This window comes from Carlito syrichta, unplaced genomic scaffold, assembly GCF_000164805.1.
Source record: "Carlito syrichta isolate Samal-C Ts95f unplaced genomic scaffold, Tarsius_syrichta-2.0.1 Scaffold303360, whole genome shotgun sequence".
Lineage (NCBI taxonomy): Eukaryota > Metazoa > Chordata > Mammalia > Primates > Tarsiidae > Carlito > Carlito syrichta.
In genome coordinates this window covers 585,731-657,819 of record NW_007247456.1, presented here as the reverse complement: position 1 = coordinate 657,819, position 72,089 = coordinate 585,731, and positions in this window count along the sequence as shown.

The window sequence follows — 72,089 nt, the reverse complement described above, 5'->3', positions numbered from 1 at the left end:
AAAGAAAGAGAGACATGCCAGAGCTGGCATGGGTGAAAGAAACCACATACTCACCCAGTATTTCTAATGGCACCCAACAGAAGAAGAAGGAGAAATTCTACCCTCTAGGATTTGGAGGTAGAAGATCATTCTCAGTTCTTCTATCCCTGGGCAAGGTGAAACTTACCTTTAAAATGTTTATTTTTAAAATATGTTAAATTTTGGCAAGCTATTTTATGATCAATAATGTTTATTTTGATATAAAATAAATTTCCCCAAAATGTTTGCTAAAGTTGATATCCCAGAAATACTTTGGGTATGTCCTAGCACTATCAAGTATCCCCAATATTTGTAAAATTATGGCTTAGATATTCTCTTATTTCTTCCTTCTAACAAATTGATGAGCCAGGTATTACCCATTTTCATGAATGGGGAAATTAAAGAATACAGAGATTAAGTAATTTTCCTAATAGTCCATGAGACCAGAATACATCATGCTTGAATGAAACCCAGATCTTGAATGAAACTGCAAGGCTAGTTCTTTCTCCTGGCTTTCATAATATTAATTTTATCATGTATTAAGTAATCAAGGAGTGAGTGAGATGGCCCAATTAAAGTCTATGGAAGCACAATACCTACCAAGCCTACGGTACACTAGATTAATTAAAACCACTGCACCAGACTTCCAAAGTCCCCACATATTGACCCTGGCATCCATAAATATCTCTTGATTTATTGACATATTCTTCCATAAGATGAGTCACTCCATGCTCAAATTTTTCTCTGTAGTCAGTTAATGCACCATCAACTGCACTAGCCTGGAGAAGGAGAGGGGAGTCTTCTTTCTGGTACTCCCCACTGAATGTCTCAAGACATTATCCTAGTGATGGCAATTCTGCTCTTCTCCACAAGGGAAAATAGTCAATCCTGAAAGCTGCATGAGGCAATGTGCAAGCTGGAAGGCTAGATGTCTGATGACATGGGCCCTGTGCCTGACTCTGCCGCCCGATGGTTGTAGGAAAACCACTTAACCCTGGTGTGGGGTGTGCCAGGGAATGATAATGAGAGCTGTCCTCAGCCACCCTCCACAGAAGATGGTGAGGAACAGAGAGATGATGTCTGGGAAGCCCTTTGAACAAGGTGTTATTACTTCCAGGTCGGCATCAGCCAAGAACATGACAATTAAAGTTCCTACAGAAACCTCCTTACTCCCTACAACATGGAAGGACTGGCTAATTCTTCAGCTTCTCATCCAGTTGAATTTTCCAGGCTTTGGAGGATTTGTGAGGAGTTGATCACCTTGTTAAAGATGGCCAGTGTGGCTGAAGTGAAGACTTAGATCTTGAAATCACAGAACCTCGGAGCTGAAAGGGATTATCAGCAACCTAGCCTATGCTCCTTATTTAGAGAAGAGGAATCTGAGTCCAGAAAGTTTCATAGGCCTGCTAGGCATTAGGTGCAAGGATAAGAAGATGACTAGGGTCTGACCTCTGACTTGACATAACTCTACCACTGTGAATTACATTGTGACATTTGCTAGAGAGCAACATTTGTGAACATACAAGGGAAACAGGCACATTCACAGTTTGTGCACAATGTAGTTTGGGCATTATTGCAAAGTGTCACCAGCACTACAACAAAGACAGAGCCCAAGTTGTCCTACAGCTGAGTGTCCTTGGTCACAAGTCACTTCAATACACTGAGGCTCAGAAAAATGGAAATGAGAAATGACATCAATCTCTATCATTTTTATCATGTTTGCCAACTCCCTAATAATTTCATAATCACTGACTGATTTGATTCTTATAAGAAAGCAGGGAAGGAAATATTCACATTCAAATATTGTACTCTCTCTTCACACTACAAAGGCAAAACCCTTAGGCTTTAAGAGATGGATTCCCAGGCCCATGACTCTACTTTGGGAAAGCTCTCAGTGTTTTTCCTTTATTCTCACATGACCACAACAACAATCATCAACACAGGAAAAGACTTGTGTGACCAAATGTTTGGGTTTTCCCCCACACACCAGGCAGTGGGCACTAGCTGGGCGCCCTCTGATTAAATTTTGACACTACTTGTAGATAGTGTCAGATCCCACAGGATGAGGGCTCAGTCCCATAAGACTGCACCGCCCTCCTCACCAGACACCAGTCACAAATCAGGGCCTCTGGAACTTCGGACTGACTGGCTTCAAGTTAGGGTTCCCACCACCCCCTCTTTGGGTTCCACTGATTTGCTGAAGCAGCTCACACAACTCAAGGAAACATATTTGCTGGTTTATTATAAAGGACATTATGAAGGATACGGATGAAGAGATGTGTAGGGCAAGGTATGGGGGAAGGTACACAGAGCTTCCATGTCCTCCCTAGGTGCACCACCTTCCAGAAACTTCCATATGTTCAGTCATCTAGAGACTCTCTAAACTCAGTCCTCTAAGGTTTTTATGAAGACTTCATGACATCAGCATTTCTTTCCCCAGAGTATAAGGTGGAACTCCCTCTGGGAAGGGCCTTAAGATCCACAATTAAGGACCAGTGCAGTAGGTCATGCCTTTAAATATCAGGACTTTGGGATGTTGAGGCAGGAGGATCATTTGAGACCAAGAGTTTGAGACAAGGCTGGGCTACACAGCTAGACCTCATCTCTACAAAAAAAAAGTTAAGAAGTAGCCAGGCATGGTGGCTTTTGCCTGTAGTCCTAGCTACTCAGGTGGCTGAGATGAGAGGATCACTTGAGCCTAGGAGTTCAAGGTTGCAGTGCGCTATGATCGCACACTGCACTCCAGCCTGGGCGACAGAGTGAGACACTGTCTCAAAAAAACAAAAACAACATAAAAAGATCCACAACCAGAAAGGCAAGGGGAAAGGAGGGCAGAGGTTCACAGAGGTTGATTTCTAACACCTGCTCTCGAGGACTAGCATACCCAGCATTACAAAAAAGACCATGACAAGGGCTGTGGGAGTTATGAGACAAGAAGTGTGGACATAAACCAATATATATATGTCATAACATCACAAGTTCTGATCTGACTCCCAAATGGATCACCTTGAGGCAGGGGAAATACAGGAAAGGTAACTGGACACTGGTCCTTAGTAGCCTGCTTCACTGTAGGAGAGCGTCAGTAATATCTATACTTTTTCTAGCATTCAAGTTCTCTGAATCTATAAATTTATCAAAGGGTTGAAGGCTACCGTGTACTGAGCAAGCTCTTGATAAGTATTTGTTACAATCAGAAGGCTCTGAAGGAGGTCAGCATATTTTTTATCTCTCAACTCAGCTACCAATAAAGCATTTATTCATTCAAATGGTTTAGTATGTTTTAGTGATACCTTGTGTTATGTTATATTTTAATATTTTGAATTATGCAAATAGAATAGAAATACATTCTTACTGTTAAAAAGTCACAAGTTAAAAGCAAGCATCCTCTTGACTGCCCCAGTCCTGGTCTATTTCCCACTAACACCCAACCTTTCTGACTTTTCTCCCCACCTCCACTGTTATTAGCTTGGAGTATCATTTTAGTCTCTCTATGCAATTAATTTATATGCATACAGAAACACTGTAGTTTGGGCCAGGCACAATGGCTCACACCTGCAATCCCAGCACTTTGGAGGATTATTTGAGCCCAGGAGTTTGAGACCAGCCTGGGCAACATAGTGAGACCTTGTCTCTACAAAAAAATCAAAAAGTTCTCTGGGCATAGCAGTGCACATCTGTAATCCTAGATACTCAGGAAGCTAAGGTGGGAGGATTGCCTGAGTCCAGGAGGTGGAGGCTGTAGTGAACCAAGATCCTGCCACTGTACTCCAGCTCGAGCCAGAATGACACCCTGACTCAAAAAAAAAGAAGAAAAATACTGTATGTATACACACACACACACACACACACACACACACACACACACAGTATAGGAGATATATATATATATATACACACCCTATTGTTGTGTATATTATTCTGCAATTAGTCTTAACTAAACATGTGGTAGAGATCTAGCCATGCTGACTGCCATAGATGTAGTAGAAACATCCTATTCTACCTTATCACTCTGCACAGTTAAGCCACTCCCCTATGACTAGAACTTTAGGTAGTCCCTATTATCTTCTCTACTACAAAAAATGCTGCGGTGAACATTTATGTGCCTCCTTACAAACACACCCAAAACATGCCATATTTTTTATTTTAAAAGATAACTGCCTTTGAGACCAGCTCGGGCAACTTGGTGAGACCTCCTCTCTACAATAAATCAAAAATTAGCTGGGCAAAGCAGCACAGGCTTGTAGTTCTGGCTACTAGGACAGCTGAGGCGGAAGGATCGCCAGAGCCCAGCAGGTTGACGCTGGGGTGACTGAGAGCGTGCCACTGTACTCCAACTGGGCAATCAAGTGAGACTCCAATTCAAAAAAAAAAAGATAACTTCCAAATTTGACTACAAAGATATTTTACCAATTTGCAGACTCAAACAACAGTATATGAGAGATGTTGTTTTCTTTCTTTTCTTTTCTTTTCTTTCTTTCGAGCTGGAGTCTCACTCCTTTGCTCAGGCCAGAGTGCAGTGGCATGCTCATGGCCACCCCGGTGTCATAATGTTGGGCTCTGGTGATCCTTCCAGCTCAGTCTTCCAAGTAGCCGGAACTGCAGGCTCGTGCTATGATACCCGGCTAATTTTTTTTTTTTTTTAATTGTAGAGATGAGCTCTCACCATGTTGCCCAGGCTGGTCTCAAACCTTCGGGCTCAGGCAGTCCTCTTGCCTCCGCCTCCCAAAGTGCTGGGATTACAGGCTTGAGTCACCACACCCAGTGAAGCTGTTTTCTTAAACTCTTGCTAAAATTTGATGTCATGCCTTTTAAATATTTCACCTATCCAATAGTAAATAGAATGTGAATTGTTAATGCTGATTTGAATTTTGAATATGATGTTTCCCTTTAAAATGGGAAATTACAAAAACTGTTGACATTTGCCCAGAGAAACCACAAAGTGTTGGAATTAAACAATGGTCTCTGGGGTCAAAGGGCCTGGTTTGACTTCCCATATGACCACTGAGTGACTTCTGGCAAATTGTTCACCTCTTTCAGCCTCACTTACCTGTCTGTAGAATGGGGAGAGGCAGTACTCTGCCTTTACTCATATTGTACAGTAGTTGTCATGAAAGTACGTCACAAACGGTGCAAGTATTAGCTGTTACCTGATTTTTAGAAGATAATAAGCGGGGACCCAACAACACATCTCAGAAATCATCCACCACGACCGTAGGCTTCATCCCTGGGATGTAGGGCTGGTTTAACATTCGCAAGACCTTAAACATAATTAAATACATCAACAGATGTAAAAACAAAAACCACATGATTATATCATTAGATGTGGAAAAAGCTTTCAATAAAATCCAGCACCCCTTCTTGATAAAAACCCTTGAACACCTAGGCATAGATGGAATATACCTCAAAATAGTTAGAGCCATCTATGAGAAACCCACAGTCAACATACTGCTAAACAGACAAAAATTGAGACCATTTCCCCAAAAGTCAGAACAAGACAAGGATGCCTACTCTCACCCCTCCTTTTCTACATAGTTTTGGAAGTCCTAGCTAGAGAAATCAGACAAGAGAAGGAGATCAGGGGTATCCAAACAGGAAAAGAGGAAATCAAGTTATCCCTCTTTGCAGATGACATGATTCTATACCTCAAAAACTGAGGAGAATCTGTCAAAAACTTCCTTGCACTGATAATGGACTTTGGCAAAGTCTCAGGGTATAAAATAAAGTACAAAAGACAGTCACACTTCTATACACCAACAATAAACAAACAGAAACCCAAATAAAAAGCACAATCCCATTAACAATGGCCACAAAAAAAATGAAATACCTTGGCATCTTCCTAACCAGAGATGTGAAAGACTTATACAATGAAAACTATAAAACACTGCTCAAAGAAATCAAAGATGAGACAAACAAATGGAAAAATATTCCATGCTCATGGATTGGAAGAATCAACATTGTTAAGATGTCATTCTACCCAAGGCAATCTACAGATTTAGTGTAATACCCATTAAATTACCAGCAGCATTCTTCTCAGACCTGGAAATGACAATACAGGAATTCATATGGAAACATAAATGACCACGAATAGCCAAAACAATCCTCAGCAAAAACAAAAAACAAAACAAACAACAACAACAACAAAAAGCAAGAGGTATTATACTCCCAGACTTTAAACTTTATTATAAAGCTACAATAATCAAAACAGCCTGGTATTGGTACAAGAACAGGCATATAGACCAATGGAACAGGATAGAGATTCCAGAAGCAAAACCTCAATTTCTCAACCAACTCATCTTTGACAAAGCCTCCATCACCAACCATGGAGATAGGAGAACCTATTCAGTAAATGGTGCTTGGAAAACTGGCTAACAACATGCAGAAGATTAAAATAAGACTCCTACCTATTACCATACACAAAAATCAACTCTAAATGGATCAAAGACCTAAATATAAAAACCTCAAACTATAAGTACTTTAGAAAATGCAGGAGACACCATTAAGGAAACTGGAACTAGCAATCAATTCCTGACTAAAATCCCAAGTACCCATGCCATATGAGATCAGATAGACAAGGGGGACCTCATCAAACTGGCAAGCTCTGCAAAGCCAAAGAAACCATCAAGAGAGCGAGGAGACAGCCCACAGACTGGGAAAAAATATTTGCCAACTGTATATCGGTCACAGGCCTAACATCTAGGATCTACAAGGAACTCAAATGTGCCAAAAAGAAAAAAAACAAACAGCCACATTACAAAGTGGGAAAAAGATATGAATAGACACTTCTCAAAAGAAGACATACGAGCAGCCAACAGACACAAGAAAAAATGCTCAGCCTCACCAGTCATCAAATAAATGCAAATTAAAACCACATTGAGATACCACCTAGCTCTAGTCAGAATGGCTATCATCAACAACTCAAAAACAACAGACACTGGATAGGAGGTGGAGAAAAGGGAATACTTCCACACTGTTGGTGGGAGTGTAAACGAGTACAACCTCTGTGGAAAACAATATGACAATTCCTAAAAGATCTAAAAATTGACCTTCCATATGACCCTGCAGTCCCCTGACTGGGAATATACCTGGAGGAAATCAAATCACTCTATGCAGAAGATACCTGCACATGCATGTTTATTGCAGCATTGTTCACAATAGCAAAAACATGGAACCAACCATGCTGCCCACTGAAACAGGACTGGATAAAAAAATGTGGTATGTATACACGATGGAATATTACACAGCCACAAAGAAGAACAAAATTATGAACTTCACAGCAACTCGGATGGACTTAGAGTCTATAATACTGAGTGATCTATCACAGAAACATCGAACAGAATATCACATGTTCTCAATCATAAGCAGAACTTTAACTTGAACTTAATACTATAAGAAAAGGATTGGCAGTAATGAGAAACTGCCAGGGATGGGGGGCAAAATTGGCAGTAGTGAGAAACTTCCAGGGGAAGTGGGGTACATCTCATCAACAAGGGTACCTGCATAATGAACATTTGTATATCTAACCCTGAATTGTATCCCAAATCTTTAAAATAAAAAACATTTTTTAAAAAGATGATAAACTGATGGTCAGTGAGAGGGTTATATGTTCCCAAGCACCAAGCAATCTCCTCATAAGGTTACAATAGTCCATGTCCTATGTTGGAATACGTTTAATCAGAATTTCTTAGCAATTTGAAAAACTAGGTCCTTGAGTTTTTATTTGTTCACTTATTTTTATCTTTGCATGCTTGTGTCATTTTTTAAATTTAAGTTTTTATATATTTAGTAGGTACAAGTGCAGATTTCTTACAAGCTTATATTGTGTAGTGGTGACAACTAGGCTTTTAGAGTACCCAAAACCCAAATAGCGAACATTGTACTTAATAGGTAATTTTTTCAAACTTCCCCTTTCACCCTCCAACCTTTTGTAGTCCTTCATACCTATTTATCCACTTTATATGTACATGAGTATCCATTGTTTAGTTTCCACTTATAAGTCAGAACATGCAATATTAGACTAATGCCTCAAATTCCATCTATGTTGCTGCAAAAGTCATGATTTTATTTCTTATGGCTGATTAGTATTCCACAGTGTTGTGTGTGTGTATATGTGTGTGTGTGTGTGTGTGTGTGTGTATTATATATATATATATAATTTTCTTTATCCAATCCATTGATGGAAACTCAGGTTGATTCCATATCTTCACTATTGTGAATTGTGCAAGTATCTTTTTTATATAATGATTTCTTTGGGTAGATACGCAGTAGTGGGATTGCTAGGTCAAATGGTAGTTCTGTTTGTATTTCTTTAAGAAATGACCATACTGTTTTTTTAAAGAGGTTACACTAATTTGCATTCCCACCAAGAGTGTATGAGCATTCCCATTTCTCCACACCTTCACCGGCATCTGTTGTTTTTCGACTTTGTAATAATAGTCATTCTGACTGGTATATGGCATCTCATAGTGGTTTTGATTTGCATTTCTCTGATGATTAGTGATATTGTTTTTTCACACATTGGTTGGTCATGTGTATGTCTTCTTTTGAAAAATATCTTTTCATGTCTTTTATTCATTTTTCAATGGACTTTTGGGGGTTTTGTTGTTGTTGTTGAGGTGTTTGAGTTCCTTGTAGATTCTGGTTATTAGCCCTTTGTCAAATGCATAGTTTACATTTTTTAAAAATTCTGTGGGTTGTTTATTTTGCTGTGCAGAAGTTTATTAGTTTAATTAAGTCTCATTTGTCTATTTTTGTTTTTGTTGCATTTGCTTTTGAATACTTGGTCATAAATTCTTAGCATAGGCCAGTGTCAAGAACAGTTTTTCCTAGGTTTCCTTTAGGGTTTTTATAGTTTCAGGTCTAAAATTTAGGTTTTTATTCCATGTTGAGTTAATTTTTATATATGGTGGGAGTGTGGGTCCAGTTGTATTCTTCTGCATGGCTATTCCATTTTCTCAGCACCATTTATTGAAAAGGTTGTCATTTCTCCATTGTATATTTTTGTTGACTTTGTTGAAGATCAGTTGGTTGTAGGTATGTGACTTTATTTCTGCATTTTCAGTTCTGTTCCATGTATCTATTTGTATATCAGTTCCCTGCTGTTTTGCTTAATATAGCCTTGTAGTATAATATGAAGCTAGATGATATGATGCCTCCAGCTTTTTGTTTGTCTTTTGGGTTTTGTTTTGTTTGCTTAGGATTGCTTTGGCTCTTTGGGCTCTTTTTTGGTTCTATATATGTTTCAAGATTTTTTTTTTCTAATTCTGTGAAAAATGTTGTTGGCAATTTGATGTAATTGCATTGAATCTGTAGATTACTTTGGGCAGTATGATCATTTTAACAATATTGATTCTTCCAATCCATGAACCTGGAATATTTGTATGATCTATGATTTCTTTCATCAGTGGATTTTAGTTCTCCTTAGAGAGATCTTTTGCCTTCTCCAAAAAACTCTTCAAAGCGATAAATGAATTCAGTAAAGTTCCAGGATGCAAAATAAACATCATAAATCAGTAATGTTTTTATACACCAATAATAATCTAGCTGAGGACCAAATCAGAAAGGCAGTCTCATTTACGACTACTACAAAAAAATACATAGAATATATTTAAACATTTTTATTTAATAGAAATACATGCAGAATAAAACCTGGGTTAGCTGATCAACAATGGAATGCCATGTTACCTAAACCTAGAACCTCCACTTCACTCATTCTTTCTGAGTCAATTTCTACTGTCACAGTTTCACACAATATTTGCTAGAGATGAAAGTACTCCCTACTTTGGGGAGATGAAAGATTTGACAAATCTAATACATAATAAATGAAATTTATTATCAGACATAGAAGTTTTTTGTTGTTTTTTTTTACTTTTTTACCACAGAGTCCCATTTCACCTTTCTCGTAGCATCCTACTCTCAGTCCACAGAGTTTGAGTAAGACTCACCCATCCCGGGGGTGGAGCACATGCCACAGGCCTGATTCAATCAGCACATCACAGTCTCCAGTCCCAGTGATTGTCCCATGAGAAAACATGTGATATAAGAAGTTCAATCAGAATGAACCTTGGAATTTTTGCAGATAAGGCTGAACTTTCTTAGTTCCCCCATTGCACATTATTCTAAAAGGACTTAGCCCTGAAACTTTTGGATGTCTTATTGAGGAAAAAGAAAGTCTCAGAGTGCAGAAATGTACAGGAAGAGGATCTAAGAGATGGAGAGAGCAAAATCAGATCCCAAGAGCATTGCCAAAGTCAGATGTCCTGGGGATGTCTCAGCTACACAAGCTAATGAATTGTCTCCCCACACACCCTAAAACACACATATTTTTTCCAGTGACTGAGTCTGATGTTCTATCATCTGTAATAACTGACACAAGTGGACCCCCCAACACACACACACACACATTCACACTCGATGTTTCTTTCCACACATGGAAAGCAGCATGGTATCACAGAAGAGGCTCAGGCCTAGAAGGTAAGAGATTGAAGTCTGCCACTTGCTATATTTATTTGAGCTTCATTTTCTGCAGCTGTAAACTATGGGGGTTAGATAAATAAATTCAAGATACCTTCTTGTTCTGAACCTATAAACCTGCAACTCTTGGTGTTCCTGAAACCATTGGGATTGTCAGATGCTGACTCTTTGAAGCATTTCATTCATTACAGTAAAGGAGGATTTAAGTGACCACCAACAAGGGGACCTGAAGAACATAAAACAATTAGGTTCTCTGTATCTTCAGCAGAATTGGCCCCAGAAAAGGGTCAGACTTTGCAAAGACACAGAACATTTTTCCTGCCGGGTTCCTTGGGAAAAGGTCTTGGCATTATGGAGGGTGTCTCTTGCTATTCATAGCTTGCCAGTAGGAACAGCCAAAGAGAAGAGGTCACATGGCCAGGCCTGCTGCCGGCACAGAATGTTCAATGCAGTTGATGACTGGGAAGGAATGAAGATTGCCCGATCCTCTACTGAGGCTTTCTATGAAAGGTGGGCCCAATAGTTGCCAAAACATATTCTGCAACAGTCTCTATAAAGGTCTCTATAAAGCAGGATTCAGAGTCAAGATAAATTGTTTATGTTGAGTAATCCCAGTACTTTGGGGGGCCAAGGCGAGAGGATTGCCTGAGCCTGTGGGTTCGAGACCAGCCTGGACAACTTGGCAAGACCTCGTCTCTATAATAAATGAAAAAATTAGATGGTCATGTAATGCACACCTGGAGTTCTGGATACTTGGAATGCTGAGGCAGAAGGATCGCCTGAGCCCAGCAGGTCGACACTGGGGTGACTGTGAACGTGCCACTGAACTCCAGCCTGAGTAATGGAGTGAGACTCTGACTCAAAAAACAAACAAACAAAAAATTGTTTATGTTGAATGGTTGTTTCTTCTATATGAAATAGCATGCCAAGCATTTTCACATGCATTGTTTTTAAATCTCGCAATTCTATTGCCCCCTGATATCACCTCCAACATCTAGTGATAGAATCTATAGCTCAATGAGCTGAAGTTGCAGTAACTTATCCAGGGTAACACAGCAATAGTTAATTTCACTAAATGAGGACAGGCTAAGGGCTTACATAGCAATCTTATCTCACCTCTTCCCATCCCTCCACCACACTGTGAACAGGAGCAACAAACACAAGGGTTATAAGTGTGTGCTCCAGTCACTTCTCACAGCTGCTTTTGTAAGCACTCTGAGTCAGTGTTCTCACCATTTATATATATGTCATTTCCTTGACTGAAGTGTGAGTTCTTAGACATCAGGGCCCTCATGTTTGAACTCTGTGTCTCCCACAGTTCCTTGCACAAAATAGGAGTGTTCCCTCTTGCTGGCCAGAGGGAGACTAGACCCAATCAAGGATCAGAAACTGAATGCAATTAGGGGGCAAGCAAGCAGCGGAAACACAAGGAATTCCAGTTCAATTATGAGACAGTAGGGTCTGGCAGAAGACTAAGGGAACACAGTGCCCAGGATCCGCCTAAATCACTTAGGTCAAGAAATTTTATAAAGAAAACTCTACAGCCAGAAAACAGAAACCAAAAACACAACTAGGCAGACTGAATTGGGCCCCAAAGCAAACAGTCTGTAAGTCTCCCACAATGACGCCACCCTGACCAATCTGTTTGGTGTTTGACTTGATAAGCATCCTTCTCAACTGTAACGTCAGTCTTCTGAGATGGAGACTGTGGCTGAGAGGCTCCACATGTGGTTCTCATCTAAGACAGCACGTGGCACATGGTAGACATGTTTAAAGTGTTCCTCAAATAAGCTTTACAAATTAAATTAATGTTTTTCCAAACTGCTATAAGCTTCACTAAGACAAGACAACATCCTATGAAGGAAGTTAATGACTCAGTCTCACCCGTTTTGGTCAAAAATTGCTGATCACTCAACATGATGTGGGCAGGTGTGCTCATAAATCACCCATCATGAAATGAGCAAAAGCATTGAAAGAATCGCCAGAAAAAAATTACTGAAGCCAAGTGCAACCTCTCACAACAGCCCTAGCTGGCATACTGATGCCAATGTGTTCCTAGAACACTTACTTAGTGGGTGAAGAAACCGGGATATTGATTATATTGTTTGGGTGGAGAATCACCAATACTGAGTAATCTATATCTATCATAATATCTAGAAGACTCCTTTGGAACAAATGAATGGTTCCTGTACTCTAAAGTGAGAAATATATACAGTTCCTTATTTTGTAGGATAGTCACTCAATCATTCATCTACCCAGGAATTATGGCACTGAGACCATAATGCTGCACAAAAGAGAGTGCCTACCCTTGTGGAACTTATGGTCTAGTAATCAGCTAATCACTCAAATACATGCAAAAATCACAATATAATAAGTGCTTAAAAGTATATATAAGAGGCGACCAAAAAAAAGAAAAAAAAAACCCCAAATAGAATTATCTTTTGGAGGGTAGGACTCTTGTAAGTACAGGCTTCACCCACTAGGTAAGTAAGTGTTTTAGGAACACATTGGCATCAGTGTGCCAGCTAGAGCTGTTGTGAGAGGTTAGCATTCTGCTTTAGTGAATTTTTTCTGGAAATTCTTTCAATGCATTTGCTCATTTCATGTTGGGTGATTTATTAGCACACATGCCCACACCACGCTGAATGATCAGCAATTTTTGACCCAAAACAGCATGATCCCCCATGCCCCATTTTCCCTATTCACTCAATCTCGCCCTGAGCAACTTTTGTTTGTTTGTTTCCCCAGATGAAAAAAGTCCTCAAAGGGAAATATTTTGCCAGTGTGGAAGAGGTGAAACACACAAATCAAAAAAAAAAAAATGACAGAAGCACTAAAATGCATCAAAACCAGCGAGTTCAAAAACTGTTTTGAGCAGTGGAAAAAGTATCTCGATAGGCGTTTGCATTGAACGGAGAATACTTTGAAGGTGACTGAAGTTTAAACATGTCAGAATAAATACACATTTTAGTTAATAAATTCCGGTTTTTTGGAGCCCCCCACACGCCCCCCAGTAGTGTTTTAAGAAGACTGGCTTAGAAGGATCAAAGAAGTAATACATGAGTTGGCCAAAGAGGGGGAAAAAACAGCAGATGCAAGCCTCCTGCAGAAGTGTGGCAAAGAAGATAGAATGTGCAAGGCCAATGAGGTCAAGCAGAAAAGAGAGCAAATATATGGCTTCAGAGCTGGATAGAGGTTCAGATTATTCCAGGTTTGTAGGCTATGGTAAGAATTCTTGTCTTTATTCTAAGAACGGTGGAGGTGATCTACTTTACTAGAGAAAAAGAATGGTTGACTGATGCTATAGTTCTTCATTTATCTAACCTGCTCTCTGCACAGGCTGTTAACTTTGTTACCCACTCTCTCTCTATGAGATATATGGCAAGGGAAAAGTGCCGTGAACTCTTAGGGATGGAAAAAGTTATTTCCTTCTAAGAGTCTGAGCTGCAAGTGGCATTTCTCTTTACAGTGTACTATGACATTTCACAAAAATACTCCTAGATATCTCCCTGGCAGCAGAAGCTCAGAGCCCTACCATTAGTTACTATATGTCCAACATCATATAAGCCAGTAGTTTCTCATCTTTTGGATTATGGAGACCACATTTTAACCTGAAAAATATTATAGGTCTTCACTCTAGAAATTCTAATGATGATATAACCTTTCTATTAGCATTTAAAAAAGAATAAATTCTTAGGCATAAGTTGAACAAAATATGTACAGTATCTTAATGAGGAAAAATTTCAAAATTCTGATGGATAGGAAAATATGATTTGTCAAGATGTCAGTTCTTCCCAACCTCATCTGTAGATTCAGCACAGTCCCAATAAAGACCATAGCAAGTTACTTTGTGGATATGAACAAGTTATTCTGAAGCCAACAAAATATTAAAGAAGAAAAATGTTGGTGGGTGGATATCTAACTTCAAGACTTATTATAAAACTGCAGTAAGCAAAAGAGTGTGGGACTGACAAAATAACAAAAATAAATACACAAAATAGAATATAGAGCCCAGAAATAAACCCGAGCAAACATAGTTAACTGATTTTTGGCAAAAGAGCAAAGACAATTCAATGGAGAAAGGATAGACTTTTCAACAAAGGATGCCAGCACAGATGGACATCCACACTCAAAAAAGTGAATCTAGGCCCAGACTCTACACCTTTCACAAAAAATTAACTCAAAATGAGTCATAGACCTAAATGTTAAACACAAACTATGAAACTCCTAGAAGCTATCATAGAAGAAAATCTTCATGACCCTGAATTCGATGATGACTTCTTAGACAATGCCAAGCAGACCCCGAACAATTATCATAATACTATAAGAAGGGTACTGGCAGTGGTGGGAAACTGCCAGGGGGTTGGTGCACACTTCAGCAATAAGGGTACCTGATCTCAAACCAGGTGAATTGGGGACCGAAGTGAGGCCCAAACTTTACCTGTACAGTGACTATTTGTATGTCTAACCCTGAATTGTATCCCACCTATTTAAAATTAAAATTAAAAGTAGAAGGGGGGAAAGCACAATCCATGAAAGAAGGATTTGGTGTTAGATTTCATTAAAAAAAAAACTCCTACTCTGAGGACAACAGTGTTAAAAGAATGAAATGACAAGTCACAGATTGAGAGAAAATATTTGCAAAACACATATCAGATAAAGGACTGTAATACAAAATACACAAAGAACTATTAAAACCCAACAATAAGAAAACAAACAACCCAATTAAAAAGTGGGCAAAAGATCTGAACAGACATCTCACCAAAAAAGGCATACAGGTGACAACTAAGCACATATAAGATTCTGCACATCATATGTAATTAGGGAATTTCGGATTAAAACATAATGATAGTATACACCTATTAAAATGGAGAAAATCCAAAATACTGATAACATCAAATGCTGATGAGGATGTGGAACACCAGGACCCTTCATTTTTTGTTAGTGGGAATGCAAAATAGACACATTGAAAGAAAGTTTGGTGGTTTCTTACAAAATTAAATATATTCTTACCATACAATCCAGCAATCACAGTTCTTGGTATTTACCCAAATGAGTTGAAAACTTATGTCCACACAAAAACCTGCATATGGATATTTGTAGCAGCCTTATTCATAATTGCTAAAACCTGAAAGCATCCCAGATGCCTTTCAATAGAAGAATGGATAAACTGTGGTACATCCATTCAATGGAATATTATTCAGCAATAAAAATAAATGAGGACTCAATCCATGAAAAAACATGGAGAAACCTTAAATACACATGGCTAAGTAAAAAAAAAAACACTCTGAAAAGGCTTCTTACTGTATGATCCTAACTGCATGGCATTCTGGAAAAGCCAAAACTATAAAATAGTAAAAAGACCAGTGGTTCAGGGGGACAGAGAGAGGGATAAATTGGTGGCACACAGGATTTTTAAGGCAGTGAAACTATCATGTCTGATATTGTAATGACAGATACATGTAATTACACATTTGTCAAAACCCGTAGAATATACAAAACAAAAAGTAACCCTAATGTAAACAAAAGACTTTAATTATAATGTACCAATATTAACTTCTCAACTATGACAAACTTTCTACACTCATGAAAGAAGTTCTATTAATAGGAGAAACTGGGAGGGTGTGGAAAGGGTAAGGGTGTGTATGAGAACTCTGTACTTTCTACTCAATTTTTCTGTCAACCTAAAACTTCTCAAAAGATAAAGTATATTAATTTAAAATTGTAATGACTGATACAATATATGATGACAAAACCCAGCATAGTTTTAGTAGCATATTTTTTAAGATTGTATTTGGTCAGTCACAACAACACTCGCATACACTTGAGAGTTACAAGTACATATGATTAGAATATGCCTATTTTTTGTAGTCTCCAGATAATCCTGAGCACACATATGGATTCATAGATCTCTAGCAACAACTCCACAGGCTCAAGAGAATCCAGAGTTTGGGAATCATTGTTGAGGACTTCATAGACTTTTCTTGATTTATTGAATGAAATATGTTTCCTTGGGAAATCAGAAGAATGCTAGCTGCAGGCTTCAGGTGAGTGTTGTTAATGCTAAATTTTTCTTTCTTCTTTTTTTTCCCCCTAAGGCAGAGTCTTACTCTGCTGCCCAGGCTGGAATGTAGTGGTATCATCACAGCTTACCGCAGCCTTGACCTCCTGGGCTAAGGCGATCCTTCCACGTCAGCCTCCTAAGTAGCTGGGACTACAGGCACGCACCACCACTCCTGGCTAATTTTTTTATTTTTTTGTGGAGATGAGGTCTTGCTATTTGTCCAAGCTGATCTCAAACTCCTGGGCTCAAGCAATCGTTCCTCTTTGGCCTCCCAGTGTGCTGAGATTACAGGTATGAGCCACTGCACCCAACCCCAAATCTCTATTTCTTAACACTGGAGGATTATAGCACCTTTCTCACTGCATAAAAGAGAGTGTGAAGTTTGTAGCTGCTCAGTAAATATTAACTAAATCTGAATCTGGTGTTGGAAAGGACATTAATTATCAGGTACTGACCTGGACTGACTGATAGCCAATGTCTCTTCCCCTTGGATATGTGACTCAGAAGACTGTACCCCTTTATAATGCTTTGAACCCTCATTTCTGTTGTGGGACAGAAGCTGTGTCACCATAAGACTGGGTATGGGAAAGAGGTGCAAATAGCAGTGGGAGAGAGTGTAGGTGATACCTTGTCTCACCCACTCTCCCACTTACTCTCATACCTCATTTTGTCAGGTGCATCTACAATCTGAGACTCACAGGCAAAACTTCAGTGGGATTCAGTATATCTCAGTATTAAAGAAGAAACTAAAAGTTGTCCTGTCTCTTCATAGTGTTGTAGCAGCTAAAAAATTGTTGAAAGACATTCCAAAATTACAACGTTCTGATGGAATAAAAACATGTATCTGTTATAGACAACAAAGCTTTCATTGCATTTATTCACTCAAAATAATTTTTTTTTATTTAGCATCAATTATGTGCAAGGCACTGACAGTGCTGGGGTGCTGGTAACCTTGAATACACAGGAACACAGACATTCCTGTGCACCCTACTGCTGGTCCTGGGACCTCAGCCTCCCCCATTTGCTGGGCAATCACTGATCCTACCTTTGGAATGGTGAAAGACCTTAAAACAGAGTGCTATGAGAAAAATGAAAGGAACCAGGAAGTTTTTACTGGTCATGAGAAAACCCAGAAAGGGTATATAATCCTTGATTTCACAAATCTGAAGGATCATTATAGTGAAGGAGGATTTGATAATTTTTCTGTAAGAAATCAGGAACAAGAATTGCAAATGAATTCTGGAAGCTGCAGAAAGACTGATGTCACCTTAGCCAAAGGAAGAAATTTTTTAAACAGTGAAATGCTTACAGGTTTGAAATAATCTGCATTGGTAGGTAGTGAGTTCCCCATTGCTGCAGGTGTTCAGAGGTCAGATGGCCAACAGACAAGTGTTTATAGATGAGATTCTTTCAGCCAACTTGGAAACAGGGGGGCTGATCTTTATAACTTTACCTTTCACTCCACATCAGCGTCTATGAGTGTTGGCTGTATCCATTGATTTCTGCATTATGGGTCAGATAATGTTCCACCTTGCAGTTGTGTCTATACATCATGCAGTATTTGCAAGGTGCTTTCATTTACATGATGTTATTAACTCCTCAGGACAACTTTTTGAGAAAATTAAATATATTATCACTATCCCCATTTTACAGTTGAGGAGTCTAATAAAAGAGTAGAAAGTAAATCAATGATAAAGTCAAAGGAAATGATTGGACTATGATGGGGTCTTACTCTTCCCATTATGGAATCATAAAGAAAGTCCAGAGGGCGACCAGAAAATCAAGAACCATTTGTTTCTTTCTGTAAGAATGTTTTCTATCTGTAAATGCAGTCCAATGACCTCCAAAGAGGGTATAGATTGAACAGAGAACTCCTAAAGGCTGATGAAGGGATTAGCTGTTCTATAATAATCATGTGGTGCTCTTTTCCAAGATCTTTCATCTGTAGATCTCAGAAGCTTTTGCAAACATCAATTAAATGTTACAACATTCCTTTGAAGTAAATACTATTACATCCATTTTCCAGATGAGAAAACTGAGAGTCTAAGAGGCTTTGCCTAGGAGGCTACCCCATAGGATTTTGGAAGGCAAGTATCTCAAACTTGAGCTGTGCAGAACTCTGGGCCTCACAAAAAAGGAAAGACAGACTATCTGGCAGTACTATTCCAAAGCTCTGAGAAAGAAGCATTGTCTGCATTGGGCCATAAGATATGTAAACACTGGGGAAGGTTTTTTTCTTTATCAAAGGGACTGGGTCCAAGAACAAGAAGACACACAGATTAGACTTCATGAATCATTCCTCAGCCTACTAGTTAGATGTCATATTTCCTCTTCCAAACTGTCAAACACCATTGTTGCAATTTCTTTTATAGTCTACCTTGGATTAATAATTATTTGTGTTGGTGTTTACTTTTTCTCACAAGCCTTCAGACAAGACCTACTGCCCCTTACTTGGTTTATAGTACAAGGTCATAAGTATACATGTTTTGGGTTTGAAGTAGAGTTGGTGGGAAGAAGAACTGTAAACAACTTCTAAAAGGTGCAAGAACCAACAATGATAACTTTGTCCTCCCTAAAGACAATAATAAGGCCTGCCTATAATCCATATTTTTAGGTCACTAGGGCACTTCTGGGTTTTTCATAACTGCCAAGATCTCTATTTTTACTCTAAATACCAGTATTAAACAGGGATGTTCGAGTTTAGAAGGAGTTTCATGGAAAGCTTCATGTGTGATAAGTATTATAGTAATAATAGATCTTTATATGAGCATCATAATTTACAACTTAACAAAGCATTTTTATAAGTACTTTCAAATTTAATTCTATTAAGACACCATGAAGTGGGCAATAGAGAAGTCATTATCTCATTTTATTGATAAGTTTCATCAAGGTTATGTGACCTGCCCTGGGTCACACAACTATTAAATAAGAGAACTGAGGTAGAAACCAAGAAACTGGAGGAAAAGAAGAATGACCCTCTGTATTCTATAACCTCCTTTCTACTTCCAGTCTTACAAAACTGGAAGTTTCCTTGTGCTTTCTTTTTGTTGTTGTTCAGATGTTACTTGCGTACTATGCACCAGTGATGATTTCAACATGGTCAACACTAAACCTCTTTTGGTCCTGCTGAGCCCTTATCACCCTGTGGGCATTACCTGTACACCTATAAACACAAATCTCACCTGAAGCTGATTTGACTTTCAAGAAAGAGTTAAGCCGCAGGTGCAATTTTGGTGGTTTAGAAATTCAATTCAAGGAGACAGAAAGGAAAGTCCCCCACAAGGGTTGTCATTTGAAACCTCACTTGAATATCTTGGTGCAGTTGTCCAAACCCAAAGTGGAAAGATAGAAGACTTTGATTCCAGCCCCAATGCTAGCAACAAAAAGTGGGCCTTTATTTCCATTTCACAGATATTTAATGAATACCTACTCCATAGTGAATACTGTGCTAGGTGCTAGGGACACAGAAGTGAATACTTGTCTTTTGCTCTCAAGGAGAAAATAGTATACTAGACAAGATAGGCAAGCAAACAAATAAAAGCAATTGCAAGGGTTATGTATGCTTTTATGGAGGTGTAACCCTGCAGTGGGATTCAGTGGACCAGGTATTTAGTCTGAGAAGTCTTCCCAAAGCAGAAAACTATACCAAGAGTGGGGCCCTTCCAAGCATAGGGACCAATTCAGCGGCATGGTTTTCACACCCATTAAGCTCTCCTTTAAGGAAGAGCCTGTGCTGCCCACCTGTTTAAACTTCTGCCTTTCAATGGATCTATTTGTGTAGTATTATAACATTTCTTACCTTACTTTGAATTCCCTGCAACAGAGCATGATGCAAAGCAGGTGCTTAATCAGTGCTTGTCACATTGAATATATACAAGGTGTATGAGGCACCTAATACAGGAGAGGGGAAATGACTATTTACTACAGCCATGGCTGTTACAATGACGAGAAGTACTGAAACAACAATGATGAAAGCAACTTTTCCTAAGAGCTCCCCATGTCTGTATGACTGCTAGGACGCAGATAGATGTGGCCCCTGTTCTCCTGGACCCTTCTAAGCAGAGTCATGTTCATTCTTTCATGTTTGGTCAATCTCCCAGAGTCATCACATCTATTCTGTTAACTAACCCCCCTAGCAAGTTAGTAAGACAGGCACAAAAAAGATGCTTATCCCAATTTTACCAAGGCCAAGTATAAGTGACTGCTCCAGAGTCAAGACTTAATAAGTAATAAAGCCTGGACTCAAACTCTCCACTATTTATTTGGAGTTCTTGGCATTGTGTTTCATGGATGTGCCTACAGACATGCTCTGTGTTGCAGTTTCTCTCTTGAGGGGAGTACCAACACAAGTGGGCACAGCAAGGTGGTACAGAAATGGACACACTCCAGGATGTAGCAGTGAACTGAAGGGACCAGACAGGAGAAGCCATGAGAGAGGAGAAAGGCCCAAAGAGCAGCAACCTCTGCAGGAAGAACTAAGAGTGGGGACAAGCTGAAGCTCTGGAGTGACTTGAAGAGCCACAGTGGCCCTCTGCATGAGGGGATGGGGTGACTGCTTTCAAAATGACAGCAAGCTTTTCCCAGTAGCCTGAGACCCAGTTTCACAGCCACATAGAAGCTTCACTCACTCCTGGTTCCTCTGGTACATTCAATTCATATAACCTAAGGTAAACAACATTTCTCTGACCTTTTCAAACTGGATAAAACTAACCCAAATTTAAGAAGATGCTTTACATACTTATAAAACATCACACTTTACACAAGGGAAACTTTTGGCCAAAAGACTCCATTAGCAGCAAAAACAAAGACAAAATTAGTCCCACAGGTGGGTGAGGATGTGGGTATGGACTACACGCTTGACAGTGCTGTCTGCACCTTTCAGCAGCTCCCCCAAAAGCATATTCATTGTTCCCTCAAGCCTCGGCCTACTTCTCAGACATTGTCTCTACTAAAACAGGAAGCACGGGCTAATCAATAATTGCATGGCAATAATTCAGGGCTGACGAAGCTATTGTTACTCTACCATGAGTTTTCCATGCTAAACCTTTGGGTCACTCAGCATTATTTTTCTCAAGTCCTTAGCATGCCATCAATGATTACAGATTAAATATCAGCAGTCTTCCCCTCCAATAACCCTAATATTCTAGCTATCTATGAAGATAATTAACCTTCTTAAAGAAAATTGCCCTAGGAATCTTTCCTTGACACAAAAGACAATTATCTTTGCTTAATCACCTTTTTAAACAAAAAATTCTGGTATTAGTGTTTAGGTTTTCCCTCCTGTATGGAACAGTGACGGCTGCTCCCTATGACACTCTCTTAACCTCAGATCTCATATGACAGTCATTATCGTCCTCAGCATGCTTTCGGGAAGTTGCTTTATTCTTGCTACTTGGCAATCAAACTCAAGCAAGAGACCTGCCAGGCAGCAAACTGCTAACAAGCCTCTAAGGCAGATCAGATTTGCCCACTGGTGTCTTGATGAGGAAAGAGGGCAAATGACCTAGCCAAGGTCTTAGAACAAGGTGAACACTCTCTTTAGTATCTGATCCACCCAGCCACACCCCCAAATACATATTACTTTTCTCATTAATTCCCTTCACAACATTTGCTGAGTGCCAATATGTGTTGGTCCTCTGCTGAACCCCAGACACACAGACAGGAAGAAGAGGAAAAGACTATTGCTAGTTCACCGTTCAGGACCTGATTCACCAACTGTGCTGCTAAAAGTGATTCTTTTGTCCATTTATAGGACATATCTAGCAGACATTTGTCGTCATATCTAGCAGACATTTGTGCTGGGCCTTTTAAAGACCTGATTAAATCTTACCCTTTCTATGAGCACCCCTCCAAACTACCGCTTTGGAAATTAAACTTTCCTTCAACAAAGAGCCCATGCTCCTGCCCCGACCCATTAAACTAAAGCTATTGTGTGCTATAAGAACATTTCTTATCTGACTTTGTAACTCCAGCAACAGTGCATGATACAAAGCAGGTGCTTAATCAGTGCTTGTCACATTAAATATATACAAGATATATGAGGCAACTAATACAGGAGAGGGGAAATGACTATTTACTACAGCCATGGCTGTTCCAATGACGAGAAGTACTGAAACAGCAATGATGAAAGCAACTTTTCCTAAGAGCTCTCCATGTCTGAGTCTGCTAGGATGCAGGTAGATGTGGCCCTTGTTCTCCTGTGTTTGGCTAAGCAGAGTCATGTTCATCCATTCACATTTGGTCAGTCTCACAAAGAGCTGTCACATCTATTCTATTATCTAAATTCCTTGGTAAGACAGTAAGACACACAAAAAAGATGCTTATCCCAATTTTACCAAAAACAACAGGGGACATGACTCCCCAGATTCAAGAGTTAATAAGTAGTCAAGCCTGGACTCAAATTCCCCATTATTAGTTTAGAGTTTCTGGCATTGAACATACCAACACACCGTTACAAATCATGATAATTACGGAAAGCCAAAATCAGCAGAGCTGCAATCAAAGATGACCTTGTTTTTACCTTCAATTTTTTTTTTTTGGTAACTTCCCAAATGTAGTTGATTTGTATAAATCTAAACTAGGCTTTGCTATTTGTTAATAGTCCTTAATAAACAGACTCAGTTGTACCACCATGCAAAGAACACAGGTGAGAAGGGTTTACTGAGGGCTCATTTGCATCCAGTTATCAAAATAAAATATGAAAAGTACTGCACAGGAGAAATCAGAAATTTTGAATACTGATATTTCACAGTTCAGTGATTCTTAATAATTCTAGAGAAACCAATGCCTGTCCATATCTCTAACTGTTCTTTGCACACACTTATATTTAGTTGGAGAGGAAGCTGATGGATAAATAAAAGCAAATTGCTACTGACACACAATATTGGTTCAGGTTTATACTCTAACAGCTTGAGGACACTTTGTGGCTAGGTTTCTCTTATTGATCATGTCACGGTTGCAATCTATTTCAGTTTAGAGGAACTGTGTTGCTCAGTTTTATACTATGAAAAAAAAAATTCGGCCATGCAAACAGAGATAAGCTATTACCTTTAAGATGAAATTAGTAAATATGTATCTTTTTATAATGACCTGAAACCAGGTGTATTCTGAAGCAATCTTTTAGTCAGCATTTAATTATTCTTTTCCCACTAGTACATGTTGAGATTGAGGCAACTGCATCACTAAATATGTGTTTTGGTCCTATTTCCCTCTCATTTCCTATCCAGTTTAGAGGACTATTATGCCAGTGGGAATTGACAACTGTAGACTAGAATGGATTTCCCTACTGTATGTCTGTTAGGGGAATAATTTCCCTACCTAAAATGTCTCTGTTTTGATTGTTTTCTTCAGTGTAGGAAGCCACAAAGGTGGGATACCTTTCCTGGGCTGAGAGAAGCACGGTGATTTCTCTGACAGGTCACTTGGTAATGGGCCCATGGGTTGTGTATCTTCCTGCTTCTTCTCCTTTTCTCTCCTGAGCCACCCTGCTCTCAGAGAATGTGTGTTCTCAGTTGTCCTTAATTTAGTGTAAACTAAGCAATCAAGGCCTTGGGCATGTGGGAGGCCTATAGTGATCCAGTCCTGCTGGTGACAAGGTGGGTAAGTCAATAAAATCCTGGAATTGGTATTAAAAAGCTCACTTGCATGGAGACATAGACCACCCTATTCAGGGAAGGTAAGTGACACAACCACAAGACAAAGCAGGTGGGAGAAGTTGGTTCCCCCACTAGATGTAAGGGCTTACCAGCACCTAACCATCACAACCCTGACACAAAGCAGGCACCATTATACATGTAGTAACTTAAAATAAAAGTCAGAATAAGAACTTTAGATGTCTCCTTTGTGGCTGCTCACACCGTGCTGCTGCTATGGCTACCAGAAGTACAATCCTGTCTGTTGAATGCACATTCAGACCTTTGGCATATCCCCACATGAAAGGTTTCTTTCCTGGGGAGGCCAACATGGCTGGCGCTGGGGCTGTCTTGCATACAGTATCTCCCCTACGCAGGGGATTTTGCATTTGCCATAACCTTCCCCCTTCTTCCTTCTTTCACCATGTGCCACTTGAGGTAACATCCCTCAAGCAATTCCTTTTTTGCGTGTACAAACACATCTTCTCTAGTCTTCATCCTCCTCATCTCTTCTCTAGATTCTCCTCATTTACCACAGGAAAATGTCTCTTCTTCTTTCTTTCTCCTTCATCAATTCTGACATGAGCCCCAAACCACTCTCTCAGACTGACAGTCTTAAGTGTAGTGCAAATGATACCTCAATTGAAAGGCAAAGGAAGACATTCATTTTGTAGTGAAATTACACTTTATAAAGAAACCCAGTTCCACGAGCCTCTTAAAGTCCTTGAAAATGCCCAGAAGTTACTTTAAGAAATTCTGCAATGGTTTCAATCAATACCCTCATCTTCTCTTTTTCTCATGTACCAATATACCAGCCAAAAACTCAAACACAAATACCACCCTAGAGTGTGTTTTACTATTTTTTAACACAAACATACCTTGACTCAATTATATCATAGGGACAAGAGACTTTAGAGAGAGGGACTGGGCCTCTAGCTGCCATTTAAAGCACTATCTAGTAAGCATACCCTGAGCCCCAAAGAACCAACTCAAAAACCGCTGGACCCAACTTACAAGTAAGCAATACATGCTTTGAGAGCCTTAGTGAATTCCTTGCGATATTCAATGACTGGAGTTGAAAAATGGAGACGTGCAGATTAATCATTTGGAACATTATTGAATCTCGTCTCAAATAATGGCAATTTACTAAATTCAATGAAACCATTTTTATAAGGTATAGTACCCATCCTGGAGAATTATCTTTTTACTTTAGGCACTGAGTTTTACTCTGATTCTGGGAGTTCTCAGTCTTCCTCTTTGACTCAGGGGTCAGGCCACATCTGTTGAGTCCTATGCATGCATATTCTGTCATCTCTATAGCTTGAGGAGAACAGCGAATCTATATCTATGCTTATTGTGCACAAGAAGTCCCCTTGTTGTCACACCTGTCATGCAACAGGGTTCAGGACACAGTATGGGTTACAGAACAGGATTTTTTAGGAAAACTTACAAAGTAAAGATCATTAGTAGGTCTATGGAGGAGTCTCTTACTTTTCCACAGAGAGGCCTATGAAGGTCAGGGCATCTCGCTGGATTTGTCATGAGTGTCTCTTCTCTGTCTAAAGGTCACATGTCAGAACATACTTATGTGGGGGTACAGTGGATTGCATGGTGCCAGGCTGTCTGGCTTTCACATGCCAGTGGGTTTAGATGTTTACAGGCGTTACCCAGAAAAGCCAGATATCGGACACCTGCAAACCTTGGGGATCACAGGAAGTTGAGTTCAAGAAAAGACCCTCCCATTTAGAAGAAAACCTCCTGCCAGGTCACACCAGAAGCTGAATTTGGGTGCAGCTCCTCCTGCTGGAGAAGGGGGGGGCGGTATTTGATCCTCAAAAGGCAATTGTCCAAGAATGAATTCCCAGGGACATTTTTAGTCAATCATACTGGGACACTGAAAGTAGTCAAAAATTTGTCTGTAGATCATTCTAATTGTTTGCCAGTTCCTATGATTCCTTCTTCTTAAAAGTCATCTTTGAAAGTCATTGCATCTGTCCCTTCCACCCCATCTTCCTGGCCACTGCCCTCCCTCTTGTGCTCATTATCTCTTGCTTGATCTACTATAACCTCTCTTAACTGTTCTTCTTGCCTCTAATCTCTCCTAAAGAAACATATCTTGCACACCACAGCAAGCTTGAAACTCCTGAAGTATATCCCTGACCCCCTCCCCTCTTTTTTTGTATCAGTCTGGATAGGTTAGACTATGCTACAGCAGCAAACTCAATATCGTCGTGACTTAAGCCAGCCAAGGTTTATTTCTCACTTTCATTACCTGTTCACATTGGCAACTTAGATTCACACTGACACCCAGGCTGATGGGCCACCCACTATTTGAAACATTGCTGAGGATGCAGAAGAGAACTCTAGAGGGTCTCAGGTTAATAATGCAATGTTTGCTTGGAAGTGGCAGATGTCACTTCTACTCACAGTTCACTGGTCAGAACTGGCTCACGGCCCTACTCACAGGTGGCCAATAAATAGAATCCTATTATGTTTTCAGAAGATGTAGATGCAGAAACATTCTGTAAGCAGCAGTAAGACTATTATGATACTTCTTTGTTTAACAAGCAAACAAACTGATAACTTCCCATTTTCCAAGACAAAGTCAAAATTCAAATACCTTTCCTTCTATGAAGTCACTTGAAATTCCTCCAAACAGAAACAACCTCTTCTCCACTACTTACCTTTATAAGGCCACAATCAGTGCTGTTGGTGTTACTTACTACAATTTACCTTCTTTTAAAGTGATAATATATATAATTTAGTCATGAGCTAAAAAGGACTTAAGAGATCTAGTTCTTGAGTCCTCTGTATACTGCTGCTAAGACTTTGCAATCTGTTTAAAAATCTATAGTTTGGGAACACTTGTCACCTCTCAGGTAGCCCATTCTACTCTTCTGGACATGAACAGTTCTGATTATTTAAAAAGCAAAAATGACACTACATTTAAAACCCTTTATCACACGAAGCTAGTACCTGCATGCCTCTTTTCCAAACAAAGAAACCAAGACACCATGAACAGAATGAAAAACTTTGCCTTAAGCAGCAAAGAAATTAGCAAAGAAAAGTTCTGGTTTAATTTATCTCACTGTGTTGCTCAGAAGCCTCTCAGCTTCTGGACTGTAATATGAGTAATCACCTAAGAGACCGAGGGGGATGGAAAGACACCAAGGCAACCACCCTGCTTTGTTTACCAGGGAACTCAAGGGTGCCTTTCACACAGCTGTGTGGAGAAGTGTTTAGACAGAAGGCTGTGTGGTCCTGGACAGATGTGGTGGTGCCATGACTCACCACCAGACTGTCACCCTGAACCACTGGGACCACCATACAACATGCCCCTGAGCAGAGCATGGAAGAAATCTGCAAAAGAGTCCCCCTCATGACCAAGCAAGCACCAGAACAAAAGCCTACCAGTTGTGCTGCGTGACTTTACTGATTTCTGATGGCAAAGTCTGTCTAGAAGTGTCCTTAGAATTTTCTGGGGCCTTCTTCAGTAGTCCTGTGGATGGACACAGCTTTTGAAAAGAACACAGGACTTAGAATCATTGCTACTGACTCTTGTGTGACCTTGGGCAAGTTACTTCAATTTCATGAGTCTCACCTGTAAAATGGAGCCAGTAATAATCTCTCAGACAGAAATAAGGTTCAAGTGGTAAGCAAAAAGTGCCTGGCCAACCAATTGTAGCTCCTTCTAATCTTTCTTCTAGCCTAGAGCAATTTGGGTCCTTGACCTGGACCTTTCACATTAAAAGCTCCAGACTAGCTCTCCAAGTATTCTCTTCTCCACTGGTGAGGAGTCCATGGGGCATAGGGAAAATACCCATCTAGAGTTATGCTTGCCTTCTAGAAAACCCTCTATGATTTCAGGGTTCCAGAATTTCCTGATTACATGGCCTAAAATTCACTCCCTAGGATCTTGCTTCCCTAGGTTGTACTACAGAGGGAGAAACGCGGTGCTACTGTGTGCTCCCCTGGGCCAAGGGGCAGTTCTGTGCAGGGTGTAGGGATGGGCTAGGTCGGGGACCGGGTTATAGATAGATGTTGATCGTCAGGCCAGAGGCCACATGCATGCACTTGAGGTTCTTGCAATGCAGGAGCATCATGACTGAACAATTTACATTTCCACCAGTAACATATAAGATTCTATTTTCTCCACATCCTTACCAACATTTATTGTTTTGTTTTTTTGTTTGTTTGCTTGTTTGTTTTCTTTTGTTTTCTTATAGCCACTCTCATGAGTAAAAAGTGGTATCATACTGTGGTTTTGATTTGCATTTCGCTAGTGACAAATGATGTCAAGCATCGTTTCATGTGTCTGTTGGTCAGTTGTATATCTCCCTTGGAGCAATGTTTGGGATAACTTTTAATGAGATGATAACATTCTAGAAAAAATGTGAAAGAAATAAAGCCAAGAATAGCTTAAAACTACTACTAATGCCCAGGATACTCCTGGGGTTTCTAACAGAGCCAATCCCCTATCTTTCCCCTAGCCTGCTTTCTTGAGGTCAGGGCAGCAAGCCCCACACTAGTAGAATCACTCCATTATTTCCACAACAGAGCTTGGTCCTATGACACGCCCCTCACCACACACAACCTCCTGCATACTTCTCCCTTCCCACACACTCACACCCACATCAACACACGCTTTGCTGATTTTCAGTCCCAGGATTACAGAGTAGCTGGGATCAGGGTTCCCTTTAAAGGGCACCCTAACTCTTGGTATGTAGTTTTGTCCAGAACCCTACCAAAACAATCACACAGGAGGTATACTGGACACTCTCCCAAGTGTGGAATATCCAGGGTTGCAGAAGTGAGGGGCAGCCACACCCCACACACGTGGGCTGCTCCAGGCTCAGTCCTGCTCCTTTCAGGCTCTCTAAACATCGCTTCCAGAGAAAGAAAGCAGTCATAGGAACAATTAGTCAGTGCCCCTCCTCTCTCCATTTACCATACAGGGAAATTGAAGCTCAGATAGATGTTAAAGCACTTACCCAAGGACATAACCCCACGCTGGGCCCTCAATGCCTTTGAGAGCTGGGCCCTCAACGTCTTTGCTCCTGGAGCACAATATGGTACAACAAATGCTTAGACACTTTTGTGCCAACACCACCAATTTAGGCCATGATTTGAGTCAAGATCAATGTATTCTGTGCCTTGAATTTCTCATACAAAATGAGGTAGATAATAACTGTTCTGAGCTCACTGTAAGGCAATAACTATATAAATATAAGTGTATGTTTGTACTTACACTTTTTTCCTCATGACCTAGTTGAGGTAGAGAACCATTTTGGGACTAGGTGAAGATGGCACATACTAATTCTACACATTTCTTTCTGCACAGGCTGGTCAAATGTTCCCAGGTAAAATGAGTGCCTTAAACTCCAAAAACAGAAGAAGATTCCGTTGTCAGGGGCATTAAAGCCCTCAAAGGCATGAGTTCATGGTTACAGGTTTACATTTGGGATTTATGTTGTGAAAGTGAAATCCAGGGAAAAACAATCTGGTGGCTGCCATGACCTCCGGACTGACACAGAATCCAGTGTTCAAGGATAGACAGGCAGCCCAAGAGCCGGGGTGAGACCTTGAATAAGTTACTCCCTTGCTCCGAGCCTCAGTTTTTCCATCAGTAGAATGAGGAGGTTGAACTGGATTACGAGATTTTAACTTTCTTAACATCAAAAACCCTTCTTAAAAATAAAATCTCATACTGATCCCCAACATGTAAAAGCAGATAAAAATGGAACTGCTCTGACTGAAGAGCCTCTCCCTCAACCCACCTGGAACTATTTGCTCAGCCTCCAGCTCACTGGTGTGAGACTCTCCTAATTAAAATATTCTGTGGTTCTACATCATAAGATTAAACCAGTTAGATCTACAAAAAAATGAGAGGCTAAGTAGAGGAGCAGGATGGCAGGGGCAGGTGCCTGTGGAGATGAAAGATGAGTGGGTGGGGAGAAAGGGGGAGAGCTCCTAGACAGCAACCTGGTCTTTACCTCAGGTTCCCCAAAAGGAAACTGAGGCCAGACTGTTACAATATAAACTTTGTAACTTTTTGACCCAGGAAGTTTTGAGAATCATAATAAGGAAAAGATTATAGAGTGCTTTGAGCTCTTCGAAGACAAGCAGTATTTAAAATACAAGGTATTATTACTTCCACAGAGCTTTCTTTTGATTACCACTGTGCTTGAAAATGTGGGCAGACCACTTTTATTTTTCAAAACTCAGGTGTTTAAAAAAAATTCACACGTACAATACCGATACTCAAACTTTATAAGCTAATTCTCAGCTTCCTTGTCACTGGATAATTTAAATGTTCAAAGAGATATTATTCTAGCTTTATCAGCTAAATTGGCAGTGCCCCTGTTAAAGACATTGATCCCTCCAGCTCACTCTCTGCCTGTTATTTGAAGGACTGTTAAATTAATAGTGAAAACAATATTATATTTGGGATTTTAAATGCGAGTACATTCAACAGATATCATTCAACAGATATAGTAGGTAGGAACTTATCTCTAGAAAACCCTGAATAAATCAGGGTAGTCCTGTTAGTCGGTTCCTTGACATAGGGTCTGCTGTTGAATCTCAGAAGTCAACAACAACAATAACAAATCAGTGTGTTCTTTCATGAATGAGCAGCTTGAGCACTCGGCTTGTCATAGAAGGGCCCAGGACTCAAAGTCAGAAGATGTGGTTCAAGTCCTAGTTCTATTGTGCATGGACTGGTTGATCTTGGATAATCATTTCACTTCTCTGGTCCCAGGTTGTCTCCTCTGTAAAATGGGGTAGTTTACCTGTTCTTCCTATTTTATAGGGTTGCTTTGAGGGTCAAAATCAAGTGATGCGGAAAGTCCTGCACAGACTCCAAATGGAATCAGACAGACCTGGGTTCAAATCTCAGTACTGCTGCTTACTAGTTGTGCAAGTTGCTTATGTACTTTGAACCTGAGGTTCCTCATCAGGGATATGAGATTATTAACAACACATTTCTTATAGGGTTGTTTTGAGAATTTAAAGTACAGGACCTAATCCATAGTAAAAATTCAATTGGTATTGGTGTTTATTAAAAAACTGTAACACTCTATGTGCCCAAGGGGTTACAATTGTCTTTCCATAGTTCCGCTTTTAGTGCATAAGAGAACTAAAGAAAACCATGCATCTATTGTCTCTGAACTGCCTGGGCACTCTTACTAGAACGAAAGGAAAAAAGGAAATACACTGTGGACCAGAATGGGGCTCCAGAGAAATCCAAAATGAGCTGTGGTCTAAAAGCGACTTCTCTCCAAGCCTATTTTTAACTGGCTGTGAACTTCTCTAATACGCAAAGAGTGATGCTGGGCTCCCTGAATAGCTCCACTGACGAGCTGCTGCCCACTTCTGCTACTATGTGAATTTATGGAGTTCTGGTCTCACACTTCATTAAAGAAATATACGATGGTGCTGAGACAGGGGGCCAGACACCTATAACTCATGTTCCAATCTCTCTGTTATAAATCTTAGTGCTTCATTCACTGAGTGAAGAGGAGTAACTTCACCTGCTCCTTTGTGTGGGCTCTCCTTTTTTAAGTTGTTTGCAACAGATAACTTCATTAAGAGATTATCAAACAAAAGTCCTGGCCAAAAACCCACTTCCAAATGTGTCAGGAATGTCTTCAGTTGCAAGTAACAGAAAACTGAACTACAGTGGCTTAAACTAATGGAAGTTCTTTTTTTCACTTAAGATATTCAGAGACAGATGATGGCTGGTGCTAGTTTAGAGGCTCAATATAGTCACCACAACCCTATGAAGCTAAAAGTTTCTGCGTGTTTTCCTCATGGTTAGGTTCTGAATGTAGCAGCTCCAGTCATCACACATATAATCCAGTGAGTAGGAGGAAGAGAGGGAAATGTTAGCATGCATATCAGAAAATACAAATATTTCTGAGGATTCCCGCAGCAGTTTTATCCTCTTATCTTATTGGCTAGAATTGGGTCGAATGACCACCCTTGTTTTGGAGGTGATTTGGGATAAAAGGATTAGAAATGAACATTGGATCAACCAAGAGTATCTACTACAGTGCTCAGTGAAGCTTAGCTGTACAAAGGAACCGAGTGAATGATTGGGGCCGGGCCAGTGACTCACACCTGTAATCCCAGCACTTTGGGAGGTTGTGGCAAAAGGATTACTTGAGCCCAGGAATTCAAGACCAGTTTGGGCAACATAGTGAGATCTCTTCTCTAAAGAAAAAAAGTGAATGATTAGGCCAAGGGCACGGTAGTTCACACCGGTCACCTGTAATCCCAGAATTTTGGGAAGCCAAGGTGGGAGGATCACTTGAGCCCAGGAGTTTGTGACCAGCCCAGGCAATATAGCAAGACCTTGTTGCTACAAAAAATAAATTTAAAAAAATTAGTCAGGTGTGGTAGTGCACACTTGAGGCACGATACTTGGGAGGCTGAAGCAGAGGGATTGTTTGGGCCCAGGAGTTGGAGACCGTGGTGAGCCATGATTGTGCCACTGTACTCCAGTCTGGGTTACAGAGTGAGACATTGACTAAAAAAAATTGAAAAAAAAATTAAAGTGAAGGATTAAATAATAATTAAAGAAACATATGGCAAAATGGGTGTTTGTCACAGAGACCTACTCTTTGACTCATTAACCTGTCATTATTTTTCTAATCTCCTATCCAGGTGTCATACATCCCCATCCCTTTGCTAGTCCATCAAGGTAGCCCCATAGGTGCATTATCCCTCCTACATTTGACTACCTACTCACTTGTCTATCTTCTTGAATAGTGTTTAAGTCTCTTGGTGGCAAAGCATGTATCTTATATTACTATATTCTCTATATCTAACACAGTGCCTGGAATATACTGGTTAATCTATAAATAAGTTTTGCTAAATTTGTTGAATATGCTCTCAAGAAAAATTTCAGAAAATGTAAGTGGCTTATTACCCAGCACACATATTTGTAAAACGTTTTAAGTCTCTTTTTTGAGTAGGTCTATCTAAAAAACTAGAACCAAAGTTGTTCAGGTGACACAGTCAATTAAATATGGGAGCATATTATTGTTATTTCCCTAATGCAAATCAAACAATTCATATAAATTATTTTTATTTTTGTCTAGTCTAAGATATTACAAATTAATATGTTAAATCTGTTTCTGATTTTGAAGTATTTGACTTAAACAAGGAGTAAAATCCAAGTCCAGGATTTGTTGTATTAAAAAAAAATTAAGAGTAACATTATGAATTGGATGTTGGAGAAAGTGGGGTACTCAAGTGATGGGGTAAACTGGCTACTGACTGACCTCCAGTTTGCCTTGAGATGGTCCTGACCCTGACTGCCTCTCTCCAGTTCTTATAGACTCCATCCCCAACCCCCGGGTTAGTGGCTTAATTATGTTGGTCCTTGGAAGATAAAGTAGGGTTTGGATATGCACACACGTGACAGAAATGGTGTGAGAAAAGTCATGACAACAGAAAGACCTAAAACCAGAGTGGTTATCTGGGATGGGAGTACATGAGATTAGAGGGGATGTGAAGGAGGAAATAACTCAGGGAAGTCAGGTAAATAATTAACAAAGGCCTTAAACTTGGAGCTAAGGAGTTTGGACTTCATTGTATAAACATTGAGAGGTCATTTTTGTGTAGAGATCACATAACTCAAGGTGTCATTTTATGAATTTTCCTCTGGTAAGTCATAAGTATGGATACTGTCAAAAACGAGTCCCTATAGGTACTACTCCGTGCTTTCCTGCAGCAAGATTTGAGTGTGCCCTCACCCTTTTTCCCTAAATTCTGGGCACCTTCTGGCCCAATTGTGTTCTGAGTACACACATTTCACAGAGCCTTCCTTAGACCCCAGAATGACACGCCAGAGTTCCACATTGTGCCTAACCAGTGTACACAAATATGTGTACACAAATAGTGTACACAACCAGTGTACACAAATATGTCATAGGAACAGTCCTTTTTTTAAGCTCCGGCTTAAAAAAAAAATCCCGATTATTTCAGGTTTGTATTTTTAAACCAAGATAAGGGTCAATGAAAAAAGCATGACACTCGACTTCTTGTCGGAAAAATTACATGTTTTGATAAAACACTCTTCCCCTTAAAGTGACACCCAAATGAAAGGTGAAGTGTGTGTATGTCTACCTCCCAAGAATGTTATAAACATTAAATGAGATTGTGGATGTGAACATAACATAAAATGAACTCCTTTAATGCAAACAACGTAGTGGCATTTAGTATATTCACAGTGTTGTGCAGCTAGTGCCTCTGTCTAGTTCCAAAACATTTTCATCACCCCAAAAAGAAACTCCATACCCACTAAGATTTACTCCCCATCTTGCCTCCTCATAGTCCCTGCAGCCAACAATATGCTTTCTATTTCTATGAGTTTACCTGTCTAGTCTAGTTATGTCATATAAATGGAATTATACAATATGCATTTTTTGTGCCTGGCTTATTTAGCATAATCTTTTCACGGTTTGTCCATGTTATAACATGTAACAGCACTTCGTTTCTTTTTATGGTTGACTACTATTCATGTACATACCACAATTTTTCTTTTTCTTTTTTTTTGAGTTGGAGTCTCACTCTTGTCGCACAGGCTGAAGGGCAGTGGCATGCTCCTGGTCACCGCAGCCTCAACCTATTGGGCTCAGGTGATCCTTCCTCCTCAGCCTTTCTAGTAGCTGGAATACAGACACTTGCCACCACACCCAGCTAACATACCACAATTTTCAATCCATTTGTCCCTCAATGAATGTTTGAATTGTTTTCACCTTTTGACTATTGTGAATAGTGTGACTGTACATATACTCTTACAGTGTATGGGTGGAAAAAAAAACCAGTAAACCAGTATTTCCTACATCAGACCAACAATCAGAAATATCTAGAAAGTTTTAAGAGTAAATAGACTCTGGGGTCCACTGCAGACATGCTAACTGAAGTTCAGACAGTGGGATCCAATCTTCCTGGGGGATGGTGATGCACACACCAAAGTCTGAGGATGACAGTTGTAAAACTGCATGAACAAAAAAGATTATTATTTTGTGTGATATTTATTATCTGAGGAGGCAACTACCTCACATGGTGTAATATGGAGTAGCCCTCACTCTTAATGATGAATGCCCAGAATGCCTTTAATTTACAACAAAAGAAGAATGAGTCTTAGAGGGTAAATCTTTGGGGAGAGGTTCAACAATGAAAATTAATACTGAGGTGTTAATAGTTGATGTGAGATGAGGGCAGGCTTACAGAGGGGCTTAGACAAGATGAAATGAGGTGAGAAGGACATTTCTTTCTGACAAGCACCAAGAAAAGATTGTTGGTGAGTTCACCAGGGTTCCCCTCCTCATGTGGGGGGCTTGTCCTGCATTCCAATTTACCTGAACTCATTTGCCACTCTGTGGGGCTCCAGGGTTTGCAGCTGGGTGAAAGACGACTGAACACTGGGAGTGATGGTAGAACTTGGCTCCCCAGTTCGTCTTTTCGAAATGTGTCTTCTCTCTGCATCTTAAATGGGATGTAGTCTTTTTTTTACATGACAAAATTTTTAAAAAGAGCCCATGTTGGTGCTTTTTATCTTTCCTGTATGAGGAAATGGAGAAGTCATTCCAGACTTGGTATATATCCATAGATGGGGTAAATAATTCTTCTAGGTTTTTCTAATAGTCTCTTGTTTCTTTTAAAGCTCTTTATTGAGGCAGAAACTTCTTCTCCTGTTCCCTACTTATCTCTCCAAGAAGAGAAGAGATAATTGTTGTTATTCTGACATGGTCTACACTTCTGCACTGCCAGAGTTTAAACCTCAGTTTTAAAACTAGATGTCTGCTCTGCTTGTCAATGACTCAAAAGAGAAAGGTCTGGGGTAGATAATAATTCATGTTGTGACCAGCACTTTTAGATCAGATAATCACAATTCCTCTTGGCAGGCTTTAAATTTCCTTTTAATTCTGTGTTATTCTCTGGGAAAAAAAAACGAGGTTGAAATCAATGCACCAATAGCCAACCAACTCTGAATTAAGTGCTCTTCCAACAGTAGGAAGCACAAAGAAGATTACAAGTATGCTTTGCCCAAGTGAATGAGTAAATTCTCTCTCATCTACTTTGAGGAAAACGAGTAACAAAGGTTTCTTCCTAAGTCAGATATTTTTTTCAAACCCCCAAGTCAGCTCTGAACCCTGGCTTCTTTAGTAGATAATAATGTTTGTGGATTTGGGCTGATCCACTCTTTGTTGTCACATGTTACTGTTCTGCCACCCTCCCTCTGCCTTATCTTAGTGTATAGAATGGTAAGTTAACACAATGCTATTTTCTGCCTCTTTCCTGAGCCCCCACAGCATCAGCTCTGGTCTGCCACTGTGAACTAGACTGACACCAGAATCTGGTGGGAAGGAAAGCCTGGAAACTCTCTCTGTGATGCTAATTTGGGCAAAGCACTGCCCCACTCCCGCTGTAAGTTAGGTCACCTGCCCATCACCTTTTCTACTCTCCGCTCCTCCTCAGAGCAGCAGGAAAGAGAGAGGTCATGGCCCTCTTCAGCTAGTTCTAGCTAAAAGATCAGAAATGTCTTTGGAAGCTGAGGGGCGGCAAAAGAAAGGCAAGCTCTTTTCTTTGGAAGAATCCTCATAGGAAATGCAGCCTGACACTTGACATGAGAGTGTGGAGTAGTAATAAAGAGATGAAAGGTGAGACGATCGGTCTGGTCTTCATCTCTAGACCCAGTTCCCTCCAGTGGCAACCCATCTTTTTTTTTCTCCCCCTCATTTCTCTTTCTTCTTTCCCTGAAATGCGTCTTAGAAGGAGAAAGACTTTCTAATGAGGCAAGACGAGCAAGACGTTAGCTTCTAGCACCAATTTTAGCATGAGTAGTTGAAAGTATCCTAGTTAGTCAGTGAATACTACCTGCGGGGCCCATCTGCTCGCCTTAGCAATGTTTGGCCCTTGCTTTTAAACTTTTGCAAAAATATAACCAAGAATTCTCTTTATCAAAAGGGCTCTCTCCAGCAAAAGTAGGAGTTGAACTGTCTAAATATTCCAAACCTAAACTTGCTCTAGGCAAAGGGAGACAACAGTGTTTTCTAATTTACAAGATGTCATTCTCCATAGCTTTGAGTTCATTCATTGTTCACTTCCCAAATGCATGACATATTCAAGGTAGGGGCAGGGGGATAGAGATACAGAGATAAACTAGATACAGTTCAGTCCTTTAAGAGTTCAGTCTAGATAGCAGAGAAACACAAAGCTTTTTTTTTTAACAGACTAGGTTTTATTCCATCACTTAGGCTAAACTGTAGTGGTATTGTCCTAGCTTGCCACAGCCTTGAACTCCTGGGCTCAAGCTATCCCTCTGCCTTGGCCTTCTGAGTAGCTAGGACTATAGGGCACAGTGCCACAACTAATTAATTTTTTATTTTTGTAAGACAGAGACTCACTATGTTGCCAGGCTGACCTCGAACTCCTAGCTTCAAGTGGTCCTCTCACCTTAACCCCCCAAAGTGTTGGGATTACAGATATGAGCCTCCACATCCTTCACAAGTGACCTTAATACAAGATAGAAAGTGAATGTTGTAGCCCTCAACAGGAGCCAGGTGAAAGAGGTGAGGGTAAGAGTGTATTACTATTAAAATCACTTTAGCAGCTTTTTACCATACAATTATGGTTTAAAAAAAAAAAAAGTGATCAATGTCTTTGCGGACCTGACATAAGAATTGATGGAAGCAGACTTTAGTCAAATAAATATACAATTACAAATAGAAAAATAAAATTCTGAAGCGTCTTAGGGAAAGAGGGAAAATTGTTCCCAGGTTAGGTAGGTAGGGAACGGTATCAAATAAGGTCACTTTATGTCAAATAAAGTAGCATGTGTGCTCAATTTTGAAAGCTGTTTCAAAATTGTTTGGCTATTGAATGTCAGAAAAGGAAGGGGATTCCTTTTAGAGGGCAGTGTGAACGAGGGCATAAAGCAAGACAGGGCAGGGGAGGTACTATGTCGTGGTGTCATGAGAGAGACACTGAACTTTTCTGGAAGGTGGAACCATAAGCTATATTTTAGAAAGATTAGTTTAGCAACATTGCAGGAAACAAGAAGGGAGAAACAGACTGCAGGGTGGTGGATCCTTGGGCAACTACTAAAATATGAAAGGAAGAGTCAACAGTGGTAGTGAGAATGGCAAGGAGGAATTGGATATAAGAGGCATTACTGACTTAGAACACAGGATTTGGCAGTAACTAGACGGTGGGGGATAGGGTAAAGGAGCAAGTGAGAGAAGGAAGAATAAAAGCTAATCCCATCATTTTTACCCTGGGAACTCAGAAATAGGTGGGGGAGTGGGCTGAATTTATGGAGAAATTCCATTTGGAAATAGCAGCATATTAACCCAGATACTAAGAAAGAGGAAGTCCACCTTATAGCAAACCCTTATCCTTGTTTTCTATCTCTTCTTCTCCCACCTCTACCCTCTGCTTAGCACTTTACATTACGTAAGTTAGAAAACGTATCCAAGTCTATGATCAGCAAATACATTTCCCATCAAGAAGTCTAGATGGCAATGGAAAAGGGCCCTGGTAATATTAGACAGTCAAGCACCTTTCAACATCAGCACCTTGCATTTGCTAGACATGACCTTGGGCAAGTCACTATACCTTCCTAAGCTTCATTTTCCTCATCTGGAAGAAATTAGGGAAAATTAAACTTGGTGCATCTACCTCAACAGAGTGACACATGCTTCTGAAAGAATCCAGGGTAGAGGTGATGAGCTTCTGCCTGAATGAAGACACTGGAAAGGCCAGACATGGTGGCTCACAACTGTAATCCCAGCATATTGGGAAGCCAAAGCAGGAGGATCACTGAGCTCTGGAGTTTGAGACTAGCTTGGGCAACACAGCAGACCCCCATCTCAAAAAAAAAAAAGAAAAAAGACACTGGTGATTTGGTGACTGAGGTGGGGAGGGCTAAGCAGACTGACAAGTAGAGAGGGATGAGAGTGTGGATAGGTTGAAAAGAAAGAGTTGAAAGATGAGTAAATGACACACAAATGAGCAAACAGGAGTCTATGTGATCTTTCACTGTGCATCAAAAGCAGATTTTGGATTAGGACTCAGATCCTTAAAAATCTTTGAGAGAGAGACTCTATCATGACTGTGCCAGAGACAGCAGGTTGCCTCCCCATATCCAGTCTTTTTGTTTCATTTGCTGCCCTATTTTTTGGTGGAGCACAAAGTAAGTCAGTTAAAAAACTAAATTTTCTAGCTTCTCTTGCACCTTGGTATGCCCATGGGAACTAGTCATGGTTAGTGAGACAGCAGCACATTGCATGACTTTCAGAAGATCTTCTTAGAGAGAAGCCTCTTTTCTCCATCCTTTTTTTCTACTCGGATTGCAGATGTAATGGTTGGAGCTCTAGCAGTCACTTTTCTCTTTGAGGTGGCTTGAGAATGGAAGTCGCACAGCAGAGTAATAAGAGGAAAGGTGTTGGGGTCTCTATTCTATTTGACTGCAGCTACCTGCTTATCAGGCGGCTTATCTCAGATATCTTTTAGGTGACTCTATCAACTTCGTATTGCTGCTGTGACAAATTGCCACAAACTTAGTGGCTGAAAACAACACAAAAAAATTACTGTTCTATAGAAAAGAAGCCTGTCAGAGATCTCAAGGGGCTAAGATCAGGTGTCAGGAGGGTGCATTCCTTTCTGGAGGCTATAGAGGAAAATCTGTTTTCTTGTTTTCTCCAGCTTCTAAAAACTACCCACACTTCTTGAATCATAGCCCTTTCTTTTGTCTTCAAAGCCAACAACACAGAGTCAATCTTTCTCATACCGCTATCACTCAGATTCTCTCTTTTGTTTCTCTTTGAATTTTAAAGACCTTTGAATTCATATTGGTCCCACCCAGATAATCCAGGACAACCTCCCTATATTAAAATAAGTTTATTAGCAACCTTCATTCCATCTTCAGTCTTAATATATATAAGACTCTTTGCCATATAACCTAACATATTTACAGGTCCTGGGGATTAGGACAAAGGCATCTTTGTAAGGCCACAATGGCACAGAAATAAACCTCTATCTTGTCCAAGCCGTTATTTTTCAGGTCTTTGTTGCTCACAGCTGAACCTAATTCCAGCTGACAACAAGGCATTCCTATTACAGACATTTGCTGAATACCCACTGCTTCATGGTGGTGCTGGCTGTGGTCTGAATTATTCTGACACCCACAAACCTCCTGAGGCTGTGAGACCCACCTTGTACATCACCTGTCCATACGTCTGCAGTGAACTGCTGTCATTCACTGCCACAGGAGTAGAAAGAGACTTGTTTGACTATGAACTCACCACAGCTCCTGCTCCCCAATCCCTGCAGACCTTCCTCAGTACAAAGAAGGAAGCTGAGGCCCAGAACTAGAAAGGAACTTGCCCAAGGTCCCATCACAAGTTCATGATATTGCCAGGACTAGAACCCAGGTCTCTGAATACCACTCCTGTATCCTATTCTTTCTCCTAAAGTCATTCTGGGCTTTTCAAGGAAGGATGTGATGGGCATACTTTTACAGTTCTGTGGTCCCAGTACGCTGGTCACACACCCTGGTACAGGTAAAAACCATGTTCACCTCTATCACAATGATTCTCACAATACCAAATATTTAGAGCATTGGCTGAATTTTTTATATCTTCTTTCTAGCTTTAGACTATGTACAGTACATTTCTCTGGTGTGTAGATGACTAGTTTCTCTGACTCTCACACCTTCACACTTCATTTCTCATATTTGTTAATTGAGGACCTTTTAGGGTTTAACAATACTTACGAGGTAAGGTAAATATAAGAAGACCAAATTAAGGTTCAAACCTGGGAGTTTATGTGTTCTGCTCTTGTCTCTCTGGGTGTTAGCATTTCCATCTTAAAAATGGGGCAACAGCAAATGCACTTCAAAATAATTGCCAAAAAAAAAGCCAACGAAATCCATTTTAAAGCACTTTACCACCATGCAAAGTGTCATAGAGCTGCTAATATTTAAAACATCAAGCAACCAGGAATCTTGCTTGCCTCATTTGGCCCTGAGTCACACTCTCTACTGAAAGTGAGGGAAGGCCGGGCCTCGGTGACTCAGCCTTTGGGAGCACTTTGGGAGGCTGAGGCGAGTGGATTGCCTGAGCCCATTGGTTCGAGACCAGCCTGGGCAACTTGACGAGACCTCGTCTCTACAATAAATAAAAAATTAGCTGGGTGTGGCAGTGCACACCTGTAGTTTTGGCTACTTGGAAGGCTGAGGTGGAAGACTCGCCAGAGCTCAGCAGGTCAATGCTGGGAAGGCTGAGGCAGAAGGATTACCAGAGCCCAGAAGGTTGACACTGGAGTGGCTGTGAGTGTGCCACTGCACTCCAGCCTGGGCGACAGAGTGAGACTCCAATTCCAAAAAAAAGGTAAGTGAGGGGACTAGAACCCTCTCTAGGACGCAATGCAAGTAGGAGAATGGGACAGCCAATCTAGCACAGAAGTGTGCTAGAGAGCTAATGGGCTGGAAAGACCTTGTCAGAGCCATCTGCTGAGACCTCTTGCTCTGTTTGCTCTTAAAGATCTGATTTCCCAAGCTCTCTTTGGTAACTATTTCTGGTTTACACTTCTCAGGTAGTTGGAAAGACCTCCCTTACACAATCTAAGTTTGTTTGCTTTGGCTCTGTCTTCAGTGGAAATTGAAAAAGGCTATTCAGACACACATCCACACCCCTACACCTCCATACTCATGTCCACACAATCATGTCCTTTCTTGTTCCAGGTGCCCATACTGGGATAGAACTTCCATAGCATTTCCAAATGCTCACTGTATTTATCCATAAATGTAGTGTGTGTTATTGATGTTGCCTCTTTTACCCAATATTTTTACAGTGAGTTACAATGCTATAGTCAGAATTTTAGAACTGGGAAGGATCTTCAAGATAACTTCCAAATATCTAGATTTTGCACATGAGAAGATTGAGGCTCTGATATATGTGGGCTTTCTAAAGTTATTCAGTTACAGTGTTGAGACAAAGAACTGTAAACAAGGATGAAAGACTTTTGATGATAATGTATTACTTAATAACATTGAACTTATGCTAATTTCTAATTTTTGCATTCTTCACATAATAGCTCCTGATATTTGTATGGTACGGTGATATTCATTTTGAGCATAAGCAGTCATTCTGCTTCTTGTATAATAGTTGTTTACTGCTCTTCTGTCAGCGATGTCATTTTCCCTCAATTATGCATAATACTGCACATTCACATCAACTTCTCTCATTTAAGGGGTCATGCTGAATTCTAATTCTACCTTACTTCCTTTAACATTTATGGGGCAGCTCCTATGAGCCAGGCACTGCCACGTAAGTACCTCATTTGATCTTCAAAACAGCCCTATGTTGAGGACACTATTATCCTCACTTTAAAGATGAAGCACAATGAAACACAAGACAGTTAACTAGGCAACCCAGATCATTCATATGCTGAGAGCTAAGTCTTCCGTGTGCTTATGACAGCACATGACACCCGCTAACCCACTTCATTTTCCTATCGAAATCAGGGAAATCAGGGAAGGATGCTCCTTTCCCAATATCTCCACCATGGATATAAATAAATTGAATAATCAGCTATGGCTGATACATAGAGAATGTCTTATACTCTTCAAGTTAAAAGTGAGGTCATTGAGAAGAAAATGATTTCTTTTCTACATGTGGTCACAGATATGTAAGCAAGATATGATGATAGCAGATGGCAGAGCATGACCAGAGTCTGAATGGAGGAATAATTCTTTTTTTTTTCTTTTTCTTTTTTGAATTTCAGTCATACTCTGTTGCCCAGGTTGCAGTACAGTGGCACGATCACAGCTCACTTGACTTCCTGGGCCCAGGCAATCACTCCTTCTACCTCATCCTCCCGAGTAGGTAGGACTACTTGCCACCACACCCAGCTAATTGTTTTGATTTTTTTTTTTTTTTATAGATGAGGTCTCACTATGCTGCCTAGGCTGATCTCAAACTCCTGGCCTCAAGTAATCCACCGCAGCCTCCCAAAATGCTGAAATTACAAGTGTGAGCCACCCCTCCTGGTGGAAGGAATAGTTATTTCCAAGGGCAGGGAGTGGGGGTCAGGGGAAGGGGTATGCCCCTCAGGTTTCTCTGAATGGTAGGATTTCAATATCTATTGAAGGAGAGGCAATTGAACCAGAGGTTAGGAGCTGGGACCCAGAAGGAGAAAGGGCTTGGGAAAAGGGGTAAAATAAGAAATACCCAACGAAACTGGGAATAATTAGCTCGGAAAGAGATAATTCTGGATTTCCATGTATCTGAAGGGTGATCAGATCAAAGGTAAAGATAGATGACACATGCTCTGTGAAGTTAAGATCCCAAAAAGTCAGTTAATTGGGACTAAGGCCACAGAGTCAGTTAATGGCAGAGAACCAGGACCATGGCAAAGAACAACAATCAGACTGTAGTATTATTATTTCTAACAATTAGAATTGCTCAAGAGTGGCACAGGCTTTCCATTGGAGATCTGAGAAACTCACCAGGGAAAATCTTCAGGTAGAGGCCAGGAGACACCCCCCCCCGCCCAGTCCCATGAGCTGGGTTGTAGAAGGTGTTTCTGCACTCTGTGGGAGTGGGCTTAGATTAACTCCAAGGGTTCCTCCATTTCTGAATTTCTAAAATTCCAAAAGGTGAAGATTGTGGTATCACATGAGAAGGAACATTCCAAACCTGTGAGCTGCCCCAGGTGAGACTGGAATTCCTCGGAGGACTGGCCTGCCCTGTGCCAACGATGCTTGGCTTCTGCCTGGAAGGAACAATTTTCAAGGTATCTTTTGACCATGAGATTTCAGTAATTTGTGTTAAACTAGAATTGGGAAGGGCTTTTGACATCTTGTATTTTTTATCCCCCAGAAAATTATTCAGGAAAAGTCTTATCTTCCTTCTGATCTTTCATCGGTGTTCACTTTCCTACATTTCTCTGATTGTTGCCCCACAGGCAAATTTTGTACTAAACAGATGTGATTTGGCTAGTGCATTTGTGTTTTAATGGAATGGACTATATGTGTATCCCCTACTAAGTGTTCCAAATAGTGCTAAGTGTTTATACAATCACATATAATCACTTACATTTTGGTAGTCATGATATGGTCTTTATTACATATTCATAATCTTCTTTAATTCTTGTGTAAGCCTATGACATAGATAGTACCATCACTATGCTCAGAATGAGAGCAGGAATATAGTGAGTCTGAGGTCTGCTCTAGTGTGTCTCACCATCAGCTTCTCAGGGTGACTCAGGGCCCGGTAACCTTGCTACAATTTTCTGAGGAAGAAGCTAAGTCACCAAAGGGTCTGTGAATTAGGTGCAAGGTTACAGAGTTCATTTGTAACAGGATCAGATTAGCTTTGACTATGTGGCCACAGGATCTTTATTTTTTAAAACCACCTTTAAGCCACCCCTGTCATTCGTCTAGAAAGACCTGAAAGACATGAAATGGAGTGTCCATGCTTCTCACCACAATCTGAGTTCCCAATCTGTCACTCTGGGCACTACAATAGATTTTTTACTATTACTAAAAAGCCAGAGCATGAAAACCAAGATCTATTTCTCAAGAAGATCATCACTTTCTCATGGTTGTGTGCTCTTTACCTGCAAATCTCAATTTACTGGATAATTAAATATTGGCATCATCTTCCCAAGCATCTCCTTTATAATTCTTTGTTCCTCAAATAAATTCTGGGTAAAACTATTCAGTAAGAATGCTAAGCAAAGTCAATTACAATTAAAGTAACTAAAAAACAAACAAAATTTTACCCTCTAAGATCTACCAGGCTTCTGTGTTCCAGCAACATGGCCTATCTATGTGCCCTAAAAATACCCGAACTTTCCCACTTACAAGCTTTTATTCACATCATTATCTCAGCCTGGAATGCCCCTTTCCCCTTCTCCATTGATCAAAACCTTCCTCATCTCTTAAGGGCCAGTGCACATGTCACCTTGTATAAAGCCTTTCCTAATCTCCCCAGCTGGGATGAATCTCTCCTTTCACCAGCTTTTATTTCATTAAGTCTTGTAAAGTGGATTTATTTTTTATCACTTGTATTTCTTCTACACTACTTTGTGACTTCTTGAGGACACAAACCAAGTGGAATTCACGTGGGTCGGGTGCACAGTACGTACTTGACATATGTTTATTGAATGAATAAAATTAACATCAAATGCCATTTCCCCTTTTTCTTTTTTTATCAGACATTCAAAGATATTCAACATCTCAAGTGTCTTCCTGCTTACAATCTGTATCTCCTTTTCTACAAATATTCCATAAAGGGTAAGCAAGCTGCTACTGTTAGGAAACATTTATCAGAAATTGCTAGAAATGGTGCATGGTTCACCAGTTCTATTAAATCATAAGGATTTCCTTCCTCCCTCCCTCCCTCTCTCCGTCCCTCCCTCCCTTCCTCCCTTCCTTCCTCCCTCCCTCCCTTCCTTCCTTCCTTCCTTCCTTCCTGTTCTTCCTTTCATTCTTTCTTTAAATTACAATCCAGCATAATCTTTTTTCTCCTTTGTAAGTACTAAGGAGAATGCTCACAAATCAGAAATCACTGAATATCAGATCCAGAAGAGAAAATCTAGTAATCCAGTTCCCTCTTTTTATTAAGCAACAGGGAAACTGAGCCTCAGGAAAACTAAGATACCTGCTCATAGCCCAAGATCTCCTATCTTACATGATGATGTTCTTCCCAACCCCAACAATTTGTTGTAGGATTTAATTTCCAAAACAATGTTTGACCACACACTAATTCTGGTTGTGAATTCGATTTCTTCATTTGATGATTGAGAATCCCAGTTTTCTGATGCACCCTCAGTAACCCGATGCTCCCCATCCCTCAGTAATCAGGTCTGGCCAACCCTGGCTTCCAGCAGGCTCTTGCCCTCTGCCATGGCCATGCCTAGATCAGATTCCCTCTTTTCTCTTTGTCCTATCACCCACACACTCAACTAACTCCAGCCCCCAATCTTATGCTTCAGCTCTTCTGTTATCAGAGAAAGCCCTTTCATCACGCTTTAGACTCAGTAAATCATTCATTCATTACCACAGATGTATAAAATATGTAGCAGTATTGTCCCCATGTGAGAGGCTAAGCCTCTTGCTTAAGGCCACATGGCTTGTCAGTGTCAGACTTGGCACAATATGTTACAAGGAATGGAAAGGAGATGAGCCCAGGTCTTGTGTCTCAAGGAGGCCCCTGTAATTTATTTTCATTCTGTTCTCTCAGGATATGACATCATTGGTCTCCAGACTTTTTTTTTCCTGAGTACATTTGGGAAAATTAGTTTTTACCCTAGAGATTCATTTCCTAGGGCAATTAGATAGGGAAAGTTGGGTCTTCTGGTTTGAGATCTTTTTCCCTTCTAAAAATGACAAACAGAGTCATCATTAAAAAAAATCTGTAAATGGAATATTCACATTTCCTCACTAGAAAAAATTCACCTTTGGGGTAGAATACTTGATGGAAAATTCCAGTGGAGAAAGAAAAAAAATTTCTCAAAGAGAATTTTGAAACAGATAGGACAGGCATTTGGTAACTGCTGATATTTGTTACTGCAAATGCTAGGCCTTGCTGAGATAATAACTTCAGAACAAATGAGTGTGTTTGTCAGACTTAAGGGGGATTTTATACTCGCTTTGGGTATAGACTTTCACACAGAAAGTGTCTGATGGACCAATTGTGTTCTGAAATGGACAAAAAAAACTGAAGGGCAGAGTAGAGCATCTTTTCATTAGAGCTATAGATACAAACTCTTTGAGTATGGACATTCATTTTTCAGTTCATGAATACCTGCAACCCTGAGTAGGAAAATTCAGAAGGAAAAGAAGGAAGGAAGAAGAAACAAAGGGAGGGAGGGCAGGAAGGTATAACTGCCAATTGCTGTTTATCTCTTCACCTCATTTAAAAATTCTCCACTACTGTAGAATGCATTCTATTTTCTTATACATTCTATTTTCCACCCACGATATTCAAACACACAAATACACACATGAAAATAATTCAGGGAGGGATTAACATGTAGACTTACCCAAAATAATGTTTAGAATATTCACTTAGTGATATGAATTGCAACTTACCAATCACCAACATCATTCTGTGTACTTGAAAAATTCTTATCCAAAGTCATGGCCATGCTGCATGTACTTCTGAGGCCAGTCTCACAGAGAAAGTGACTCTGTGGCACAGAGGGACACTGCTGGCAACCCGACCTTTTGTGATTTCAACTCCAGCCTCTCTGAATCCCAAGGCAGAGGGTACTTTCCCAGAGGAAGAGATAGAAAATGTTTATTCTCAGTGGAAAACAGGGGATGAAGGTGCAACCAGTGGGAACACATTGAGAGATGGACTGGGCTCTGCCATGCCGTTCTTCACTTTGTAAACTAGAAGGTAATTATTTTTTGTCTCAAGAAAATGAAGGGGCATGGCCAGATGGAGCATCACCTAAGATTTTCTTCTAAGTCCATTTTTTTTTTGAGTTTGAGTCTCACTCTGTCACCCAGGCTGGAGTGCAGTGGCATGCTCATGGCCACAGTAACCTCGACCTGATGGACTCAGGCGATCCTTCTGCCTCAGTCTTCCAAGTAGCTGGAACCACAGACATGTGCCACCACGGCCGGCTAATTTTTTGATTTATTGTAGAGACGAGGTCTCGCCAAGTTGCCCAGGCTTGTTCTCAAACCTCTAGGCTCAGGCAATCCTCTCGCCTCGGCCTCCCAAAAGACTGGGGTTATAGGCTTAAGCCACCACGCCTGGCCCCTAAATCCAATTTTTAATGGTGTTTGTGATTTAGATCTCTTCTTCTATCTATAATATGGCCAGGCTTCACCAAATGACCTCTAAGTGCCTTTAAGTGGGCTCTAGACTCTGCAAAATTGGGGTTCTAGCTACACCAAGGCTTACTAAATAGATGTGAAAAGAGAGAGGCTGTTGTTCCCAGAAGTATAAAGGATATCAAGTTACTCCCAATGTGCTAGCTCAGGCTAAGGCATGAGATTCTCTAGTTCAGGTCAGAGGGCAAAAGTGTAAGGTTCTTGGATAGTTGGATGCAGAGTGGGAGCTTCCCATACCTGAGACCATTCTCTCTCTCACAACTCTTGCCTCCAGACCTGCTGTTCTAACAACCTTGATGATAAGATGATTGCATAGGCCTAGTTTTCACAACAACTCAGGGACATCCAAGGTTACCTGCCTCAAAATCTTCCCCATGCATTCCTGGTAAGTAGTTTTCCAGACTCTGCCTGTAGGCAGCCTGTTTGATCTTCAGAGGACTTTGACTATTAAGAAATATCTTGGGTCAAGTTTTGGGCCAAGGTCTGTTGCCCTGTAACTTTTAGCATTGGTTAAGTTCTGTCTTCTGAGTCCTCCTGGGACAAGTCTGTCCTCTTTTCCCTAGGAAGCCCTCCAGGACTTTGAAGACAGCAGGCAAGACCTTATAAAGTCTCCTGGATGAGGAACTCTAGTTCTTCCTATAACATGGTTTTTAGTTATCTTACTCTCCTGGCCTCTAAATTCTCCAAATTGCCAAACATGACACGGGATTGGAGGATAAAAGATTTAGGTTTGAGTAGTATGTCTACCTATAGGCTGTATTCCATCAACCTAGCTGAATTGAAGTTTTTACTTAGGGCAAATAAAATGTTGAACATAGAAAACTTATAAATGATAAAGTGTTTCATAAAAAATTATTACTACTGTTGCTGCTACTCAAAATAACTGTTACCAGCCGGGTGCAGTAACTCAAGCCTGTAATCCCAGCACTTTGGAAGAGCGAGACAAAGATTTCTTGAGCTCAGGAGTTTGAGACCAGCCTGAGCAATATAGCAAGACCTTGACTCTACAAAAAATTTGAAAAAATTAGCTGAGTGGAGTGTAGCGTGCCTGTAGTTCAGCTACTTAGGAGGCTGAGGTGAAAGGAACCCAGGAGGTTGAGGCTGCAATGAGCCATGTTCATGCCACTGCACTTCAGTCTAGGTGACAGAATGAGACTCTGCCTCAAAAAAACCAACCAACAGCAGGGCTCGGTGGCTCAGCCTGTGATCCCGCGCCTTTGGGAGGCTGAGGTGAGTGGATTGCCTGAGCCCACAGGTTCGAGACCCGCCTGGGCGCGAGACCTCATCTCTACAATAAATCAAAAAATCAGCCGGGCGTGGTAGCGCATGCCTGTAATTCCAGCTACTTGGAAGGCTGAGGCGGAAGGATCACCGGAGCCCAGCAGGTCGAGGCTGCGGTGGCCGGGAGCGGCCACTGCACTCCAGTCTGGGCGACATAGTGAGACTCCAACTCAAAAAAAAAAAAACCAACCAACAAACAAACAAAATATCTATTACTACTATTAAATCAAGAACATAGTCTAGTTGGATTGCATCCCTGTGCATGCAACCTAACTCTACCATAACTGTTTTAGTCGGTTATGTCTCAAAACTTGTTCATCCTGAGCTCACAGTCAACCAAATACTGCAGTTTTATTACACATGCTGCTGTCAGCCTAGGTTTTCCCAGTTTCTTGTTATTGTGAAGTTAAGGAATTTACATTTGTCTCTGACATTTTATCTTGTTTAATACACCCGGTTCAGAAAACTTTTGGACTGTGATTCAGCCATCAAAAACAGTGCTTTCCAATCCTGGCTTCATGTCAGAATCATCTTGGAAATTTTTTTAGCATAAATATTCCTCCCAAGCCCCAGTTTCAATGTTTTGATTCATCCATTTTTGGGTGGGGCTCAGGAAGCTATACCTAAATCCACATTTTAAGTGGTTCTTATTTGCCAGAGCATCAGACTCCATTAGCCTGCATTTGGAAATCCAAGAATGGGACAGGTTGCTATATAAAAGCAATACATTCCCAGTTGCTGGAAAAGTTGAAACAGAGAAGGAACAGTCATTTTTCAGGGATGCTCTGGAAGGGATTTCTGGACTTGCAGGAAAATGGACTAGAATCTAGTTAGCAGGTTTGATGAAAATGGATTTCAAGTGCTAGAGACCAGCAGTCTTTGTCCAGCTATGCCTCTCAGATGACTGTGATTCACCAATGACTCTCCAGCGGGAAGATTAGCAATGTGGGCTGAGTACCAATAGAAAAGGCTGAGATTAGCCTCTGTCTCCATCTCCTTGAGACTGAATTATTAAATCTAGCCCAATTACTTGATTGTGAGGGTCAGCAAGCCCCATTCTCGGTGACGGTAATCTCCCCATAGCCATTTTTTTCTAATGGTAGGTGTGTTCCAGTTGGTTCTTTGTACATTGTCAAGCAATACATTTTGCATAAAGACCAAAATCTGTTCTGTTCCTGGGATTGGAATCTTTAAATCCATTAATCCCAAAGATAGCTAATTTCATAGATGCATAGTCCCCAAGGCAGACTAGACTAATCCTAGATAATATATCCTAGATGATATATAAGGCAGAAAGAGGGTCCAAAAAGCACAATTTCACATCAAGCTTTAAATGACTGAAGTCTATTAATCAATAAATGAAATTGCATGATCATGCACAGGCCACCTTAGTAGTTGCTTTAGCTATTTGTCAGTCCAAGTGCTTCCTTTCAGAGCTGAGAAACCAAAGACCTGTAAAGACTGTGTCTTGCCTGACATCACACCCTGAGTTGGGGTCCACGCTAGAATGACATCTTGTGACACAGAACTCTGTGTGCTTCCCGGCTGTCTTCCATTACATTCCCTGTCACCTCCAGTCCCACCTGGCAGGTTGCTATCTTTTCAGCTAAGGCTGAGTGGGGTTCTGCTCGCACCTCCTCAGAGAGACGTGTGTGATGCTCTTGTGTGGGGGAAGCTCTCACAACTGGTCCTGCTTATGCCAAAAACAAAGTCCCTGTTCTAACACCTTCTACTTGTAACAAGTATGTACACTTAAAAAAAGAGAAAAGAAATAGTTTAAAAATAAGACAGAAGTAGGGATTCTCTGCTATTGAAAGATATTCCTTATCACACATTACTCAGGCAATAATTTATTTGACTGATTCCATGGAAATTTTTAGAACTAGAAACAGGGCCTAATAAAGCAAATTCCTTTATTTACAACTGGGCAAACTGGAGATCAGAGCAGAGAAGTGAGTTTGGTCAACCCAGTGAACTTTTTGCTGAATTAAAACACCGTTTTCCTCTCATACAGGTTTCCTGAGGTGGTGAGGGCTTGTATAGGTAGCACAGATTAAGTGGCTAAAGAAGACTAATACATCATTCTTTTGAACTCCAGTTAAAAAAAAAAAAAGAAGCTGCTCTCACCAAAGCCTTTCTTTGGAAATGCGGGAGTAAAAGGTGGGGGTTTGTCAGTTAACACTTTTAACAGTGTAACTTTGGACAAATTAACCTCTCAGAGTCTTGGTTTACCTGTATGCAAAGTAGAATAGAACTAGCTGTCTCTGGTTGTCTTGAGGATTCAAGAAATAACTTTTCAAAGCCTGTGGCTCAGTGTGTGGCATACCATTAAGGATCCCTAAAAGTTCCTTTCTTTTTCTGCCCTCTGCCTCTCACCACACTTCTCACCATCTTGGTTTGTGTGAGAGAACTGAAATTAGGCAAACAAAGATAATTTTATTTCTCTTATTGAAACCTGTCTACCCAATGTGAAAGTCACTTGGTCAAGAATATTCAAGACCCCTGAAGGTTCTACCATAAATGTTTTTTGGAAAGTATTTGCACAGCATGAAGGACTGATAAATTTTAAGTACTAGGCTAACTGAACAGATCAAAAATTCATTAAGTTCTACAAAGGTCCTGAATAAATGGTTCTTCAAGGTGAGACCAAGCATCTGAACTTTCATAAGTTTCTTACAGGAATCTGACATGCCAGATTACCCAGTATCTTCACCAGCCCAGGAGTCCCAACTGTACCATTCTGGACACCACCAGAAACAGGAATTGCCAATTTTATGACAAGAAACAGGTGTTTTTTGTTTTTTTTTTTAAAAGGTATGTTTTAAACTTAATTTACAATCTGCATCCTGCTACTTCCAACTTTTGTGACATCAGTTCTATGTCTCTGTGATCTCAAGGTAAATTTGTTCCTTTGTTATGGATTACTGATGGAATAAGTTTATTAATTTTCTAATATTAGGCATAAGCATTTATACAAGACTATCAAAACATGGGTCACTTTACTCCCTAAAAAATTAACCATGAACTTTGGTTTATGGTAATTATGAGCAGTGGGCAATTATAGATAGATAATAGACAGATAGATATACACACACGTATATGTAAATTATAATATATATATTATAATTTATGTGTGGTTGAGCTTTAACTCAACAGATTTACAAGTTCCCAAAAATCATTGGCAAGTGTGAAAGATCTGGCTTCCAAATCAGTAGACCTGTGTTAGAGCTTTGCCCAGACTGAGTGATCTCAAACACGTATTTGAACTCTAGTCTCCCATCTGTGAACAATGGAGAGTCAATGGAGCTCGAGAGACAATGAAAGTCTGGAAACCTAAATTCATGTGTGTGTGTGTGTGTGTGTGTGTGTGTAGGAATAAGAAGTTCATTAACGTATTTCCATTTCTGCCTGTGGATGAATAGTTTGATATATGTGTCATTTCACACATTAATAGCCACTGAAAGCTTTTTTCAATTGAAATCATAATTGAATATTCAGCATTTTAAAATAGACAACATGGAATGTTGGGGTGTCAGCCCCCAGATCATTTCTAATTCTTGAATGCCACCTTTCAAAACCCATGAATTAATAGACTTGGTCAGCTCTAAACATTTTTTAAACACAAATCATGAGAGATATTGTATAGTTGACCTTTGAGCAATGCAAGGGTTAGGGGCACCAACCTCCCGTGTGTCAAAAATCCATATATAATTTTTTTAAGAGATGGGGTCTTGCTATGTTGTCCAGACTAGTCTTGAATTCCTAGCCTCAAGCAATCCTCTGGCCTCAGCCTCCTGAGTAGCTGGGATTGCAGGCATAAGCCACTGTATCTAGTTCAAGTATAACTTTTAACACCTCCAAAACTTAAGTACTAATGGCCATTCACTGGAAACCTTACCGATAAGACTGTTTGTTATATGTATTATATACTGTATTCATACAATAATGTAAACTAGAGAAATGAAAGGTTATTAAGAAACTCATAAAAAAGGGAAAATATACTTACTATTTTTTAAGTAGAAGTGAGTCATTAGAAAGGTCATCAACCTCATTAACTCCATGTTGAGTTCCTGAGGAGAAGGAGGAAGAGGAAAGGTCATTCTTCTGTCTCAGGGATGGCAGGTGCAGAAGAGGTGAAGGCAGTGAAAGGGAAAGCAAGAAAGGTACGCCTATACCACAATGTTTATTGAAAAAAAAAATCTATTTATGAGCCAACCCATGCAGTTCAAACCCATGATGTTCAAGAGTCAACTATAGTTGAAAGTATTTGGTAAACTATAAACTAGAGTAAAGATTATTATGAAATCATTTAAAAATGCAAGCTTGTTACGGCTTAGTTCATTTTGTGCAGCTATAACAGAATACCTGGGATTGGGTAATTTATAAAGAAAATAAGTTTATTTAGCTCATGGTTCTGCCACCTGGAAAGTTCAAAAAGCATTGTGCTGGCATCTTCTTGACTTCTGGTGAGGGCTTTTGTGGTAGGTTCCAACATGGTGGAAAATAAAAGGGGAAGCAGACACGTGCAAAGAGGCAAAACCAGAGGGGTATCCTGGCTTTATAACAACCCACTCTCATTTGTATTAATCCATTCCTGCAAGAACTAATTTAGTGTTCCCAGAGTGAGAACTCACTCAACTATCACAAGAACAGCACCAAGACATTTATGAAAGATCTGTATGCATGGCAGAAACACTTCCTACTAGGTACTACCTACCAACCCTGCCACACTGGGGATCAAATTTCAATATGAGTTTTGCTGGAAGCAATCAAGCCATAACCAAGTCATAGCAATTACAAATTCTGAGTACATAGTTATCTCATCTCCACAAAAAGTCAGTATATCTATACTGAAAACTGTGTCCCTCAGAATCACCAACTACATATTTTTTTCTCTGTGGCGAGCTTACTTCCATTCTCTTATAATGGTCACTTTCATTTCAGACCTCTTTTAAAAAGACCAGGAGACTTGTCAATAGCCCAAATATCTTCACTGAACTAAAGAGCAGATATTTTCATTCAATGGCAATATATTATGTGTATTAGTTAGTCTTTGCTGTTAACAAACCAGTCCAAATCTCAGTGGCCTAAAATAGTCATTTTTTTAACTCACAATTCTTTTGATCAATACGTTGAACTTGATTCAGCTCAGTAGTTATTCTGATGAAATCACCTTGAATCATTCATGCAGCTAAGGCCAATTGGAAGGTCAGCTTGGACTGTCAGCTAGACCATGTGTCTTCAGAATCTAACAGGCTAGCATAGATGTTTTCACATGGGAGTTGAGATGTACACACAGCAAGAGGAGTAAGGCTTCTTGAGTCCCGGGCTCAGAAGTTGCAAAATGTCACTTCTGCCATATTCTATCAGTGAAAGCAGTGTAAGCAAATAATGGCCCAGATTAAAAGGGTAGATAAGTAGACTACACCTCTTTGTGGGAGGAATAGCAAAGTCACATTACGAAGGTGTATGCATAAAAGAATTGGTGAGATTATTGACCATCTTTGATTGCTACCGTGCTAACCATACCAGTTTTTGCTTAAGGATATTACATTTGATTTTTTAAAATATATATGCTTGGATGATAATTTTATTCTTCTGACTCAAAACTTAGTGGTTTTCCTACACATTATCCTTCTAGTTCGTACTGGTTTAACAATTTAAAAAGACATGGCATTTTATTTTATGTCTTTATTTATTTATTTTTGTGTTGGAGTCTCAGTCTGTCACCCAGGCTGGAGTGCAGTGGCAAGCTCATAGCCACCACAGCCTTGACCTGCTGGGCTTAGGTGATCCTTCTGCCTCAGCCTTCCAAGTAGCTGAAACTACAGATGCATGCCACCATGGCCGGCTAATTTTTGTGATTTATTATAGAGACGAGATCTCACCAAGTTGCCCAGGCTAGTCTCGAATCCCTGGGCTCAGGCAATCCTCTCGCCTTGGCCTCCCAAAGTGCTGGGATTACAGGCTGAGCCATTGTGCCTGACCAAGGTATGGCATTTTAAAAATACACTCCAGTTATCAACAAATATGCAAGTTGTAAGGAAAGTGAAAATAATGAGTCCTTCACTCACCTTTTCTAGTGTGACGCCCAGTCTCCCATCAACAGCTTCCTCATGTCTAGCCTATACACTCACTTGACCTCATTCATCTAAGGGTTCTTTCAGGTTTTCAGTTTGTCACGTGTCACTGGGAAGAGACCCGTGGAAGTTCTCCTGCTAGGGAACTCTCAACTCATGCCGTTACATGGTCAGGCCAATGAAGTCTTCAGAGATGCACTGGCCTTGCTGCTTGCTGATAACACGGTTCCTAAATGAAATTTGCAATATAGGAAAAGTGGCCGTTTTCTAGAAAGACATGAAAATGAAACAATACATGTACTAGTATGGATGCTTTGTAAAGATCCCAGATGCCTCTAATTTCTTAGCCTGAATTAATTAGGTCCCTTTAAATCCTCTGGGTAGTTTGTGACCCTAGTATATGCAGGTAGTTGTGCTTTATATCAATGGAATTATGTGTATATGGTTTTGTATGTTTAATCAAGCAGCTCCTGATTTGCGTCTCCACAGGGGACAACTTAGCTGACACAAGTGCCAGGCTCTCCTAATGCTTATACGTGTTAACTCATTTATGCTCACAATAGGTCTGAGAGGCAGATTTTATATTTCATTTATACATTAAGTTCATGGTGGTTAAGTGGCTTGATGAAGGCCTAACTTGTAAGTGTCAGAGCTGGGATGAGAACCCAGGAAGTCAGGTATGCCAGTGTCTAGGCTCTGCACCACTATGTTCTGTGGTCTCTCAGAGGACATGTGACTTATGCACATGGCTCTTGCCCTTAGTATGATGCCCTGGCTCCGTATATGAACAATGAATTTTTAAAATTACAGATGCCCTTTAGAGTCTGATTTAATTGGTCTGAGATACACATTCATAGCTTAGTAAAGGATATAAAACATGACAGGAAGAAAAAAATGTAATAAAAATTTAAAAATATAGTAAGTGAGGTATAGGAAAAGTGCTATGGGCATTAAGGGGAGAAAAGGAGAGGTGGAGATCTAGAAAGGTTTAATGGAGAAAGAAATCTTTGATCTGTACTTGGTCAGTTGAGACAATACATGAATATACAGAGTTATCACCTGTGGTTGAATGAACAACGTAGAATGTCTCTAGCTAGGTCTGTACAGCAGTATTCATTATTGAACTCTGTACTGTGATTACCACAATTAAGTATAATTCTAATTATACTTCTAATACTCTTAACTCCAACATATTTGAAGTCAACTCAACAATCATGATATGAATTTTACACATATGTGGAAGTTATTCATAAACTGTGAAATTGGAAATATAAGTTGTTTGTGTTATGGTAGATTATATGTCAAGTATCATTTGTCGGGTACAATGTATAACTATGTACCCCATATGTTATCAATAAAATTTCCACTGAATGTATTGAAAGTTGGTAAATTGATTGAAGCTGGAGATATACATTGTGAAGTGTTACTTGCCTAAATTAGAACTAGTGTTTAAGAAAATTTAATGGCTGACTGTCACCACGGGCTCCTTCAGAAGCTGGGATTGCTGAATCAAGTGAGCCCCTGCACTGCCGGCTAGGAGAAAGGTTAACTGGGGACAGCTGTAGCTGCAGAAAGCCTGCCTCCACTTGAGAAGGCAGAGAATTCAGAAAGGAAGCCTTGTGCTTTAAGTTGTTCTAGAAAGAAAAAAATAATAACACTCTAGGGGACTGGATGATGTGAGAACCAAAAAAGAATCAGATTGAGCACTCTGTAAATAACTAAACATTATTAATCACTATTGTATTTTGACTTTATAATATCTGAAGCACAACAATTGAAGTCCCTGAAAGCCAAACTTGGTTTTATCGTCATTTTAGTATAGAAGGGCTAGTTTTGGAAGGGACCTTAGAGAGCTCTAAATCCAAACTCACTTCTCCTAATTTTAGAACAAACAGTTCCTCTGGAGCTGAGGAAGTAAGTTACCTATGGTAGGATAGTAGGCTGGTTTCAATAAAGAGAGACACAACATGTTCTTCTGATGTTTTATTTGGGGAAAAAAACCTATTTTCCTGAAACTTCTATCTGTCAAGTTTACAAAGCTATTGATCCTTAAATTTGTTTGTTATATTAACCAAATGCAGAGCTACACACTGGTAAAGAGAGAGACAGGGACAGACAGGGAATAAATAACAATGTTTTCATTCTCTTTTGGATCTGTCTCAAACCCTAGGACAAATTATTAGTCATTTACTTAACCATCACCTATGGATGCTTATTATTATCAAGGTATTTTCAAAACACCAAAAGGCCCTGAAGAACTCACAACATAGCAAAGGCGCTGCAATATTGCAACTACTGCCACTAAGATTATTACTATACTACTAATAAAATATGAGATATGAAATGTCAAATACTGGAAGAGACATAGGAATTAAGAAGAAGGTTAGAATAGCAATGGTTCCAGCTATCAAGGAAGTCTTCATGGAGGTGTTACTTTGAACTAGCTTTGAAGGTCTTTAGGATTTGTACCCACAGACATTTTAGGTAGGCCAGGAAATGTGGATTTCCTAGCAAGCAGAGACATGGATATGGAAAAATAGGAAGTAGGTTTGTCAGAACACAGAGTGCAGGAAGAGGAATGGCAAGAGAATGCTGGAAAGGAAGACTTGCTTTCTTCTTAGGTATTCTCTTCACGATAGAAAACATTTAAAAATATATAAGTTGATCTGTATAATCTATAATAATCAGTACATTTAATAAAACTTGAAAAATACAGAGATTTCAAAAGAAATAATATTTTCACTTAATAATTTGCTCTATTTCTTCTCAGTATTTTTTTCATAGACATAGACATCTAGATGAAAAGAAAACAAGCAAAAAATATTGTTCTAATCTACTTGAGTTTCTCAAGCCTTTGTTAAACCTTACGTGAGAGATAGGTTCTTTAAGATAAATTTATGTCCAGTTACAGGATTCCTCTCAAATGAGATAACAAGTCTCCAAGAAAGGATGAAAGGAATACTTTCTTCCAGGTACTGCTCTGAGGGCAGCAGTCTCTTCTTCTTCTTCTTGCAGAGGCTTAGAGTTGCTGGATTGTAGACCAGGAGATGTGGATGCTGGATCGTGAGTGACCTTAATTGGTGAGCATGTTCCTTAAGGACCTCCTGAAGTGGTGGTGACTCTCTGTTGACAGTTCAGAGAGTGGTTTGCCAATTAAACACCATCACTCACCATCCCATTCTTGAGTTCTTAAATTTGGTTCTATTCCTGATCTGTAGAGTATGTCTTAAACCAGTGTTTCTCAGACTGTAGCATGTGTAGGAATTATCTAGGACCCTGGTGAAAATGCAAATTCTGATTCCGTAGTTCTAGGGTGACCTGGAGGTTCTGCATTTCTTATTTTTCTTATCAGTTTTACTGAGGTTTGATTGACACAAAGAAAGCAGTAGATAGATAATGTACTACTTTATGTGTTTGTAAGTATACAACCCTGAAATCATCATCACTATCAATGCCATAAACTTATCCATCACATCCAAAAATTACCTCCCACATTTTTTTTCTCTTGTGACTAGAGCACTTCACAAAAGATTTGCCAACTTAGCAAATTTTAGAGTATACGATATAGTATTGTTTATCATGAGCCCTGTGTTGTACAGTAGATCTTCAGAATGTATTTATGGTTTATAACGGAAACTTTTAACCTTTTGACCAATATTTCCCCATTTCTCTATCCCCTCAAACTCTTGCAACCACCATTCTACTCTCAACAAGAGATAACACGTGTTAGCAAGGAAGTGGAGAAAAGGGAACCTCTATACACTGTTGGCATGAACGTAAATTGGTGCCACACTATGGAAACCAATAAGGTGATTCCTAAAACAAAATAGAATTACCATTTATTTCAGTAATCCCACTTCTGGATATATATCAGAAGAAATTGAAATCTGCATCCCAAAGAGATGTCTGAACTCCCATGTGTATTGTAGTATTAGTCACAATAGTCAAGATATGAAAACAACCTAAATGTTCATTGATGGTAAATGAATAAAGAAAATGTGGTATCTAATGAGATACTACCTGGCCTTAAGAACGAAGTAAATGCCACCTTTTTTGAAACAATATGGTAGGACCTGGAGGACATTATATTAAGCAGAATAAGCCTGGCACAGAAAGAGAAATACTGCATAATCTCACTTATATTTGTGGTTATGCATTTCTTTCTTTCTTTTTTTTTTTCCTGAGTTGAACTCTCACTCCATCGGCCAGGCTGGAGAGCACAATAGCATGCTCATGGCCAACCCAGGGTCGACCTGCTGGCTCAGGTGATCCTTTTGCCTCAGCCTTCCAAGTAGCTAGAACTACAGGCATGTGCCACCACACCCAGCTAATTTTTTGATTTATTGTAGAGATGAGGTCTTGCCAAGTTGCCCAACCTGTTCTGTGGTTCTGCATTTATAACAAGCTTCTAGGGGATGCTGATTCCACTGGTCCACAGACCACACTTTGAGAATCAAGGTCTTAGGGTACTTTCTTTTCTGTAACTGTCTTTTCATTGCATTCACATTAGCAAAGCAAACTAACTTGTTCACAGCCTTTCTTCTGCAAATTATACAGATAGCACTTTACTTTTGGCATCTTACCGCCAAAAAAGTTGAGACCAGTGCAATTTTTATTCCTTCTGGTTAAATGGTTTTTGATACCCGGATACTTAAAGGATTTGTTGTAGTGGTAGTGGTAGTGGTTCTCTTTTACTCCTATACTTCAAACCTTTCACCCTGGTGCAAGTGTAAGTAGCTTTTCTGATTTTGTCTGGAATGCAGTGGACCTTGGGCTGGCACACTCAGGTAAAGCCACGCTCAGTAAAGTTCCTCTAATTATACCCTCAACCGTTAGTTCTGCCTGATTATCCTGCTTTCTTCCTAAGGACCTTTGATAATTCTCAGGTTGGATCACTGAACCCTGTCTTACATAGATCATTCTCTCTTTTTATTTAATCTCTTTGGGCTTTTCTCCACAATCTAGGAGACATTCTCAAGTTTATCTACTATATTATGGACTACACTTTTCCGGGTCATTTCTACTTTTAATTCTTGTTCCCAAAGTGAAAGTTAATTCTGGTATTACACTTCTAATTTCCTAAAATACTTTTCCATGTTATTCATTTTCCATTTTTGTTATCTAAAAAGTTGTTTGTTGTCTTTTCATGTCGAACTTTCTTTTTATTATTTATGTTTTTGTTTCAAAAGGTAATTAATGCCTTCACGCTTTTAGAGAATGCCAAAAACATCTTTAGCATTTTCTTCTGGTTCCTCCAGCAAATGCTTTTCAGAAGGCTGTTCTTCCTTTGTATTTCCATAATAATGTTCTTTTCCCCTTATTCTTTAATGAAGATTTGTCATTGTTTGTTCGTCTCAGCCCCCAAACACACCTTCCTATGTTTGAAGAATCTCCCATTTTGTGAAGCAAAGCTCGCTTTCCACGTAAAAATGGAAAATACCCAAAACTAAATCCCTCCGTCTTCCTTGCAATTAGGGCACATGGAGTAGGCACTGCCAGTCAGATGTACCTGCTCCAGTCATTGACAAGGGGTTCAAGGAAGCAGAGCGGAACTGGCCACGCCCGGTTTTTGAGACTCCATGGCAAATGTTTTAGAGACTGCACATAGTGCTGGGGATGCTGGTAGTACACGTAACGTTTATAAACAGCAGCTGCATTAAGAGTGTCACCAGCCTGGTGCAGTGGCTCACGTTCGTAATCACTTTGAGAAGTGGAGGTGAGAGGATTGCCTGAGCCTACAGGTTCGAGATCAGCCTGGGCAACAGCGTGAGACCGCATCTCTACAATAAATCAAAAAATTAACTGGGCATGGTGGCATACACCTGTAGTTCCAGCTACTTGGAAGGCTGAGATGGAAGGATCACCTGAGCCCAGCAGGTCGAGGCTGCAGTGGCTGTGAGCGTGCCACTATACTCCAGCCTGGATGACAGAGTGAGACTCCAACTCAAAAAAAAAAAAAAAAAATTAATGTCACCACTGTCACTATTAAATGGCTTAGAGTCTCTGAACCTATTCTTGAGTCTCAAAGTAGACTCTAGAAGTTATTCAATATCTTCTTAATAAATTATGTCCTGCTTATGTTGTTGGAGTCCAAATCACGTCTTACAAATTAGAATTCTGTCTGAAATAATCAATATTTTTTATTTTTTATTTCCTTTATTTTTTTGAGTCAGAGTCTCACTCTGTCACCCAGTCTGGAATGCAGTGGCATGCTCACAGCCATCCCAGCATCCTGCTGGGCTCGGCCAATCCTTCCACCTCAGCCTTCCACGTAGCCAGAACTACAGGTGCACACTACCATGCCCCGCTAATTTTTTGATATACTGTAGAGACGAGGTCTCACCGAGGTGCCCAGGCTGGTCTTGAACCCCTGGGCTCAGGCAATCCTCTAGCCTTGGCCTCCCAAAGAGCTGGGATTGCAGGCTTGAGCCACTGTACCCAGTCATCAACATCTTCAACTTGTCCCCATAATGGTCTTGTTTCTCTCATGTAAGTGATAATCTGTTACTCCGATATGGTAGACTCTTGATTCCATTCTACCCACTTGGGTCCTTGTCAAACCCATTCCCAGAGGAGAACTGGACTCCACAATCCATTTCTGGTCCTGTTCTTGGTGTCTTCTGGCTTTTATCCTGTGCAAGTCTGTTGGTTGCTCTGTGTTCTAGCTCTAAAAAAGAAGAAGTAAAAGTCTTATGGAGAAAGGGAGAGCTACCCAGTACTCTTCTGGGTACAGACCTTGCCCAGAGGCCCAGTCATTAAATTAGAGGATTAGATGCAGTGAATTTCTAAAAGCTCTACAGGTGTACCTCCGTGATGGTTGGCCCACAGGTGATGAGGCAGGTTAGAAGGGCCCAGAGGCAGGAACTGAACTGTCACAATGCCAGTGCTGAACACAGAACACCATCCTGAGCACAGCTCTGAGCAGGCTATCTCTTACTCAAGAATTCTCCATGGACTTTAGATAAAGTCAATGTCTTGGATAGATGATCTGCTCCACCACACCTTAATGTTTTTCTCTGTTCCTTTTTCTGAAAAATCTCTTCTTTCCTACCTTGCTCCAAATTTTGCCAGTTGTGTTGCCTCCTTTCTCATAATCTCATCTTTTCTTATTCTCCCCATGCTATGCTCAAGCCATAATGAACTATTTTTAATTCCCTTATTTTACAACGACGTTATAATTCTGTCTCTGTGTGTTGTATCCTTTGCCTGGAGTGCTCCTCATTGCCCTACATTTCTTCACCTAACTAACACCTACTCTTCTTTCAGGTTTCCTTAACCTATTGTTTCTTTCTGTGAAACTTCTCTGCCCTCCCACTCCCCAAGACCTGGGGTGCACCCCGATGGGATACCATGATACTCTGACTCATTCTTACCTTAACATATGTCACTCTATAGTAATTGAATGTATACACACTTGTTTACAACAACCTCTTGGCCATGTATTATTCTCTGTTGTTCCTGGTATTTAGATCCAAACACCTGCTTTATAGTAGGTACTTGAAAATATTTGTGAAAGAATAAAAGAAACATACAAGTAATTCTTCGTTCTGAATACCCATAGCACTTTAAAATGCAATAACTCTATACTTTGTATAATATATTTATATACAGCTTATTAGTTTCTTTGTTCTGCTGCAGTAGGATCCATGACTACTTTCAGAAGCTTCTGCATAAATAGGTACTCGACAAGGGTCTACTTGAGAAAGCCCTATGCTATAGGACAAAAATTTAATCACTCAAATCAGGTCACTTTTGAAAGCGAAAGGTAACGTTATTAATAATAAGCCTAGCTAGTTGCAGAGGCCCAGGTCTGTAATCCCAGCACTTTGGGAGGCTGAGGCAGGAGGATTGCTTGAGGCCAGGAATTTGAGACCAGCCAAGTCAACATAGCAAGGCCCTGTCTCTAAATTTTAAAAAAAAGTAATCTGAGACAATAGGTATAATTTGAGATTGTTGAGGGCAACATGGGTATATAGTCACCTTATTTAGCTAGCCACATGCCATTGTCAGATCATGGTTGTTTTTTAGACTTTAAGACTGAAGGTGCTGGGTTAGGGAGAATTTTTTGCATTATATTGACTCTCTAGAAGGGCAAATTGAGCAGAAAAGATTATCATCTCATAGCCAAATATCAAGCAGTGAGTTAGTGACAGCCACAGATAAACCACCCATGATTATTAATTCTCTTATTCTTTTCCCCCAATGAATGTTATTTGCCTTTTGATGAAAAGGGCTGCATGCAATAGGAGACATTGCAATTTAGATAATTTTTGAACAGTAATAATTAGTCATTATGAAATAGAAAGAAACAAAATCAAATCTGTTTCTTCTTCTTACATCTGCCATGGCGATCAAACATAATCTTTTAAACGTAATCAGAGGTAGGAATAAAATGTCAAAGCCCTGTGCTTTAAAGAATTTAATTGGAGATTCAGTCATTATCCCAATACAGCAGCCACTTTTCTTCCTTAAAGAAAAAGCACTCAGAGCATTTAGACATCAGTTCAGCAATTCTTGATATAAGAGCTTCTGCTTGGGGAGATCAAGGCTCAATATACATCGAATTTGGGTCAGTTTGTGGTTTAGTAGATCCATTCTCATCAATAGGTTGACAAATTAAGGGTCAAATGGACCACGGAAGAACACTGGGGGTTAATTTTGAGAGCAGTGGTGAAAAGATGAGTGGAGGCAGGAAGTGCAGTGTTTGGAATCATGAACTCCAACACCTTTAATTCCAGACATTTGCATAGTGTTTACAGTCTGTAATGTACTTTTGCATTCATTATTTTGTCTGATGTAGACCAATGAGATACAGAGGAAGGTGGGACAGAGATTAGGATCTTAATTCTGTAGATGAATGAATGAATGACTAAGTGTTAGGGAGAGGAAACAACTTTGTCAAGATCATACCTTTATCAGCAGAGTTGGGACTAGGACTAGTCTCCCGCCTCTCAGTCCAAGCCCCTTCTCTGTGCTCAGTCACACAGTTGAGCGCTTCATCTCAACCATGTCTCCCTGGGAAATCAAAACAAATGTAACCCGTCCTACTTGGAATTTAGAAATACCACCAACACCATTTGAGCTGCTTGTATTCCTGCTCAGGAAATCCTGAAGGGTTCCAGTTCTTTCGCTGCCTGTTATGTCATAGGCTCAAGGCAAAGAGAAAGATTATAATAAAAAAGCTAGCTTGCTGAAAGGAAGCTCGATCTTGTAGCCAGAGCCTTCTTGTGCCTCAGTTTGAAAGCAGCAACCTCATGGGTGACCTGGAATGAGAGGGGATCAGGATTGACAAGTGAGATACTAAGGTAGTATGTATCGTGCTCCCTGAGTCAGTCTGACCAGTGAAGCAATACCAGATGTCTGACTCAGAATTTTGTAAGGTTTAAATGGAAGATGAAATACAGGCTTTTTTGAGTAAAGAGAATGATTTTAGGGCCACAAACGTGAATTACTGCCCTACTGTTCTCAATAGATGCCTGTTTCTATTCAAATTTATTTTAGCACTGTGCTAATATTATATATTTAAGCCACATTTGAATTTTCCTGGTGAACATACAGTGGAGTCTTACTTACTGTAATTGTTCATGATTGAAACAAAGGCATATAATGGAAATTTCTGCTTGAAACACTCCTTGAAAAATACTTAGAAAGGTGTCATTTTGGAGCCCAACATACTTTTTTACTTCTGGCTTTGGGACTAATCACTTTATTGGTTGAGCACCAGAAGAAGCAATTGAATTTTAACTAGGGACTGTGCTGGTATCTTTAGAATCAGTGAGGTGAAAGACCAAATTATGAAAAGCAGGCAAAAATTGTGAGAGCCAGTAGGCTCAGATCTTACATCTCTCTACTCACAAGAATCCCAGTGGAGAGGGCCACCCATGGCATTTAATTTTTTGTTTGTTTGTTTGTTTGTTTTGAGTAGGGATCTCTCTCACTTTGTCTCCCAAGCTGGAGTGCAATGGCATGATCACGACCATCATGGCTCACGGCAGCTTTGATTTCCTGGGCTCAGGCGATCCTTCCACCTTAGCATGCTGTGTAGCTGGGACTAAGGTGCGTGCCACCATGCCTGGCTAATTTTTTTTTGGAAGAGATTAGATTTCTCTATGTTGCCCAGGCTGGTCTTGAATTCCTGGGCTCAAGCAATCTGCCCATTTTGGCCTCCCAAAGTGCTGGGAATACAGGTGTGAGTCACCGTGCCCAGCCTAAATTGTTATTACCTCTCTTCTTTCTCTACTCACACATTTAATTTTTGAGACAGAATCAGTCACACTTGAAGACTGAATGGAGAGAAGCGCTGGAGTGAGAGAAGTCAAGAATGAACATGGGTTGTGTGACTGTGAAGGTTGGTGTACCATGAATGGACACAGGTGGGGAGAAGGCAGGGCTGAGATGAGTTCAATTCTGAGGCATGTTGAGTTGATGATTCTCAGATAGAGACTGGATAGCCTGTAGAAAATACTAATTTTAGTCCATAACTCAAAAGCAAGAAATATAAATCTGAAAATTATCTATAATTAGGAGTATGCAATTAAAATTAAGTTTATTTTGCAAAGTAAAAGAAACCTAGTCACATTCAATATGAAGTCTACTTCACGCCTTCTCAGAAAATGCACTAATACAGACTCTCTTGGCTAACTGGGTGATTGAAGGGCCAAAGGTTACAAATGTGAATAAAGACCTCATGAAATATTTCAAAATAATACTCCTCCACAAACCCTCTGGCATGGATGGTTGAGAAGATACAGGTGTCAAACAAGGTATTGCATCTTCCCAAACATTTGTTTTGAAAATTTGATTGTATTTGTATTACAGACACATAGGAAAACTTAAAGTGATACATGTTTATTATAAGAAAATTAGAGATTTTAGACAAGTAAAAAAGGAAAGAATCCTACTACTGAAAGACAGCCACGTTTAAAACCTTGAAGCACGACATTTCAGTTCCTTTTTTGTAATCTATACTTTTTTATTCCACTTAAAAATATCATGTAACCAAGAGAAATGAAACTATATGTCCACATAGAAACTTGTACATAAATGCTCATAGTAGCATCTTTCACAGTAGCCCAAAATGGAAATAATCCAAATGTTCAGCAAATGATGGATGGGTAAGATAATATGATATATCCATACAATGAAATATTAGTCATAAAATATTAATATCTTATACTACAATATAGATGAACCTTGAAAACATGCTAAGTGGAAGAAATCAGGTGCAAAATTCCACACAGTATAATGTCCAGAATAGGAAAATCTTATAGAGACAAAAAGATTAGTTATTGTTTGAGTCTCCAGGTAACAGTGGCAAATGACTGTAAATGGGTGCAAGGTTTCTTTCTGGGGTGATGGAACTGCTCTAATATTAGAATGCAGTGATGTTATACAATTCCATAAATTTACTGAAAACTACCTCTATGCTTAAAATGAATCACTTTTATGGTATGTAAATTATACTTCAGACTATATGTATATACATATAGAAGATAGTATGTATATATAAAAGATATATATATAGAAAGAGGGAAGATATATATATTTATCAATGTAAAACGGACTTCTTTCTATTCATTGCAAACTGATCTAATACTTGCTGTGATGCCCAAGGAGTAGGTGTTATTGGATCACAGCCATGAACGAGGCAAAGCACATCCCAAACCCTATTCCAGACCCAGATCACCAAGAAGTAGCAGACCTTCAGCAGCAGCACAACCCCAAACGACTTTCTGAAGGAGCCAGTGAGGTTACCATGTGAGGCCATGGCCCCAGACATCAAACCCTTGGACGTCATCCTTTACCTCTTCCTGCTGTTCTTGTGTGAAGGCAAAAATGTACACTCTATGTTTGTGCTTCCCCAATGGATGCTAGGGTGTGTCCCCAGGCTCACTGTTGCCTGCTCCATCACCATCAGAGGAGGGTCCCAGTGGTAGCAGTGGATCCAGCCCTTCCAGTGGTCCATGGAAAGGTCTCTGCCAAACTATCTCAATAGACTCCACCCCTTGGAGTTGGTATTCTGCATTATCTTTGTGTTAGACTACAGGGTTGGGATTGAACCTATTTTTCTCAACTCTGTATTCCCAGTAGATTTATAATAACCTGTGGTATAGAGGTGGCATAATCTGCCTGCCTTTGTGTTTAAGCATCTTTGAAATGTTTCATTGTTAGGGAACCCAAGAGGGATTAAAACTCTGTCTACCAACATCCCTGCTACCATAGACAGATCCCGACAGTCAGACAGCTCTGCCTGGTGTCCAAGGTTCATAGGCTTCTATGAATTTGGCCATAGCTCTTCTAGGTCCTGTGCTTACCTGAGGTCAAAAGCCAGCAGATTGGTGCAGGGGCTGAGTTAGGATTGGCCAAATTATATTCAGATAACTTAATCCTGTGATCTGGCAAGATTCAGTGATAACTCTATAGCTACTTGCTAAAAACTGGATCAAACTGTGCAAAAACCCACGGGGCAGATACAAGTCATCATTTGTCCACATTGGCTTGATTCCTCTAAGCCAGTGGGAAAAAAAAGTTGTGACACCATCCCCCCCGCCCCCACAAGAAAAGACCTAGTACTTGATAAAGGGAGAAAACATTTCATTAGTCTGATGATATATATATTTTTACATTGAGCTCATTTTTTCCATTGTACAAAGATGTGTGAAGAACAAGAATAAATAAATCTTTTGTAAACTCCTTTATTATCTTTAATGCTGCATTTACTAAAAGCCTACCACTACCATTTAACATATTTTTTAAATCTCTTTTCAAAAAGCTGACACACATCTGGCTGGACTAGAGTCACCATCACCCAGAAGCCTGGTTTGCATAAGACACTGCTACTATAAGCTTGTGATATATTCAACTATAGAACAGGATGCATCAAATATTAAAACTGTCACTTGTGCTTAGTTCTTCCTGGAAAAAGATTACCTTGGGTATTTAAAAAGAAACTTTTTTTGGTGTAAAGTTGAAAGATAATTATTGCTTTAATTCCATGTCTATTCTTATAACAGAACTATGTCCTCAGATGATTTATAAAATTTATGTATGCTAAATGTTAGAGAGCCTAGACAGGCTTTATAATAGATGACAAATATTAGTCCCCTCTTTTCCCCTTCCCCTTCCTGGCACCTGCTCAAGAAGTGCATGGAGATAATACAACCAAGCTTGCAGAGAGAGGGGGTCGATTGTGTTGTTTCTTAACAAAGATGAAAAATTTCACATACATACTTGGTAATGTTTGGTTATAAGTTCCAGGTACTGGCTTGACTGCTCAGAAGAGAAATGAATAAGACATGAAGCCTACTGGAAATAATTTTATTTTTGAGAGAAGAGCAAACACACCTATGAAAACTTACAATGCAATGGGATAATCAAAGGGGTATCTTTCTTAGTAAATAGAGAAATTATTTTTATATCAGAAGAGGGTGGTTGGAAGGAAGGGGCAACAGGGAAGAGACTGTCTGAGAGGGAGATGGCAAGGCCGGTAGAATCTGCAATCATGGGAAAGTCTTTTAGGTTCAAGGAAACTAAAGGAGGAAAAGCCCGGAGGCAGGAAGTAAAGGAAGGTGTGGTGTGTGTGTGTGTGTGTGTGTGTGTGTGTGTGTGTGTGTGTGTGTGTGTAGGAGAGGGTGTTGGAGGTGCAACTTATAGTTGGAAAAGCCCATAAGGACTTTAAAATGGAATGAGGAAGGAGCAGCTGAAGGGTTTGAACTTAATTCAGTTAATATTATGGAACCCTGACAGGTTTTGGAGTATAATGTATTATGCCATGCTTTGGGAAAATGCATTTGGTCACTGGGTAAAATATAGCATCAAATTGAAGAGCTGGGAAAGTGTTAGATACTATTAAATCCAAGAAATTATATGGATAAAGAAATAGAAATTAGAGAGGAAGTGACTTGCTAAGAGGTTGTACAATAATTTTAGGGCAAAGCAAGGACTAGAAACATTTCTCTCTTGTGTCTTTCCCCATGCAAGTCTTGATGGTACTTCCAAATGCTTGGCTCCTCTGACTTTCCCTCTTTCTTCCTGTTGGTGTACTTTGTTCAGGCCTTATCTCTTTATGAAAATTATCTGATTTTATTTGAACACCCAGGCCCTACACCTTCTCCATCTTCCTCTGTCTTTGATCGGGAACAACAATAAGGAAAATAAAACAGAACATTTGATTGCCTAGAATGACCAAGGCAAGTACTATGTTAAGGACTTGGAGTAAATTAGACTCTAAGCCGAGTAGGAAAGAAAGACAAGGTAACCAATAGCACAGTCCTACATCTTCTGGACTGACAGTAAGCACAGAGTGACAGGAGTATTCTGTAGGGGCAATGAGTAGGCTGGAGGTGCAGTGGGGATGTTATTTACCAGCCAGGTGCAATGGTGTATGCCTGTAATCCCAGCACACTGGAAGGCTGAGGTGGAAGGATCACTTGAGTCCAGGAGTTCAGGACTAGCATGGGTAACATAGTGAGACTGCGTCTCTAAAAAAGCAAAACAAAACAAAACAAAACAAAACAAAACAAAAAAAGGCTGAGCTTGGTAGTGCAGGCCTGTAGTCCCAGCTACTCAGCTGAGGTGGAAGGATTGCCTGAGCCTAGAGGGTTGAGGCTGCAGTGAACTGTGATGGTATTACTGCATCTAATATTTACCTTCCATCTTCCATGGCCCTCTTGTCTTTATTTTTCTAATAGCTTCTTCACTGTTTTTCCTCTTGGTCAGCTACAGGAGATCATGACTTCCTCACATTGGAGTGTTAAAACTGAGACCAGATGGTCACTCAGCAGTGGGTGAGTGAGTGGCCAGGCTTCCTGGGCTCAGAGTAAAATCTCAGCTTACCCATCCTCAGCAGAGTAAGAGCTTACTCAGCTCCTAACACAGAACAGTGCTCAACCCCCTGGGGCTTTAGTTGCCTTATGGATAAAATATAGAAATAATAATGCCAACCTCAGAAGAGGCTTTCTGAGGATTAAGTAAACTCCTTATGAAAAATCCTTAAAATATTGCCTGGCATATCGTAAGCACTCTCCCAAAAGGACTGGTATGAGCTACACAAAAGCCATTGGGTACAGACTGTAATAGATGCAAAAGAAAGGTGGGACCCCAGTCCGGATGGCCTGCAAATTTTTGTACCATCCATGGACTAATAAGAAAACTACTATTGGCTTTCAGACCACCAGCGTGTCATCTTTGGACCAAGTGCCCTTCACACCACCTGAAATTCTGTACTTCTTTTAGTCTTGGAACTGGTAGACCACCATTTCTCTAACACAGTCTGCAATTTCTATAACCTTCCCATCTTGCCTAAGTTCCTGCACACATCAAATCTCAATAGGAGGTTGAGAGAAGCAAGATTATAAAAGAAACGAGAACAGCAGATGAAGATGAATGGTGGGGTTAGCACTGGTGATAACATTTTGTGCAGTTTACCATACATCCAACCTATGACTTTGTCCCGTATACCCCTGGTGAATGCCTCAGGAGCAAAATGATCTTCTGTAATTTGATCAAATGTTCATGCTAACACCATGTTCAGCTGAGCAATTTATAAACATTTCAGGAGAAGAAACAGTGATCTTCCCCTACACACTCATACAACAGTTTCAACATAATTGGCAGCATTTCTGGATCCAACACAGCCCTCTTATAATATGTATGATGGAGGAAATGAATGACTCTAATTACACCTTGTTAAATCTTATTAATCTTCATTAGAACCCTATTATTATTTATAAGTGGGTTACAGTGGGGGAAGGGGAGCACTGCTGGTCAAGTCTGGTTATATCTGATGAGGGTTAGGAGAATCCATTCTTACTTCATGCGATACTGGGATTTTTTTCCTACTAAACAGTAGTACTCAGAATGTGAATATGCTGACATGTTGAAGATAAAGTGAGTGAACTGTGTTATCACAGGAGCTGATCTTTTTTAAAGCCCCAGAACAAAATCTCCTCAAGAGCTCATATTTCCTATTTCAAACCATGCTAGTAATGAAGAAAAATGTATTCAATGATTATGTTGAATGGGTGGGTACTCTTGACTACATCTCTCTACTACTACATTCATATTTTTGTATGAGTAGATGAAAAAGTTGAGAGGAACAGAGAAGTAATTTGAACCCAGAAATGTCTGAATTCAAAGACCCTGCACAAAGAAGGTGCTCAATAAGTAGATCCAATGATGTGTGTTTTTAAGGGAGGTGAGTTCAGGTGCTTGGGCAGTTAGCTGTTTTGTGTTGGGCAAGTCACTTTATTTGAGTTTTGTCTCAGTATAAAAGGGGACCAACCATTTGTCCTGCCACACCTGAAAATGTAATAAACGGGTGAGAAAGTGCTTTTATGGAGTGCTGAGGGGAGGGGTTATTATTATAGGTATTAATAGGATAGAATAACAAGCAAAGGAAGTCTCAGGTCATGTGCTGCCGCATAGCCCCTTGACACAGTAAATGGTTCTCATCGCTGTCACATTTACTAATGTCACAGGAAAAAAATCCGACTCAAACTTTCCAAGAACAGGCTTGTCTTTAATCAAACCAGTTCACCCAGTTCGCAGACTTTTTTTTTGAAGTTATACGCACGGAGCAAACTTTCTTGGTTTCCGGGCAGGGTTACGAAGTAAACGTTAGACTCCAGGGGTATTTGAGCACAAAGACAGAGAAAGTTGCCTTGAAGCAACTGCTT